The 72,089-nt window shown below is 43.8% G+C and overlaps 1 long non-coding RNA gene across 1 annotated transcript; it reads right to left on the bottom strand.

Annotated features, from left to right (window-relative positions):
* Positions 1-15,376: 15,376 nt before the first annotated feature.
* Positions 15,377-39,385, bottom strand: LOC122234969. Its single transcript, XR_006212985.1, has 4 exons — positions 39,224-39,385; positions 37,939-38,061; positions 28,779-28,999; positions 15,377-16,239 (listed from the first exon to the last, which is right to left on the bottom strand). It is a non-coding gene; the product is annotated as an uncharacterized LOC122234969 (long non-coding RNA).
* Between the last annotated feature and the right edge of the window lie 32,704 nt (positions 39,386-72,089).

The raw sequence follows: 72,089 nt of genomic DNA, 5'->3' as shown, positions 1-72,089 counted from the left end.
ATGTGTATGTTGGCCATCTGTATGTCTTCTTTGGAAAAATGTCTCTTCATATCTTCTGCCCATTTTTAATTGGATTGTTTGTTTTTGGGGTGCTGAGTTTTAACCGTTCTTTATATATTTTGGATACTAACCCTTTATCAGATATGTCATTTGCAAATATCTTCTCCCATTCTGTAAGTTTCCTTTCAGTCTTGTTCATGGTTTCCTTCACTGTGCAGAAGCCTTTTATTTTGATGAGGTCCCAGTAGTTTATTTTTGGTTTAGTTTCCCTTGCCTCGGGAGACGTATCTAGAAAGAAGTTGCTACAGCCAATGTCAAGGAACACTGATACTTTTTAAAAAACATCTTATGTAGTCATGGAAACAAGAACAGATGATAATAAAGAGAATTTTAAAAATCTTTTCATCCAAAGTAAAGCAGAGTTTCAAGTCAGAAACAAATGAGCACCTATTACAATATGTAATTCTGTTGACAAAAATTTTAAAAGTGAAATTTGCAAAAAGAGAAAGCGTTATTACAGTCATACTAGGAAGAGAATGTTATAGTTGGAGTTACATAAATATATTTTCATCAGAACTCCCATGTATCTCATTTTCCTTCATGTATGATTTTCTGAAAAACAAAGTATTTTTTCCTGAAAGCTTTCCACGCTATGAGTCTCTCTTTCTCCAGGGGTCACTTATTTACATTTTGGAAAAATCTAAAGAACATCTGTTCAAGGATTTTGGCTTTTAGGGAAGAATGAAATGGAAGAAGCACAAAATAATAGGCTTGTCCCTAAAAACTATCCATTCATTTTAACTTTGGATCACAAATTAATAAAGAAAAACAGCTACACTTCTTCACAGACCTCATCAAGAAAAGTAATTATGTAAAATGATTGAGCCTAAGTGGAAAAAAATGTATTAGACAGAGAGCTTTTCTCCAAGTGCCCTGTGCTCTTTATAAATCAGCCCCCGGAAGCATGGGCTGGGTGCTCCATGTTTCCCATGGAGCACCCAGCCCATGCTTCCCACATTTCTTTAGCTTGAGAGAGAATATGAATTCCCTGAGGATAAATGCTGAGAGCTGGTAGTCTCGGTTTAGCATTAGGCCATGTAATTATGGCAGTACTTGAATTCGTGTGGCTTTCTGTCCTTTGAGGACTCAACAGCCATTGACATGATGCTACCAACTGACTCCCCAGTGACGCCCATGAAGCACGTGCCACGTGGCTGTGCGCTGGCTCAGGGAGCCTGGTAAAGAGCATCGACAGCCCCCGAGCCTCAGAACAGGGCACGGAGTCTCTTGCTATTTGCCCTGGCCCCGCGCTCACCGGGGTCCACCTCGCTCATGTTTTCTTCTACAACCAGGAGACACAGTGGAGACAGAGGACGTAATTTACTGACTTTACATACAGGTTACCTGCGCTTGTAAAGTCTTAGGATTGGAGAATGGCTCTGCCTAGTGACTTGGGGCCAGAGATCACGGCCAGGCTTCCTCAGCATCCACCTCCTTGAGAACACTGCCCTTTCCTTTTCTCTGCAGTTTACAACAAATTTAAATATTAATTTTGAGTTCTAAACTACGTATATTTATCTTGTAATCAACCATACATTTCCTGCAGAGAGTGTCGATCCACTCCTATCAAGGGGTTTGTAAACAGCTGGCAGAAAAGCATTCCTAGGAATGCCGGGAGTGTGTGTAAGAACGGCCTTCAGCCAAAACGCAGCGGAACAACTCATCCAGGCTGGAGAACACGAGTGCCGTGGCCAAAGTGGGGGTCTTCTCTGTAGATGGCCTAGTCCCTGTAGCTGCCATCTGTATTTTGGGGGTAAGCACAAGGCGTCATGGGAGCTCATGACAGGGGAAACCAACCCAGGATGGAAGGGTCAGGAGAGGCCCAAAGGTAGTGCCCAGGTTTAGACGTGACGGATGTGCTCGTCTGCTAGGGAAAACGAGGGAAAGCCTTCCAGGGAAAACGATGGAAAAGCAGAGGCATATGTAACAGCTTCCACGTAAGACAGCCAGCAGCAGGAATTGCCACAGCTCAGTACTCCATTAATCCTGAAGAGTGTTTCAAAAGGACAGCAGAAGCTGAGATTGGAAAGTTAAACAGAGACCATCACTTGTGAATAAAAGAGTAAATGATATCTCTGGAATGTTCCTGGTGTGGGATTCCAAGCAAAGACTTAAAATCTCTTCACACGATAACAGAAAATGCCTCCTCCTGAGACCAGTCGTCCATCCCTAATCTAACAGGCAAAAACGTATTACCCACAGGCCGCTTCCTCTTGTGTAAGAGGCCTCACTTCCTTTCCATAATGGGACAGACTTTCCCTTTGCACCAAAACCCATGGCCGCCTTGCCCAAGGGCCAGTGTTTATACAAGCAGTATAATTTCTTTTCGTTGGTGATTTTTGGCCCTGGGGTTATATTTCTTACACTCACAATGTTTTGAATGTGACGTTTAAACCCAACTTAGCCCTTTTCTTCCAAAGCGACGTTAATATAGTAGAAGGCTTAACAGACAATCCAGGCAGAAATGCCTGCAAAAGTTCACTGCAAGTGCCACAAAACGTAAATTGTTTTCCTCTGCATATGGGGATTTAGTGTTATTGCAGAGTTTCAGATTTTTATGAGCACTTAAAATTTTGGATCTGATTGGGATCTGGGCTCACATTAACTCGTTTCAAATTATTGAAATATCCATCTTCTGGCTAAAATAAAAAGGTTACCGGATCAGAGCTATTAAGAGCCTGCGTGCGGAGGAAGAGTAGGTTTTCAGATCTCTTAAGAAATAATCATGAAATTGCCATGGAAAACTAACCAAAATGTACACACATAAGTGGGTCCAAAATAACCTGACTGCATCAGAGAGTACCAATAAGGTTGCATGATTCAACTGAAGGAAGGACATCACTTTTACAGCACATTGACTCTATTACCTAAAGAACGAATGGCTTTAGAAACCATGAATCCCATCCCAGGTGTCTCGGCCCTAGACATTTTGTAATGATCAAGATAATAGTAACTCTCTGAGCCTATGGTATGTGAAGAGGCATGTACATTGAAGTTTTGAAGGACCCCATATTCACTTTTCTCAGCAAGCCTTCTAATCTGGGAGCTACCCACAAGAGTGGTTGTACGTTGGCCTCTCCAGCTGTCCCACTGCATGGTCTCCTCAGATACCTGGGTCCCACATAAACTAGCCCTAGTCCCTATGCATTCAGACATTATTTCATTATTTCTACACGTTTAAAAGTGAGGTTAGATAACACTATACTCAAATTCCCTCTAGCATGCAAAATACATATTAAGGCATCAAAAAATGTGTTGTAACGTTTATTTATTTCTGAGAGAGAGAGAGAGAGACAGAGTGTAAGCTGAGAAGGGGCAGAGAGAGAAGGAGACACAGAATGTGAAGCAGGCTCTAGGCTCTGAACTGTCAGCACAGAGCCCGACACGGGGCTCAAACTCACGAACCACAAGATCATGACCTGAGCCAAAGTCTGGTGCTTAACTGACTGAGCCACTCAGGCGTCCCCAAAAAAATTTGTTTAAAAAAAAAACGACAGAATTTTCAACTTTCTTGGCATACAGAATATCTGATGTTCCCTTGACCAATAAAGCTGACAGTATAAAATTTTACACAAATCCGATGCAATTTTTAAGCTGCTACCTTGGTTTAATTCTGGACTGTAATGAATGTGTTTCTTTCTCTTATTTACTTCTTCCTGTTCCATTCAGTGTCTTCCCTTTTGACCCCTTCCTACTTCTCACATAGAAAACTTCTCACTCCTCCAATGGAATTACCAGCACCAAGCTCCCACTCAGTGAATATTACATCTGTTTCCATATTCAGATCCTCTGTTTGATCTAGAGTAACGTTTGCAAGACAAATCAAGTCTAACTTGACCCTACTTCCTAAACATTCAAGAAGGAAAAAGCAAGTACTCTTCCTAAAAATGGGAACAGGTGAAAACCTGTGTCTTCTTCAGTCCTAACCAGGAAGGAGCTGAGAAGCCAGGACTCGGTTGGGTAGGAAATGGGAACAAACTCACGACAGGACCAGACGCAGAAGTTCCAACTCCCTCCAGCCCGAGGGCGGAATCTGAAGAGGAAAAGCGGCTTGGTGGGTTCTTCTGCTAGGTGGGAGTTTAAGACACTTGAAAGATGTTCTAAAAACTTTAAAGAATGAAGGACATGTGACCCCACCACCTCTGTCACTTGTAACAGTTTTGATAAATAATTTTCATACATCTTATACTAGCTTTCAGCTACGCAGATTAAATCACAGGATTCGTTCAATCAGAATTTCTGAGAAGCAGCTAAGAGCACAGGCGATCGGCCAGCAAGAACGAAAGCTAATTCACTGGTTTTCACTTCTTTGCGTTTACTACTCACAGGTCTATGAAATGGGAAGGGAGGAGACTGAGGGTTGGAAAATGTATTCTGTCGCTCTGAAAAAGCTCAAGAAATCCTTACTTTCTCATTGTGTATATGATGATAGTTCATAATTAGTACTGCGCAAAATTTTAGAATATTTTGTAGATTTCAACATCTATAAGTAGAAGACACATTATTGCATACCCACTCTAAGAAGTTATTTTAGATAAATATTATATATGTGTGTCATATAGTATATTTCATATCTCTGATATATTTAAGTGGGCAAAGAAGCCTTCAATTTAGAAAAAATAAATCATACCAAAAAAAGTACCAAGTCAATGACTACTACTTACTCTAAGATGTAATATGCCACATAGACAAAGGCAAGCTCAAAAAAGTTTGAGTACGTACATTAATAATTAAGTAATCCTAAATACCATAATGAAAGAAAGTTTGGGGTCAACAGAAGCTTAATGATGATACTGTACATTTGGATGAATCGTCTGTGATTTTAGTGGTGACTGTTCTCACAGACTCCAAGGGATACGTACCCTAGAATTTCAGCCATGTAATGATAAGTGGCTATTGACACATGATACCACTGTATGTTTTCCTAAACCTTCCACATCCATCATATATCGAATGACACTTTTTTACAACAATCTTTCTCCAATACTGAGCTATTTTGTTATCTTTTGTCGTCAGAACTTAACATCTGACATTAGAGATTTTCAGAATGTATAGGATGTTGAGATTGCAGATAACTTTGTACATTGTAAGGCAGTTATTGTGTTTTAGATTTTTCATAGTTTGTTTCCGGTTTCAGTGAGAAACAATTAATACACATCGCTGTGTAATTTTAAGGCATACAGCATGACGGTTTGATTTACATATATCGTGAGATGATTATCACAATAGGTTCCACTAACATCCATCTTCTCATATAGATAACAATAAAAAGAAAGAAGGAAAGCAAAAAGGGGGAAAAAAACTTCTTGTGATGAGAAGTCTTAGGATTTACCCTCCTGACAACTTTCCTGTAAAACATACAGCAGTGCTTAGCTGTCGTCAGTATGCTATGGGTTACATCCCTAGTACTTATTTATCTTACAGCTGGAAGGTGGCAGCTTTGTTTAAAAAAGTTTCTTAGTGTTTACTTATTCTTGAAAGAGAGACAGAGTGTGAGTGGGAGAGAGGCAGAGACACACAGAATCCGAAGCAGGCTCCAGGCTCTGAGCTTTCAGCACAGAGCCCGACGCGGGGCTCGGACTCATGAATGGTGAGATCATGACCTGAGCTGTAGTCCGACGCTTAACTGACTGAGCCTCCCAGGCGCTCCCAAAATTTGCAGCTTTTGACCACCTTCTTCCCGTTCCCTATCCCAATCTCCCATCCCCCTCGATTCTGGTGAACCCCAATTCTGATCTCTTTTTCTATGAGTTTGGGTCTTTTTTTGTTTTGTTGTATTTTGGGTTTTTTTTCTATTTTACTGTAGTTTATTTTGTTCTAATATCTTTATTAATGACTTGGATTTTTTTTAGTACAGTTAACGCATAATGTTACATTAGTTTCAGCTGTACAATTTAGTAATCTGACAAGTTTATACCTTACCCTATGCTTACCACAAGGGTAACTACCATCTGTCGAATTACATCACTTTTAACATTGGCTGTATTCTTTATTCTGCTTTTTATTCCCATGACTTACTCATTCCGTAACTGGAGGCCTGTATTTCCCTCTCCCCTTCACCCATTTTGCCCAATCCTCCTCCCTCCTCCTCTCTGGCAACCATCAGTTTATTCTCTGTATTTATAAGTCTGATTCTGTTTTTTGTTTGCTTATTCATTTTTTAGATTCCTTTTATGAGTAGAGTGATATGGTATTCGTCTTTCTCAGTCTGACTTATTTCACTTAGCATAATACCCTCTAGGTCCATCCATGTTGTCTCAAATGGCATGATCTCCTCCTTCTTATGGCTGTGTAATATTCCAGTGTGTATATTTCCTGCATTCTCTTTATGGATTCATCTGTTGATGGACACTGAGGTTGCTTCCAGGTCCGGGCTGTTGTAAATAATGTTGCAATAAACGTAGGAGTGCATACATGTCTTTGAGTTTATTTTTCTTTTGACTATATTCCCAGAAGTGGAATTGCTGGGTCACATGGTAGTTCTGTTTTTAATTTTTTGAAGATCCCCCAGACTGTTTTCCTCAGTGGCTTCCCTACTACCTGGTCCCAGCAACAGGGCACCGAGGTTCTCTTTCCTCAACACCCATGCCAGCATTCGTTATCTCCTGTCTTCTTGATGATGAAAATGCAGGCAAAACAATAGGGTGTTTTTTTTTATGACATTCTCCCGACAAACTCAGAGCATTTTAGATCCACGCATTAGTCATCTGAGTATCCCCGTCTTTTCCTGACCAGTGCTGTTGTCAGAACAGGGCATTGAGGGGAATATTTACCACAGGCCATTTCCTATTTCATTGTTAGTTGCCAAGGGCTGCCTTCTGGCCACTGGCCACCTGATGATGGGGGAGAAATCAACAAACAGTGCATCCTCTTTTTTTTCTGTCCTGGACTATGAGCATTTCCAGCCCTGACAGCAGAGGATTGGCATTGTGGGAAGTATTATTCTCTATTTCTGTAAAAAACAATACCAGTGAAAGGAAGTGAGCCCTGCACATTAGCTTCCCTTTCAGCCAGCAGGTAGTTGGCAGTTTTCCAACTTTGATGATTTTTGTAAGAAAAGTGTACTTTTCCATCATGACTAACGTAACAATGGCTATGTATTCAAACCACCAAAAAAATTATGATCTCCTGTGTGACCCTGATGTGAGAAAACTGCATTTGTTCTTCCCAAGAACATATTTAACCGAAGACCATCTTAAAATTCTAGCACTGGAACAGGCCCCAGAAAGCCCTCATGGCAGGACAAACTATTTCATATCCTTTGATTTTTAATTTCCAAGGTTGACGAACCCACCAGATTATTTTGGACAATCTGTTTTAATTTTTTATTAGTCCTTCCACCTCTTTGAATCCGTCTTCTGTAAAAATAGAAATTATTTTGTCACCCAACCATAGCCATTTCTTCTTTAGGTTCAAATGACACCAATTCGCTCGGCCTAGGCAGCCAGAGTATCTGCCGAGCCAGCGAGTGACCTTCATCCTACGGGCCTGGGGGTCTTTATCGGGCGATGCACCCTTGGTAACTTGGTGAGGGGTCAGGGCAAACAAGGCATCCCCCTTCCGGGGATAAGACTTCTACTTCAGTAGAGAATTATGGGTCAATTTTCTATTAAAGTAAAACATGGATATATTATGTAGTAGAAGAAATATGAACGACTGAAATTAAAAGAAAACATTGTGGGAATTTGACACCCGAGAACCCCTTCTGGACAAGCATGGGACACCCTGCCTGCCCCCCCTCACCCTCCCAGCTCTTGTGTAAAAATCATGGAATCTCCTCCAGTCCCAGAGCTGGGCAGTCCCACATGGAAGCAAGAGGGCTTCCTATAATCCTATCCAGAGAGAAATTATTACTCACGACCATCTACGGATGTGCAACTAGGAGAATTCTACCCAGTGATAAAACTACCCAACCTATTCCCAGCTTGGCTACCATGGGGGGAAAAATGTACTAGAGACCATCCTCAGTGGATCTTCTCTAGTATTAACGGCTGAAGGCCCTGGAACACATTAGGATTAAAGCTGGACAGGGAAAGAAACACAGCGACAGAGCTCAAGCAGTTTTAATGAGCAGCTTCAATAAAACGAAAAATCGATCCAAGTGTTATGTGAAAGCTACATTGATCTTTTGGCTCCTAAAAGGAACTGTATATGTGCTAAGACTCCCCTGCCGAGTCATGTGTGCAGGTGTTGGATTGAATCTAGAAGAAAATTAGTATTGGCTGCACGGAACTCATGCAACTTCTCAAGACTTAATGACGAAATAACAGATTCCAAGTGTCCCTCTTGAAGGAAATTCGGTAAGCCTGGGAAACCAATCTCACCACCAATCGCAGATCGTGAAGCAAGCACGGTAATGGGGTATTTCCACAGGCAGGCTGAATCGGTGCAGCCCCCGGTCCACAGCGTCGCGCAAAGACCAGACTGGCAAGGTGTTGTCATGCACCCGTCAGTGATAGTGGAAATTGTTCTATGTTTCCTGCTGCCTAGATGATGAGAAGAGGTGAAGAAGAGAGGGGGCAAAGAGGAAAAGGAGGCAGGAGTCAGAGGAGGAAGGGCTTCACAAGTCACCCTAGACAGCACGGATTTCCCAGTCGGTCTCCACACAACACAAAACATACACTCAACCAACGACTCGTGGTCCCAGAAAGCGTGGCGCCTGATAGGATAAGAAGCATTGTTCAACGCACTTAATTTTCTTTTAAAATATTCTAATTCACATGACTATTACGCCCTGCCCCAGAAGGGAGCTTTGAATTTTGCTAATGATAGTTTAAATTTAGCCTAGTTTATATGCGCCCCCCCCACACACACACACACCCATGTCACTGAGAGAAAGGTAAATCTTAAATTAAAACAGAATCTCCAGACCTCACTCCATATTTCCTAGGATCTAAAATGAAGACAAGGCATTTGAGAGTAAGCCTGAAAATGCAAGCTGGGCTGCCTGTAACTCCAGTGGTTTTCCTTTTCATTTCTTATTTTTTATACTGTGGGCTCAGCTGAGATTGAAGTGTCCATTTTAACAGTGAATTTCTTTCTGAGGGAGTTAAATCAGTCTCCTATACATCAGGTAAACCCTGTTCTCAACAAAATTGAATAAATGGAGACTGGGATTGCTAGCAATTTTCCCTTTGTTAAAGATTGATTCTACTAGTGTAGAAATGATATGATAATTTTGAGAGAGCCCTTAGTTTAAGATCAAATAGGAATCTACGACTGGGATCTGAACAAAGATATTTTTCTTTAATTTCTGACTTGCTCTTGACCGTGTATTATGGCAAACGAATGCATGGAAGGAATTCTCAGGTCCCAGATAGAGCATCTATCCAGGTTTGGCATGGCCTTCAATCTATTGTGCCCTTTCTCGTCTTTTTTTTTTTTTTTTTTTTTTTTTTTTTTAATTTCTAAGCTCCACAAACTCCTTGGCACATTTTCTAGGCTCTGTTAAGCTTCCTGATGTATTGTCTTAAGAATCATTTTTCCTTAATCATTCAGGACATCTCTGGGGACACAGCTCATGTCAGTCTGATACTCAAGGAAAAGACATTGATTTGTAGCTGCTACAGGAATGTAGCAACGTGGGATGATTTAATAAGGCAGCAGAGGTTGTTAGGCTGAGACGAGGTGAGACCACAGAGGAAAGCGCACAGAGGGCAATGGCCAAGCACTGCACGGAGCTGCTTAACTGCACCTTGGCCGGCTCTGTGTGGAGCTGCATAATTGCGGCGGCCCGCGTTATCCATCACCCGGAGAGAAGGCAAGCCCTGCCTCTCACACAGCGTGGCTTGTCACTTGAGACCCACAATGTGCTCAGTGTCACGTGAGTCTTCTTCAGTTCAGGCTAATGTTCATCAAGACAGAGCAGTTGTTGGTTGAATTCCTCACATCTGCTATCGTTAAATGATGGGGAAAAATGTCTCTCAAAGGTCGTTTTGTTAATCTAAGATTGTTTGCAGATTAAGTCTGGAAACTCTCTACTTGTATTTGAAGTATCTTCATGTAACCCCATGCCGAATTTGCTAGTCAATTTTGTTTAGACCATTTACTTTATGGAGCAAAGATAAAGCACAGTGACTTCTTTGGTAAGCATAGCCTCTTGGGACCGCAGCCTGGCCGAGATTTCCCTTACAAATCGTTGATGATCCTAAAGATGGTCCTAAAGCCAGCTATGCAAAGTGTTTAGCTCTTTGATAGTAGTATTTTGAGTTTTCTAATGTTTATTTATTTATTTTGAGAGAGATGGAGAGCTCACGTGTGCTTGGGAGAGGGGCAGAGAGAGGGGGAGAGAGAGAATCCCAAGCAGGCTCTGCACGGTCAGCACAGAGCCCGATGCGGGGCTCGATCTCACAAACTAGGAGATCATGCCCTGAGCCAAAATCAAGAGTCGGACGCTTAACCGACTGAGCCCCCCGGAGCCCCAGTATTTTTAGTCTGACTGCACTTCCCTAACCTTATTGGCATGTCCAGTGATCCATGGCCCTTAGTCACTATGGTCTTCGGGAGCCACTGGCAACAGCTCGTGCAGCTTATGCAGACCAAGCTCCGTGCCCGACGAGAGGTCGAGGGGTGTGGGGGTGCTTCTCCTCCGGCTTCCCCTTTCCGAGAACCCACTCCAGACCTGTGCCTGCGCTCCCCCCGTGGATGCAAACAGAATCAGAGGGGCAGAGGCTGGGCCTCCTGGGAACACCACGAGAAGCCTGCCTGGGGTCACGGATGAAAGCTTTGTTCCCAGGCGTATCCTGAGATGCCAAGTTGCAGCCTGGAATTTTTACAGCGGAGTTTTAAACCCCTGACAATGAGAGTTTATAATGGAAATGCTGCCAGACCTTTAACTATCGCGACGCCACTATAATATTTATAAGTACCTTATACTCTTTCCAAACACATGTGCTCATTACTTGTGTCTCACTTCGGGGGGAACCTCTCTGTATAAACACAACGGATTGGCTTGCTTATACTTCCAGACTCTAATTGCTCTCCGTCTCTATCTGTGAGAAGAAAGCCAGCCCCGGGGGCCGACCAGCGAAGCAACTCACATGGCTACAACGCTCTGCGATGCACGCTTCTCTTCTCGCATTTGGCCGTCGCCGCGAGCCAATGAGCACATCCTTTGGTGTTTTCTTAAAATTATTTCTTTCCGTGCCGCACCTGAAGGGGAGCTGACTGGTGGGTTGGAGACAACCCGTGAACCCACTGGGTCTGACAGAATCTGACCGTTAGGCAGGTTTTAAGTAAACAGGGGAAAAGGCAGTGCACATCAGCGAAAGGCCGCTCGGAGTGCTGACAGCTTATCTGGTCCAACGTAAGTAGGTTTCCAGGGAAATTGATTGCTTAATAGTGATCAGGGATGACAAGGATTTCCGAACCCTTTTATGCAAACCTCCCAGCAATTGTGTGTCTGGGCACAAAGTCACGCTGAGCTGTTGATGCGTAAGACAGCAAGTGTGGCCCGGAGGGAGGAGGACCCAGGGAAAAGGACACGTACCCTCCTCCTGGACGGGCAGACAGTGGAAGCCAGCTCCTCAGCAGGACTCCTGAGCGTCCCCGTCTGCAGGATGGAATGCACGCCAGTGCACTGAGAGAGCTGCAACCAGCTTGGGCACCCAGCCCTCGGAAAACAGGTGTGAGTTCATTGGCAGTGGCCTCGTGGCCCGAGACTTTCAGTCAAAACTGAATCAGGAGTGAGAAGCAAGGATTTCAGTGCCAGCTTCCAAGCTCATGAAAATAAGCGAAGAGTGGCACCATTGAGCTGACGCATCAGGTCCCTCAGCACCCAAGGGGCAGAGTGGGTGGGCAGCTTGTCCCCTTCACAGGGCACGGCCATCCCAGGCCCTGCGGCGTGGCCACTGCTAACGGTCTCCGGCCACATGCCATCTCGCAAAAGCAGATGATGGCTCATCGTGACAACACACGGCCATGCGGAACATACCGGAATTGGGCTGATTAATTCATTCAACAGACATTCTTCCAGAGTAAGGTATCCAAATGGGTGCTATGTAGCTAACTGATTGGAAACGGCTCAGTAAACACGCATCACCATAAAATGTAGAGGAATCAGCGAGCACTGTGGCCGGCTGAGCACCTACTTTAGGGATGGGAAGGAGGAAGTCTCGCGGTAAGAGCCTCCCACACGCACAGTCTGGGCGCACTTTGTTCTTAAAGGAAAGAAGCAGGGCTTTGGGGATGAGCCAGGAAGACACGGGAAAGGCACCCACCACATAGGAAGTTCTGTCTGCTCGCACGCTGGCCAACGGCGTCATTAGTGGCTCTGTGATCGAAACAAGGAAAAGCGCCCCGAGTAACGATCTGACCATTAATATCACTATCGCATTGGTGTTTCTAGTGTTGAACAACGGAGAGTAACCAAGCTGTCATTTTATTCTTAAAAGAGGTTACTATACAACAATTTTATTTACTCCTTCTTGTTCACAGAAGCACATGCCACATATTCGCTCCTTATGGCTGCTTCCTTTTCCCCAAATCTCTGGCATTGTCAGCACAACTGATTCAACTCTCATATTCAGAGCAATGACTGCGATTGGTATATGACGGCAAACCTTAATGTAAACAAAATGTGCCCCCACTCCCCACCCACAGGCCATGGGGAAGGAAAAGTGATACAGTGAAATGATGGGGAAGCTCCTACAGAAATTACAGCGTGGAGGGACCTCCAGCCCAAGGAAAGATGATGTCAAAAGCAACAGGAGGGAGGTACATCGACTTTTTTCTCTTTCTTTGTACCTGGACAAGACGAGTGTCAAGGAAGGAGGGCAATCACCCACCTACTAAGAAAACCCCAGACCTCACCAGGTGGAGCCTACAGATTTCAGAGCTGTGCACTCGGGACACAAAGTGAGGTGGGGCTGGCATCCCTGGTCGCAAGCGTGGGTACCTGTGTGAGCCTGGACCTCACGCACACAAGCCCCGATACCTGCCCAGGGACAGAACAGGCGTTGCACCCCCGTGCAGTCTAATTTAAGCACTGTGTTTTCCAACTCGTCTATATTTGAGTAGTTGATCTCAGATAACCCTTGAAAACAGGAAGCAAATGCTATAATTTTAAAGAACTATTTGGCAATCAACCCATAAAGAATAACAATCCTAAAATTTTTAAGTGTAGGCAAAAAAAAAAAAAAAGCCCTCAGATACTTAACGTTAAAAGTTTCGTGTTTTTTTTTTTTTCTAGTTTGCCAGCATTCACTGTGGAAGACATAAGGAGAAGAGTAAAGATCTAAAGCTGACTAAATAAACAAATAATTGAAAAATTCCACAGCCCCTCTTCTCAAGAGAAACGTGAGGTGGTGAGAAATCACTTTATCTCCAACTGTAACACATTTGCAATGAAAGAAAACAAAGGATCATATTCCAAAAGGCAAAACTAAAGTTAATAGAAACACCATGATGAACGTGAAAGAAAAAAAAACTTAAAACAGTGGAGAGAATGCTATTCCCTTTCCCACGAAAACGCTGCCATCATATGGCACAGAAGGAAGAAAGTCCAACGGTGCCCTACCCCACCGCTGAAGAGACTTCCGAATTAGACAGGAATGCTTAGCGCCTGCAGGGGCCAATCCACACAACTATGCCACCCAAGACCACGGATGAGGCAAACAGCAGGGAACCGAAGGAAACTTGAAATGAAATCCTCTTTGTTCCAAAACTGGACGTATTCAATCCAGACACACGTGATAGTAAAACCTTGGATTGCGAGTAACTTGTTTTACGAGTGTTCGGCAAGACGACATTTCTAATCAACTTTAACTTGATAAACGAGTGACGTCTTGCAACGCGAGTGGTACCTGACGGCGAACGTCACATGATCACAGCTGAGCCAATGGTTCTTGAAATTCACTTTGATATACGAGTGCTTTGGATTACAAGCACGTTTCCGGAAGGAGTTATGCTCCCAAACCAAGGTGTTACTGTATATAAAATCCATTTCTGCTAGAGCTAAATATTTAATCAAGGCAGGGACCTGACCCCTTCAAGCTTCTGAAAATCGAGGCTGAAGCAATGGTGAACCTCTTGGCCTTCCAGTATCACTGGCGAAATATGTGTTCCTCATCCCAGTATCAAGGTCACTCATCCAGGAAACAATGCGGTTTGGCCTTGCCCACTGTGAGGTCTCGCCCAGCTCCAACTGGTACCTTAGAAGTATGGCGGCATGGCCTATGTTGAAAAGCAGGTGGCATTAGCTGTATCAGTTCCTGGACAAAGAGAGCTCGTCTGTGAGGACTTTTCCCTTCTGTGAGGAAAGAACAGCTGCAACCCGGTAACCCGACATCTCTCTCTGGAGACTGACAGTACGTCTTTTGGGGGAAATGATACGTTTCTGATCTGGGCCCTGAGATGCCCACCAAGACACAGAATTTGAACATAAACCCTAAATTTACAAATTTCTTCCCTTTCTGAATACATCTTGTGATATGAGAAGCATATACTGCAAACATTTTCACTTACTACGAGCTTCGTGGAGAACCCCCACTGATCCAACTACAGGTTTCAACCGGCAGTCAGTTTCCAGCCTCTGGAAGATTTCCTGAAATTGATACAAACCTCACAGAAGATGCATCCCTCTCCCCATAAAGGATGAAACAAGAATCATCCAAAAGATGGAAAGGAATTACTTAGCAAGGGAACTCCCCCCCCCCCCGCCTCTCTTTATAATAAGCACTCTCTCGGGCAGTATTCTTCCAGTCAACAACAGAACAGGGCTCTTCAAGTAAGCATGTGGCTGCATAAAGAAGCAGCCAGAAAACAACGCTCTTAAACAAATAAACAATTCAGCACTTGAACTTTATGTTCCTAATCTCTGCCATCATTAATCACATTCAAAGTTTGTCTTTAACAGCCCGAGTGAAGGAGTGGGGGGTGGAGGGAAAGGAAGGAAAATAAACCCCTGGGCCCAGTGAGATTCGTGAGACAGAGCAGAGATGCAAAGTCACCTCCTCTGCCAAAAGGGACTTCGGGACGCTTGTAAGCGGTGGCCCAAGTGCATATTATGGGATGGCTTTGGTGGAAATCAAACGCCTTGTGAACCCAACACTGAACGTCACTGCAGCATTCCGAAAATGAACCTCATCTGGGTTGCAGTAGAAAACCCGGGAAGGGGTCTGAAAGTACTTCATCCACGAATGTATGCCTTTGGTTTAAGAAAAGGAGAAAGAAAAAACCTCGAGGCACATGTATGGTTGGCCAAGCCCATGTCATTAAAGAGGTGTGACTGTGGAAGTCACCGACGCAGGGGTGAGGAGAGAGGAGAAGACCAGACCTAGAGTGCAGAAGGCATCAAGTGTCCCTCAGCCCACTTCCCGTAGCCCCTGCTGTCACATCAGAACCAGACGTGCAAGGAGCGACGCACGGCCATCTCCCGGGCTCGGCGTCGATGCCTTTAGCTTCTTACCTGCTGTTTGTAGTCGTTCTTTTTTCCTTGTTTGCAAATCTTCAGATTCCCTCCAGGTCCTGTAATTTCATCGTGTTCACATTTACAGATGACAGGTTCTGTTCCAGAGAAATCTAAGCGTGAGGTCACTGGGTTGCCCTGCTCCGTCACACGATGCTCCCCTTCCCCAGGGGAGCCAGGCTGGGCATCGCTGTGTATTTTTTTACATGTCCTGCTTATGACAAAGGAATGTTCTTGATCTATCACAGTTAGTGAAACAGTAGGAGGTTCTTCTTTTGCCTGTTGTTGTTGTCGTCGTCGTCAGAAAAACTGCTGATTGCTTTCTGGCTAACAACTGTCTTGCTGTTGTCAAAGACCACTGTTTAAGTGATGAAGGCCAGCTGGTCGTCATAGGTTGGATGAGGCAACAGCATGTGCTGGGGGCTCACGCAGGCCCAGAGGTTCATCACCAACCCATGGGTGTATCATGAGCTTGATCAGAGATCTAGCTGCCAGCTCAAACCTTTCCGGAACCTGACAATTGTTAGGCAAGGGAACAAGAAAACAGTCCCTTAAATGAATGTCTTATTGCCTAGATATGCCCTATAGGCTTCATCCTTAACTTCGACCACTAAAGCCACCTTAGAAATTGGTCATGTGCTTTGCTAATTTAACAGCAAGAGAGAAGAGCAGCTGACAGTCACCATCCTGATACATATCGGTTCAAAGTTTTATCTTGCAACACAGTGGAAGTCTTGAGTGGACATCTTCCTGGGGTTACTTGGAAGTGAACTCTAATAGAGACACAAGCAAAAGTGAACTGAGCCATGAGATCAAGGTCTACTGTTACATAATAAATCAGAGCTATGAAAACAGTGCTTCCCTGCTTGGAGTAAGGACCACTCCAAGTATTGGCCAACTTCAATGAGAAAAAGTTACAATATTCTAATGTGATTTTAATTACTTTCAACAATGTTCTAACATAATTTTCTTTACATAAAACCACACCGAGATCCTGTGTTATCTTTATAATGGCCAAGGATGTGAGGCCAGGGGGCTTTGGGACACATCACATGCACTTATGAAAGGACAACTATCTACTCCAGGGGACATCATGATGTGTTTTGATGTGCCTTTGATGTAAATGAAATGTAAACCCAAGAGGCCCCAGCTGCCGAATTATTGTATAGACACCCAAAGGGTCATCCGGCTTTATATAATCATCGTACGTGGAGCCTTTGGGATGTGAATAAAGTGCATTCTCTCTGATGTCATTTCCATAACGGTTAACTGCAACTTGTACATAGATGAAGCTCTGTGACTGGAGACCTGGCAATGGGATACTGTTTCAATTTTCCACATGAAAGACTCAGCTGTCAGACATAGCTAAAATTTCAAGATCAAAATTAAGCAATAAACCATAAGATGCAAAAGGAGAGGGAAAAAAAAACAAAGCTGAGCAAGATGTAGGGGAAAGGATAGGAATGGGGTGTATTTTGACTGAATGGTCATGTTTTCCTTATTGGATTACACCACACCCTTTTTCTAAGTGTGCATTGAAAAGTTGGCTACAAATGTACATAAAAAAAAAATCTCTGAAACTGCACTTGCTAAATCTTTCTGGACAATCGTTTGAATTTTAAATCAGGCTTAATTACAGTAAATCTTATGGCAAAAAATCAAGACAGTAGATAATTGGGCTTTTCTGGTTACCTAAATAGACTCCAAGATTTAAACCATTCACCGAAATACGATAAAAGTTATGAATGTAAAACATCCTATGATATGCTTTCTAATCATACTGTAAATGATTCAGGTCCACACATTCGTGGTCTTTCTGTAATTTTTTTCAGTGTAAGTGTTAGCCTGACTAGGTAGGGAAGTTCCTGTCACATATTGAATCATACTTTATGAAAAGGGAGTTAGTGGATCCATATATAATATAGACAGATTACAGTGAATCTTGAATCTTCTGGAATTATAAAGAAAACTGTGGGGGTGCCTGGGTGGCTCAGTCAGTTGGGCGTCCGACTTCGGCTCAGGTCATGATCTCCCAGTTCGTGGGTTTGAGCCCCGTGTTGGGCTCTCTGCTGTCATCACAGGGCCTGGAGCCTGCTTCGGATTCTGTGTCTCCCTCTCTGTGCCTCTCCCCTGCTTGCCAGCTCGCTCTTTCTCTCTCTCTCAAAAGTAAATAAAACACTTAAAAAAATAAGGAAAACCGTGTTTGTGTTGTAAGCGTTCATATGTGAATTTTTCTGCAGAGAAAGGACCGTCCCCCCTTTATACTATCCACCAGTTATCTGACCTTAAAGAAGAGGGCTGTTACTGGCATAGCCATATCATAGGTGTATTTTGTCTATTTATTAGTCAACGAATATGTATTAACTATATAAGTTCCAATGATAGATAAGCCAGATATATTGCCTGCCTGCCTTCAGGGATCTTTGGGCTCATTTGGGGATGCAGGCGTCAAGTGGTGTTATGGAAGAAGTTCAGTTTACTAACCAAACAGATAAGACTTTCTGTCTCAACCCAGGGCATCAGGGTAGCATGCCCAGGAGATATGGTACGTTCTGACTTATTACAGTTATTATCCTTAATGTCCCACAGAGCATCCATCTGTAGCCTCTTCCTTCTGACACAACCCCAGCAGACTTTGAGAGTGAGTGTTCTTGATTTCTCGAATGGCAAGATATTCTGCCATTCCAGGCTTCGTGCCCCATACCTGGAATTAGCCGATCCTCTAAGAAGCTCTGGTCTCTTTCACTAGGAAATAACATTTAGAGAAACTCAAACTTTACATGGGAGGTTTAGTTCCCCAAATGCTAGAGTCAAATAAAAACGGTGTTATAGGAGATAGCATGAAATAATAGGAGGAAGATGGATAGATCGAAGCCCAAGCCCAACGTCTCTCAGGTCTCCAAGTCGGTCTCTCTTAGGGCATTGCCTCATGTCCAAAATGGAGACATCATTGCCTTCTCCAGGATTGTGGTCGAGGTTAGATGAGGAGATGCAGTTAAAGCAGCTGGACCGCATAGATCGTGTCTCATTGCACTCGAAAGGCCACAGATGGCAAGACGCCCGTCAGCTTCCACGGCCACGCGTTGCCGTTAGAACAAAGGCCGAGCACCACCTGGCTTGTGAAACTCTGCATGACCGGCCCAGAGCCCTCTGGTCTCACATCCTAGTGCCTCCTCTTGCTCTCGGTTCCAGCTTTACAGGCTCTTCCAGCAACCGGCTGCTGGCCCTTCCATAGGCTGTGTTCTCTGCTGGAAGCTCTCTCCACGGGGTTCACGCCTCCATTGTTCAGACTTCATGTTAAATAACTCATTCTGGCAACGAAAAAAATGACTTCTTTGTTCTAACCTCTCAGTATGTGATACAGGAGGCTGTTGTTTTGGAACCTGGGTTATCAGATCATGTCTTTCCACATTCACCCAAATCTAACACTGTGTCTAAAGTCTCTGTTTGGAACTTGAAGATCAAAAGAGTCAAACTTCATGTAATGACACATTAGGGAGTGCTAACGGCAGGAGTATTTCCAAGCCCTTTCGTGAAAGCACAATCAGTTCTACCAGTGGAATATCACTTTCAGCATGGTGGTGGAAATTCTGGAAACCAAGATAAATTCCTCCCAAATTTTGGTAGTAACGTTAAAATATTTTTCTAAGCAATGATGGAGGTAGTTATAAAATGTTTTTATGGAAGTTAACTAGACATGTCTCTAAAAGGGTCGTAAATACTGCAGGTCCTTGAATTCTACGTCACAGAGAGCAAGTACTGTTTCCACTACTGATTGGGTGGGGCTCAAGGGGAAAACAACATATCTGGGCATCAGTTTTCTCTGCTACAAACTGGGACTGAGAACAGTCCCTACTTCATAAAATTGCTGCAAGGATCGAATAAAACAATGGAGGGAAAACAATTGCAGCATGGCCCGTGGAACTTCCGCTTTCAACCCGGATGGAAATAACAGGGGCCAATTGACCTTGCTGCCTGACCAACTCCCCCGCAAAATACACACAAATTATGTGAAGGAGAGATCTTGAAGACGCTAATATCAGACAACAATGAAAACTAATCCCCAAGAGATGCGAAACAGACTAGGCGAGCCCTGAGATTGCTCAGCTGACCACCCCGGGAGAGTTCCTGGCCACACCACACAGGGAGGGGAACCCAAGCAAGGCTGGCAGACGCCTGGGTTCAAAAGACGAAGCTGAGACTCTACAGAGATCAAGAAAGCTGGTGCTGGCGGAACTGGCGAGGAGAGAAAACTCTGTAAATCTGCAGACACAGACAGAGAATAGGGTTCATTCCCACCAGCCAGAGTGGAAAAGATCATGACTCACCAGGCATTGGATAGAGTACTCGGAAGGGTTTTAACTCCAGAGGGGGAGTTAACTTGGGTTTTAATGGGGTTTTAACTCCACAGCCCAAGACTGAGTCCTACCTGGTGCAACCTGCCAAATCTTAAAAACAATACATGAAACAATGGACACAGATGTGCAAATTAGCAGACAAAGACACCAAGATGGTTAATTTAACTGTGTTTCTTATGTTCAAAAAGTGAAGTGGAGACTTGGAAGATACAAGCTAAGACTCAAGCTAACCTGCTATATTTGAAAATCATAACGCCTGAAATGGAAACGATACTGGATGGAATTAATGGCAGAATAGACATTGTTGAAGAAAATATTAGTGAACTCGAAAACAAAAACAGAATCTGTCCAAAACGAACCTCAGAAAGGAAAAAGAATCGAAAATGAATAGAGCATAACTGAACTGTGAGACAACTTCCATATAGGGGTTCCAAGAAGAGGGAGTGGCAACAGAAAAAAAATTAAAGGAATAAGTGGAATTTTCCCAAATTTGATGAAAACTATAAACTTGGAGGTGTAAGAAGGACACCGAACTCAAGCAATAAAAAGGGAAGAAAGTGGAGCAACGCACATCATCAAATTGCTCAAAACCAGCAAAATGAAGAGAAAAATCTCTAAAGCAGCCAGAAAGAAAATTGAAAAGACACACTACATAAAGGACCAAGAATAATAGGACAGCAGGGTTCTAGCCACAAGTAATACAAGCGAAGACAGCGGAGCAACGTATTTAAAATACCGTCAACATAGACTTCTATTCAGGGGAAGAGAGAGGAACCTTTCAAAACTGAAGGCTGAATAAAGACTTCATAAGACCTATGAAAGCTGAGAGAATTCACCACCAGCCAACCTGCGCTATAAGAAATGATAAAGGAAATTCTTCAGGCAGTCAATTCATCAACGAAACAGGACAAGATTTATGGATCCAGTAAAAGAGCTTCAACATACACGAAGCAAAAACCAATAGAGCTGCAAGGTGACTCATGAGAGAAAAAAATTAATAAATTGGGCTTTATTAATATTAAAAACGTGGGGCCTCTGGGTGGCTCAGTCAGTAGAGCGTCCGCCTTCGGCTCAGGTCATGATCTCGCGGTTTGTGAGTTCGAGCCCCGTGTCGGGCTCTGTGCTGTCAGCTCTGAGCCTGAGGCTTGCTTCGGATTCTGTGTCTCCCTCTCTCTCTCTGCTCCTCCCCCGCTCATGCTCTGTCTCTCTCTCAAAAATAAATCAACATTAAAAAAAATGTTCCTCTGCAAAATATACTGTTAAGAGAATAACAAGTCAAGCCACAGGCTAGGAGAAAATATCTGCAAAACACATATCTGATAAAGGACCGGCATCCAAAAAATACAAATAACTCTTAAAACTCAGCCACAAATAACCCAGATTATAGTGGGGAAAACAACTGAACACTTCACCAAAGAAGATGAACAGGTGGCCAATAAGCATTCTGTATGAAGAGATGTTCGATATCAGTTTTCATTAGGAAACTGAAAATTAAAACAAGAATGAAATACCATTACACACATATTAAAATGTTTAAAGCTCAAAAAACAAACAACACCAATTTTTGGTGCATTTGTAGAGCAACAAGAACTCCGATTCATAAACGGTAAAAATACAAATGATCCAACCACTTTGGTAGATAGTTTGATAGTTTTTCATAAAAGTAAACACATCTTACCATATAATCCAGCAATTATCCTCCTACTGCATGGAAAATCTGTCCACAAAATCCCTGCACGTAAATTTTTAGAGAAGCTTTCTCAATAATCGCCCAAAATGGAAGCCACCAACATGTTCAACAGGTGAATGGATAGACAAACTGTAATACAAACTTACAATGGGATACTATTCGGTGATAAAAAGAAATGCAATGACAGGGATGAAACTTACACGAGAAAAAAGTTAGCTTGAAAATGCTGTCTAGTTTGGGGCACCTGGGTGGCTCAGTCGGTTAAGTATCTGACTCTTGGTTTCAGCTCAGGTCGTGATCTCACGGTTCGTGAGTTAGAGCCCCGCATCGGGCCCTGTGCTGATAGGAGCCTTCTTGGCATTCTCTGTCTCTGTCTCTGTCTCTGTCTCTGTCTCTCTCTCTGTCTGCCTTTCTCTCTCCCTCTCCCTCAGAATAAACTTTAAAGAATGCCATCTAGTTTACGATTTCATTTACATGACATTCTAGAAAAGGCGGTGCAATAGGTTGAAAACAGATTGATGGTTGCCAGCAGTGTGGGGACAGGAAAGAGTGAAAAGGTGAAGTACAGGGATATGGTGAGGTGGAAAAAGTATTCTGTGCCATACTATATTGGCGGATCTATGACCCTATCCATTTACCAAAATCCATAGAACTTCATAGCGACAAAGAGTGAACAATCATGTATGAAAATTCTCATAAATGTATTTAGAAGGTCGAGGAATTCCAGGACGAACACACAGTGTGTATGAAAGAACTTCAGGGAAGAAGGGGAGGAGAAAAGCGGTGCTGACCTAATTCACTTCAGATGCGAGTGGACGGTGTAAGACAAATGGCAAAAGAAACTGTCTAGCTGGAGAACGGTACTCTAGCTGATGAAGTTGTTTCCCATAGGGTATCAGTTAACAACTCTGAAGCCACTATACGTGCGTACTGGAATGGGACAATTACGTAAATGGATGGTGGATCCTGGAACCCAGTTTTCTCGCTGTTGGAGTAGAGGTCATAGACAAGCAAGGGAAGGCTAAAATGCTCTCTATGGTAATGGATGACGTTTGAGACGTAAGCATGGACTCATGTTTAGCTTCCCAAGATGCAGATGATTTCATATGGAATTATGTATAGTTATGCATACAAATGTGCAGTATGGGCCTTATTTCCCTACTCTGTCAAGAGGCGGGTTAGAATAAAACGTTCCAGTAGCCCTGTGCACACCCGGTACCCAAATCTTGGTCTTTAATACCATTTGCCAAAGGAACTGGAGCTCATTAGAAACGCCTGGTTATAGGCCTGGGGCAGGAAATACGCAATATGGGCCAGGAGCATTTTGTAGTACCCGAAAATAATGATGCGCTGAATGACAGTAACAACAACGTAACAAAACCCCACAGTGATGGGGTATGGAGAAAGGGATACAGGGGCCAGCAAAAGAGTTCCCAATGGCCAATGCCACGACGATCTGAACAACAGAATAAGCCAAAACATAAACAAATATCTGTGATTCCATAATGATATAAATAAATCATGGAATAGAAATGGAGAAGAGATAAATCTCTACTGCAAAGAATTCCAAATAATTTATATGGCTACTTCTCCCCCTCAGTGAGGTGGGACCTAACTCCCCACCCTTTAAGTGTGGGTTTCACAAAGGGACCTGTTTCCAAAGAGTATAGGTATGAAAAGCGGGCGTGGGGGTGGGGGTGGGGGTGGGGGTGGGAGGAGTAACTTTATGGTAGAGAAACCAGACAAACGTCCTGTCAGCCAGGTAATCGGGTTGACGTTAGAAGCGATAGGTCATTTTTAAGAGTGTGTACCCTCGATATGATGTGATGAGAATGTCCCTTTGGCTCTGTGGTCTTCCTCCCCAAAATTCATAACACCAGTCTCATCATGAAAAAAAAAAATCAGACAAATTCCATCAGTCTATAAAAATACCTGACCGGTACCCCTCAAAACTATCCATGCCATCAAAATCAAGGGAAGTCTGAGAATCTGTCATAGACGAAAGGAACATAAAGATATATATGATGATTAAATGTGATGTGCTGCTCTGGATGGGAAGGCATTAGGGAAAACCAAGGAAACCTGAATGAAGTATGGACTTTAGTGAATAATGTATCAACATTGGTTTATTGGTTGTGACAATGTTAACAATAGGGGAAACTGGGTGCAGAGTAACCTGTACTATGTTTGCATTTAAAACTTCTACGATGGAAAGTTTACGAAAAAAATAACTACTTTTTAAAAGCAGTGCTTGGAAGGTGATTTATTTACCTTTGGTATTAATTGATCTTTATTATTGTTATGTTTATTCTTAATTAGTAATGGCTCATCGATTAATATTATTAAGCACCTATTAGTTTACGCATTTACTCGTTTTACTGTCAGTGAGAATCTCACACGAAAGACTTGAATCTCTTAAGGTAAGGCGGTGTCCTATAGCCAAGCCAGGGACAGACAGATTGTGAGGGACCCATGACATACATCATTCTAGAGATGCTGATTTTAAAAGTAAAAGTACAATGCCATGCGTACAAAATCAGGGTCAGTGGCTTTAAAGGCTTGCTTTGCAACTTGCAGGCCCTACCACTCCCCTTCCTCGTTCACCTCCGCATCAACCTATACAAATATCTCTCACCCAACCGAGCGGTGAGTTCGCGAGGTCAGGAAATTTACCGGCCGTTTCTGAGAACCGAGTGTGCGAATTACAGAACTTTAACCCTGGCAATTTAACAGGCCCCATGAAAAGGAACCAACTGGCAGAAAATTAAGTAGATTAAGACGTAGGCTAAAGACTGTAACAAGAGGCAACACGTTAATCCAAGCCAGTCATACAAAAAGCAGGCATGTAGGCACCCTGTGGACCTGTGCCTAAAATGATACCCCGTGGTCGGTTTGCATCAGAATCCTGAGACCTAACAATCGCGGAAAGGGAACGGAAGTCGTTCCCGTAGCTCTCTCGGCCAAGTGTGGTGCTTTCATATCCTGATTCAGCATCTCCGACTGTCAGGCATGGTCCTGGTAGTTTTGCAGGGGAAGAAAAGAAACGCACAGCTCGATCAAAGGCCTGTCCCCAAACGACGCGCAGGTCTAGACACGAGTGCGAGCGCAAGCCATCTTCTGTGCTAACGCCACTCGCCTGTGATACCAGGTCCCCTCACCGGTCGGAACACACAGGTAATTAGCTGCTGTGTAAGCCGAAGGGTCCCAACGTGTTCGAGCAGGTCGGCCTCAAGGGTTTAAGATGCACCTGTTTACGATTAGCTACAATGGATTCCATACACCACACCTCATTTCTCGGAGGGAAGGAAGAACTTGTTTGAGCAAATCGCCGCCTTTTCTCTCCCCCAGGTTTGTTGGTTATCGACAGAGCCGTTTCAAACCCGTTCACCTGGTCTGCTTTTAACGTTCTTTCACTCCCAGCCGGCTGCAAAGTAATGTCTCTACACTGCCCAGTTAAACTCACCAAATAACTCCTTCCCTTCACTTGGCTGTCAGAGGGAAACCTGGCCGGCCCCCCGGAATGTGTTGACACCACAACAGCGCACCTGCCCTGGACTGTAGACCCCAGGAGCTGTGCTGTGTCACTTCTTCTCATCAGAGCTAGAGCCAAACGCGAGGAAGAGACGGGACTCTAGCTCCCTCAGAGAGCTTCCCACGGGAGGCTTTGGGTGTCGTTCCTATCCAAGAGGTGCACCCATGTGGGGCGGTGCACCCAAGACCAGGGAGCAATCTGCATAGACTCATGAGCACAGTGTGGACAAGTTCCCATGCCATTGTGACTGATAGAGCTGGGAGCCAAAGAGGAATGGGATCCTTGAATATTTTGTCATCATCTTTATCTTTATCTATCCGGTGATAATTCCAAAGCTACCATCCAACATTAAGAGCGAATTGGATCTTGTTTCTTTTTTTTTTTTTAATTTTTTTTAATCTTTATTTTTGAGAGAGAGAGAGAGAGAGAGAGAGAGACAGATCGTGAGCAGGGGAGGAACAGAGACAAATGGAGATGCAGAATCCGAAGCTGGCTCCAGGCTCCAAGCTGTCAGAACAGAGCCCGATGCGGGCCTCGAACCCACAAACCGCGAGATCATCACCTGAGCCGAAGTCGGACGCGTAACTGACTGAGCCACCCAGGCGCCCCGGATCTTGTTTCTTTCGAGCGTACCTGATCTCTCTCTCTCTAACTTGCCTTCAGAAGATAAATACTTGTTGGAATTCTTCACTGTGCAACGGATATGGATATCATCCCCACTCCCGCAACACATATGCACTTGAGATCCAGGGCGGCAGGCATGGGGGCCGGGGGTGGGGGGGTGCAGAGTTACCGTGCTGAATTTCGCAGGCCACCCACTGAACCACAGGGTCAATTCAGAGCTTGCCAACCCACCTTCAGGTGTGAGAACTGAGACTGAGGAGGCAGAGCTAGAGAAAGGGATGTTCACCCTCAAGAATTTTTTCAGAACTTCTCCAATTAAAAAGACCCACCCCTTTCCCCATAGCCCGGTCAACCTTGGAGAGTTTCAGTAAGAAGGCAAAAGCATGGTCCGGCAGCCCAACCTAAAAACAGATGTCTTCCTCCAGGCTCTGGAGTCCTCAGACACACTGGGACTCCTCTGTCAGCCTGTGACATGGGTGCTGGCCAGGTGTGGTAACGATTTCTCTGTGATCTCTGCAGATGCATAGAAACCTAGCTAGATCGCAGGGGCAGCACTTGTCCTGAAAACAGTGATCCGGGCCCCGGCCCGTCTCCATCGTCTTCTTCGGCCGGCCGTCGCTGCCCTTACATCCTCTGCCCCTCAGCAATTATACTTTGACGTACTTAGTGAGAATTTGAGGTGTCAGGCTTCTGGGGAAAATTTAGGCAGCTGACGGAAAAGGCGATGGAGCAGAAGGTCATTTTTAGATCCCTGAAGAGAGTCACCTGGCCAAGGATAGCAGTGATTCCTCAAATTAAGTAGTGCATCAGAATCGCCTGGAAAACTATGACAAAAAGACAGGTCCCATGCCCAGAGGTTCTGACTGACTGAGACTGGAGTCGGGCTGCCTGCCTTTGGGATCCTAGCAAAATTGGACAATCACTCGGTAGGGTGACTGTCAGGTGCCCCAGTGTGCCAAGACCCTTTGGCACTGGGATCTACGCTGAGTGTCTGAGTTGTCATTCTAGTTAAGTTCCACTAGGATGGACACAGTTCACTTACTCAACAAATATTTATTAAATGCTTACTGAACAGAAATATTAGGGAAATAGACAGATGGAAATCTATACATGTAAATCTCCCCCGCGACTATGTCTCAAAAGGTTAAGTGGCCTGCAGTTTCAGGAAAAAAAAATGGTATTTAAACATTGGACCTCTTTTTCATGGTATGTAAACCAATGCCAGGATCCAGCACTTTCCAGAAACTAAAACACATCCGCACGCAACTAGTTACGTCCATTTGGAGGAAATTATAAGCCAGCTTTTAGTTGAAGGTTTTTCACCCCAACTTCCCCCAAATTCACATTTCAGGATCAAGTTTATTAAGAAGCAAGCATCTAGGGTTGTAGACTACAAAATGATACACAACTAAGGAATCATTGAATCCTACATTTAAGGTATTTCTATTTCCTTTCACCAAGAATTTTTCCTTTCCTCCTTTTCTCCGTGCCTCGGTTTTGCCACAAAGAATCCTGTTTTTCTTTGCCATGGATTAGGAAAGAGATCATAATTATGTAATATTGAATTTCCTGAATATGGGTGCTGTCTCTTAAGCACCTGTCTTAAGAAAATAAAGCTGGGGAGAATTCCACCGTGGCATTGGGAAGTCCAGGTAAGTCTGTCTTGAGGTGTCTCTTTGTTGATGACAGGATTCTCCTCCGTTTTCACTGAAGGCATGGCACGCTTCTGGACTCACATATTTGTCATGTTCACCCAGGACTTTCTTGGCTGACATTGATCTCAAACAGGTTAAATGGAAGGTTCTTGTCTCTGGTGAGGGTCAAAATCCAGAATGTCTCAGCTGCCGCCTCCGGTCGACCATGCCGAGGGCCTCAGCTCCGGCCCTCTGCGACTCCTTCAGACATATTCTTTTGTCTTCATTTCACCCACATTTCAAAATGCCTGTTCCACCTGGATTATTTCACACAAGCTCAGTGAATAAAGCATAAAAGGGAATTCATAAATACAATGTGATCTAAATGAAACCGTCTCCCTTTAAACAAAGAAAGGTGATTTCACTGGGCCAGGCTCTGTGGCATAAACAGAGGTTAAAGGACACGGCGTGGGGCTTCCTTAAGCACAAACTCTCATCCTAGGAACTTCTAAGTGTCCAGAGACCGGTGCCATCCAACCTGCGTTCTGTGACAATGGAACGAAGCTGCGTACCTGTGCCGTCCGATAGGGAGCCACCGGTCACAGTGACTACTGAGCACCTGAAACGGGGCTGGTGTGACCGAGGAACTAAAGTGTTAGTTTCCTTTAACATTAGTTAATTTAACCTTAAATACCCAGATGTGGCTGGTGGCCACTGGATGGCACAGTGCAGCTCTGGATTCCAGTCTGGAGGGGATCAGGGGCCCTTTGAAAGGCTTACGTGAGAATAAAACACCGTGTCCACCGATGCCTCAGGAGTCAGGACCTGCAGCTCAGATCCGTTCTAGTGACCGTATGAGGCAATCCAATGCCACCAGAATGGCATCCTTGCCCCCTTTTCTCCCAGAGGGCACAAGGGCGCATGGTTGGCTCAGGAGCACACAGAAGGCGGGTCCTCCACCTTCTCCACTGAGGGCTTGCGCACCACCCTAAGCCGGAAAGAACTTCCTCCTGCTCTGAAGAAGTTTGGAATCAAGTCCATCTGGAATTTACTCTATTCTCGCCTACCTAAAAGTTTCAAAACTTAAGTGGCTGCCTCAAGCATGGTGTCTTCCGGTGCATAGCAAGAGGGATTGCCTAATCTAGGAGAAAATATTGAGGGGGAAAACACACTTGGGAATGACACCTACAGAGCCAGATTGAGAATCTTAAGTAGGCTCCTGAAAATCTGATTTGATTTGATTTTTAGTGTGTGTGTGTGTTTGTGTGTGTGTGTGTGTGAGAGAGAGAGAGACAGAGACAGAGACAGAGAGACAGAGAGAGAGAATCTCAAGTAGGCTCCATGCTCATTGCGAGCCCAACACAGGGACTCATCCCACAACCCGGGGATCATGACCTGAGCTGAAAGCGAGTCAGACACTCAACCAAATGAACCACCCAGGCGGCCCATGAAAATCTGATTTTAAAACCATTACCTTACAAAGTGGGGGCACGGGGGCACGGGATTCATCACAGTGTCTTCTTTCCCAAAGTCTTTGACGCTTTTACGGGAGAGCTGGAGGTAGTTTGAAGCATGCATTTTCTGGAGTGTTCAGTTCGGTTCACAAACCAAACTGCGGGATGAAGCAGGTGTCGGTGCTCCGGCAGAAGGGAAGAGAACGAGGTGACGGTGAGCCAAGGGGAGGGAAGCAGAAGGCTAAGGGAAGAGCAAAGAGGGAGAAGGGCACGGCGGGAACAGGACTGGAGTTTCTAAGGGGCAAAGAGGCCGCTAATAACCAAGGCTATTTCTGAATAAACCCATTTCTATCAGTTCTGGAAATAAACTTTTTCCACCCCATCTAGACCACTCCACGTAGGATGACTTGGGGATTCAACGGATTGGATCAGCAAGCACTATTCTGCGCGTTCGGCACGATCCTAGGTCTGGCAACGCGACGCCGCCTGAGACACCAGCTCTGTTTTCTGCCGGTTCACATCCACAAAATCACACCTGCCCTAATTTCCATCACAGCCTGGTGACACAACCATTAGGAAAGGGGAAACTCTCTGGACAATGACTTGCTTAGGAAAATACACAGCCCTTCACACGGTCCTAGGTTTTGACGCACCGATTGCACTCCCCAGACTCCATCCTGGGTCAGTAAAGAAAATAGAGGTGTCCACAGGATTTTAAGGATTTAAGTGTTGAGAAATGTTGCGTGAAAAAATAACGGAAACAGAAGCAAAATTTAAAGAGGCAAAACATAAATTATGGCACATTCAGTACGATGGAGTAAATGTGGCCACTTAAAATCTACAAGAGGAGCTGGCATTCATGAAACACGTAGTGTGTGCAGTGTAGCCTTTATAGCCATAACACAGAGAATCCTTACGACCACCATATGAGAAAGATCCTAGTTTTCAAAGTACCATTTTACAGGACGCTGTAATGGAGGAGAACACAGTTAGCAGCCATAGCTTAGAGCTTAGATCTTATGTGATTACGGAATCTTGAGCTCCTTCCCTGCCTCCCACTCATGATTTCTAACGACTCGGGTAAATGCTTATATCATCATATGGAACAGCATGATTCCTATTTTTTAATCACACACACACACACACACACACACACACACACGGTCATGCTTTAGTATAGACACACTAGAGAGGTACCAGACAAATAAAATTTGTGTGCATGTGTGTATATGTGTAACCAGAAGCAAATATCACCAAACGTTAATAATGGCATATTTTGGGGTGCCTGAGTGGTTCAGTCAGTTAAGGGTCTGACTTCACCTCAGGTCATGATCTCACGGTCTGTGAGTTCAAGCCCCATGTCAGGCTCTGTGCTGACAGCTCGGAGCCTGGAGCCTGCTTTGGATTCTGTGTCTCCCTCTCTCTCTGCCCCTCCTCTGCTTGAACGCTCTCTCTCTCTCTCTCTCTCTCTCTCAAAATAAACATTTAAAAAAATAATAATGGCATATTTTTTCAAATTCATAAAATAATTATGAATTTATTTTTTATGTTTCTTTCCCTAAGCGTTCAATAGTATATGTTACTTTTATAATTAAAAAATAAGCATCATCAAAATTTGCTACAGAAAGGAAAAAATGTTTATCTATCATTTAATTTTGATTTTTGTACCTAAGTCTATTTGCATGCTAAATAACTTTTAAACTTTAAAGCAGAATACAAACACTAATAATTTTATTATTCACTTTATGCTTTGATTTTAGTGAATCTGTTTAGCCATGCATGTTTTCAAAACCTTTCTAACCCACTCATCTTGCTGGAGAAACTTTTATCCTGTCTTTGGATGCATTTTAGAAACAGGTATGGAAATCACAAAGTACCTTGAAACAATGAATTTATTGTGGGCATTGCTATATACTCATTTCTTTCTGGTCAAAAGTAGTTTGTAAAACCAGTTGCTACAGTACTGCTTTATGAATAGTCTTCCAAAATCCCTGTTCATTTTTCTCTTTTAACAATTTGGTACCAAACCTCAATTCTTTGGAAGTCGTTTGGTTCCCTCAGATGTATTTTGGAATGTGCAAACTGTCCAAATAATAAAACTTTTTGATAACTTGAACGGCTAAAACGAAAAGTCCCTTACAATGCCCACATATATTAACTCTTCGTCAACTGTCTTTATTGTGCAGCCCGAGTCTAGCTGTATTGTTGACCATCAAGAATGTCAGATCTGACTATATAATAATGAAGGGGACAATCCGACAAGAAGATAGAAAAATTGTGAATGTTTATTCACCCAACATAGAAACACCCAAATACATAGAACAGTTAATAACAAACATAAAGAAACTAATCAATAATAACACAATAATAGTAAGGGACTCTAACCCTAATTACCTCGATGAACAGAGTATCCAAACAGAAAATCAACATGGAAACAGTGGCTTTGAATGACACATTGGACCAGATGGGTTTAACAGTTATATTCAGAATGTTCCATCTAACACAGCAAAATACACATTCTTTTCAAGTTCACACAAAACATTCTCCAGAATAGATCACATATCAGCCATGAAACAAGCCTCAACAAATACAAAAAGACTGAAGTCATACCATGCATCTTTGCTGACCACAACACTATGAAACCAGAAATCAACCACAAGAAGAAATTTGGAAAAATCACAAATACATGGAGTTAAATAACATGCTACTAAACAACGAATGGGTCACTAAATAAATCAAAGCAGAATTAAAAAATTACATGGAAACAAATGAAAATGACACAATGGTCCAAAACCTTGGGGATGCAGCAAATGCAATACAAAGAGGGAAGTTTATAGCAATACAGGCATACCTTGAGAAGCAAGAAAAATCTCAAATAAACAACCTAACCTTACACCTAAAGGAGCTAGAAAAAGAACAAACAAAATCCCAAACCAGCAGAAAGAAGGAAATAATAAAGATTACAGCAGAAATAAATGATACAGAAACTTTAAAAAAAAAAAACCAATAGAACAGACCATTGAAACCAGGAGCTGGATCTTTGAAAAGATCAACAAAAGTGATAAACCTCTAGCCAGATTCACAAAAAAGAAAAGAAAAGAAAAGAAAGAAAAGAAAAGAAAGAAAAGAAAAAAAAGAAGGAAAGAAAAGAAAAAAGAAAGAAAGAAAAGAAAACAGGCAGAGAGAGAGGACTCAAACAAAATTTCAAATGAAAGAGGAGAAGTAACAACCAACACCACAGAAATATAAACAATTGTAAGAGAATATGATGAAAAACTATAGGCTAACAAATCAGACCACCTAAAAGAAATGGATAAATTTCTAGAAACATATAACATTTATCTCTAATAATGAAGCACCAGAAAGAGAAATTAAGAAAACAATCCCATTGCAGAAAAAATAATAAGATACCTAGGGGTAAACTAACCAAGGAGGTGAAAGACCTGTACTCTGAAAACCATAAAACATTGATAAAAGAAATCAAAGATGAGACAAAGAAATAGAAAGACATTCCATGCTCATGGATTGGAAGAACAAATATTGTTAAAATGTCCCTACTACCTAAAGCAATTTACACATTTAATGCAATCCTTATCAAAACGCCAAAAGCATTTTTCATGGAACTAGAACAAGCAATCCTAAAATTTATATGGAACCAAAGAAGACCCCAAATAGCCAAAGCAATCTTGAAAAAGAAAAGCAAATCTGGAGGTATCACAATTCCAGATTTCAAGTTATATTACAAAGCTGTAGTGGCTGAAACGGTATAGTACTGACACAAAAATAGACACATAGAACAGTGGAACAGAATAGAAAACTCAGAAATAAACACACAATTATATGGTTCATTAATCTTTGACAAAGCAGGAAAGAATATCCAAATGGGGAAAAGACAGTCTTCAACAAATGATGTTGGGAAAATTGGTCAGCCACATACAGAAGAATAAAACTGGACCACTTTCTTACAGCCTACACAAAAATAAACTCAAAATGGATTGAAGATCTAAATGTGAGACTGGAAACTATAAACAATCTTTGAAGAGAGCACAGGCAGCAATGTCTCTGACATCAGTCATAGCAACATTTGTCTAGGTATGTCTCCTGAGGCAAAGGAAATAAAAACAAAAATAAACTATTGGGAATTCATCAGACTAGTTTCTGTACAGCAAAGGAAACAGTCAACAAAACTAAAAGGCAACCGACAGAATGGGAGAAGATATTTGCAAGTGACAAACCTGATAAAGGATTAGTATACAAAATATAGAAAGAACTGATACAACTCAACACCCATAAAACAAATAATCCAATTCAAAATGGGCAGAAGACATGAACAGACATTTTCCCAAAGAAGACATCCAGATGGCCAACAGATGCATGAAAAGATACTCAGCATCATTCATCATCAGGGAAATGCAAATCAAAACCACGATGGGATATCGCCTCACACCTGTCAGGACAGCTAAAATAAAAAACACAAGAAACAACAAGCGTTGGTGAGGGTGTGGAGAAAAAGGAAACTAACTTGCACTGTTAACGGGAATGCAAATTGATGCAACCACTGTGGAAAACAGGATGGAGGTTCCTTAAAAAATTAAAAATAGAGCTACCATTGATCCAGTAACTTCAGTTCTAGGTATTTACCTAAAGAATATGAAGACACTAGTTTGGAAAAATACAGGCACCCATATGTTGGTAGCAGCATTACTGACAACAGCAAAATATGGAAGCAGCCCAAGTCAAAATATGGAAGCAGCCCAAGTGTCCATCGATTGATGAATGGATACAGAAATTGTGATATGTATGTATGTGTGTATTATGTATATATATGTATATGTGTGTGTATATATACGTATACATACGTGTGCATATATACATATACATGTAGGTATATATGTATACATACATACAGTGGAATATTATTCAGCTACAAAAAGGAATGAAATCTTGCCATTTACAACAAGATGGATGGAGCTAGAGAGTAAAATAACAAGTGAAGTAAGTCAGAGAAACAGATATCATATGATTTCACTCATCTGTGGAATTTAAGAAACAAAACAAACAAGCAAAGGGGAAAAAACAGAGAGAAACCAAGAAACACGCTCTTAATTATAGAACACAAACTGATGGTTACCAGAGGGGAGGGGAGCGTGGGGATGGGTGAAACAGGTGATGGGGATTAAGGAGTGCACTTGTCGCGAGGAGCGCACGGTGACATATGGAAACGTTGAATTACTATAGCTTACACCTGAAACTAATATAACACTGTATGTTAACTGGAATTAAAAAAAAGAAAGAAAGAAAGAAAGAAAGAAAGAAAGCAAGCAAGCAGGGTCTGGATGAACGCTTCGACATTCCACCCTAAATCTGACCCCACCAAGGAGGGAGCGTGTCCTCGGAATCTGTCTGGGGGTGCCCGTCATCTTCTGGAATCCAGTGGCCCTTATCAGGTGCTTTCAAGAAACCACTCTGGGACGGGTGGTAATTGTGTTCCTATCAGTGTCAAACATACCAGAGCTCAGCAGGTGATTGGGAAGAGTTTCAAAGAGCTGATGACAGGAGTGAAGCAGGGTGCTTACCCTGCTGCCTCCTCGGACCCCTCGGTCCTCCCTCTCTGGACTGGCTCGGAACCTGCAACCCAGGCCGGGTCCCTCCTGTGTTTCCAGGGTTTAGTCCAGCTTCATCATCTTGTCCCCTCCCATTTTCCTCCCGAGATATACAAAGTAAACGTTTTTCTAACCCCGTTTCCAGACCTGCTTGAAAGGGGTTAGTGGGCAGGCGCATGCACGCATAGACACACACACACACACACACACACACACACACCCCTCATATCCTTGTGTTGCAAACTCCGAGTCATACGCGCTTGGACTCTGGCTCCCCTTTCTTTGCCAAGATTCAGATTACTGAGCAAGCGGGAAGAGTTGAGCCAAAGCAAATCAAGCGATTCCACAGGCACGTTGTGAGGTGCACAGCTAGCACTTCTGGTATTGTGTGATTAAGGCTGTAACAAACATCACACAGGGAATTAGCCGCCAGATTGGGACAGAAATAAATCTGCTTGGCTTCGAAAGTCTTCCTTAAAGAGAAATATTTTGCTTCCAGTATCTGTGCAAGAGGGAGAAAGCCTGCTGTCCTTGACACAGGAAGTAGATATAACACCTGTCAGGAGAATTCGAACCACCTGCTTGGGGTGCCTGGGGGGATTAAGCCTGCAGCTGGCCACACGCTCTCCCACTTCTGGGCCGCACCTTCGGGGCTACAGACGAGTTTCAGAGTGGGCAGAATTTCTTATATTCGGCATTTAAGACCCCAGATATACAAATCATTACAAATTGTGGAATTTCCCCCAAGGGAGAAAGAGAAGTTAAACTCCCCACCTTCAGGATACCACAGTTTAGTGTTTTACAAGCTAACAGTCAACATGGCATCCTCGTTTCCCATATAAAAAAGCACAATAGTAAAACACAGGTCCCAGTACACTGTGTCTGTTCTTCAGAACTGAAAGCAACCCAGAACCTTTACCCTCAGACTCATGCATAAGAGATTAACCGAAATGCCAAAAGTAACAGCTTCCATTGGATTCCTCTACCCTGCTATAAGGCTGCTCTATGTTATTCTTGGGAAAGCCCTTCCTGGCTTGAACGAACGTCGACGCTTAACGGACTTTTACCACAAGCATTCTTTTTCTTTATGTTATTTTTAAATCTTTAATGAATGCTGAAGACTGAAGGAGGCAGAAAGGTTGGCCCTGGAACCGTACCCTCACACCCACTTTTGCCGTTGAAAAGCCTGAGATGAAGTGGGCAGTTCACTCCCAAATCTTTTTTGCGAAGCACTTCGAGATGGATTTGGGATCTGCCCTTGACGACCTGAAACTAGCAAGAAATAGGGAAAGCATAAAACGGAGGGAAATGAGCTTAGAATCAAGCTCTTGTGGGCCATTTCACTGGGGAGGGGGGAGGAAGGGGATAGGCAGAGGTGGCTGTGCTGCTTCCTCATGGCCACGGTCCACTTGTCCCTCTCTCCTTGCATGCGTCGTAAGAGCCATCCACCTCTTCTTATGAAAATACAGAACACAACCGTTTCATTACAGTTGCAGCTATTGCAAAAGGATATTGCAAACATGAAGTCACCTTCTAAATATAAAAATGGATGCATGAGGTCACATGCCTACAACATAAGAAAAGCAATTGAAATGCAGAACCAAAAGTCTTCTCTTCCCATGCCTTTGTGTGAATTCTTTGTGTAAATGCGTACCACATGTCGGGCTGTTTACAGAGAAAAGGATTTTGCTTTCTGAATCACACATATGGTAGACGTGCCAACTCTGATGGAAAGGAAACTGGAGAAATGGCTCGCCCAGTGATGCCTGTGTTCCTGAACGGGGCCCACGGGCCACCAAGCGTCAGTTACGGCCAGGCGTGGCTCGGGAAAGGTCAAGAAAACACCTGACTCGCAACTCCAGTGAGTCACGATGCCTCTGAGGCAAAGGGATACCTGTGCCAAAGCATGAACCATCTTCCTACGGTCTTCCGACAGGCTGGGCGGGAACTGAAGAGGACCGCAGAGCATGAGGGGAAAACTCAATGGCTCTGCACACACTCCCCACGTCCCTGTAGGCTGCGGCTCATATGCACACCCTGCACATACACACAGAGATGCACATCCCACTCATACCCAGACGTAGTCTCGAGGATACCAGAGGGTGTGTTGGTGCCAGGACGCCCACTGGAGCCTCCCTTTTCGCTTCGTCGCAAAGGGTTTGTGGAGGAAGGAGGTTAATGGTAAGCGGGAGGGACAGAAGAAAGGAAACTGGGGATGAACTGGCCTCTCTCCCATCTTCCTCTTCTCACGTCTCTGAAGAAGAGATGCCCATACTTGCCAAGACGGACTGCTACACCTGTGCCAGGAACGTCACCCCCCCCCCCACCCACACACACACACCAACGACCCTGAGCATCAGCTGCCTCCTTTCCCAGCTGGCCTTCAGCCTCTCCTTCACCACCGAAGCCTCCCCTCCACGTCAAAGGTTCACTTAGCAATTATAACCCTGATGACAGCGAACACTGATTGAACTTTACCATACGCCAGTTTTCAACTTGGCCCTTTGCGTGCGTTTCCCCCGTTAAATCTTAAAGTTATCCCATTTTAATGCCCGCTTTAGAAATAAAGAAAATGAGGCTCAGGATTGTTAACCTACACAAAATCAAACAGAGCTCTGTTGCCCAGGACCCAAGCAGCCTGACTCCAATTCCACGCTCAGAATTGCCAATAAGTACCTCCCATCTCAGAAACCAAAGCCAAACTTCCCTGACTGGCCATACTTCTCAATCGTTCCATCATCCCTATGCCAACTACAGGGACACGGCTACTTTCTGCAAGCTTTCTGGTCTACCTACCATCCAGGTCTCTAGGCGGTCCTCCCTTCCTGTGGCTGCCCTGCTCTCCCCATTCGGAACGTCCTTCCATGTTTCCTTGCCTCCTCCCTCAGATGCCTCTTACTGTCCCTCGGTCTGGGCTTACACCCATTCATCGACTAACCCCTCCACCTCAGGCTCACGTCTTTCTCCTGAGCTTCATACCCATACGTATGTCCAGGGGACACCTCCAGTGGGTCCAGAAATACTCAGTTTCCCCCGACCCCTTCCCTCACATCTGCCACACTCCACCTCACCACCCCCGTGGTCAGCCCCGGCCCCCGCCTCCGCTTTCAAATCTGAACCCTCATCTCCTCACGCCTCTGCTGACACAATCAAGTCGCCCACCTCTGGTTCCTCCCTCCTTCCAGCTGCAGCTCCTTCCACCTGTCCCTGGACAACGCCTTGGCCTCCCATACCTGCTACATCGGCCTCTGTCCTGGTCTCCTTGCTCCACACTGAACTGAGAGTGATCGTCTTGAATCCCGAACCTGAGAGCATTGAAAGGTGCCCGTGACTCCCATTAGCACAGGATGAGGTCTACATTCCTCAGCCGGCTACACGGGATCCTTCATTTTCCGGGCCACTGCACATGTATGTGGCTCATCACTCACTATTTTCCCCTCGGACCCCATGCTCCAGTCTTCAGATGGCCCACAGTTCTGCTCCCACTCACATCGCTTAATTTGCCTGAGTGACTTTCGACTTGCTCCCAAGCGCCCAGGCACCAGCTCTTCTGGGACTCCTTGGACAATTTCCATACCTGTCCATATCTTCTGTTGTGTCTACCAAGTGTCCCTCCGTTCCGTCTTCTGTGACGAGTTACCGAACGCTGACTATGGGCCGGACACCACGTCGAGATCTGGGTGTTCAAAACTTCACGGAGCTTGGGATCCATGGGAGGGAAAGGAAGAGACAGAAGTCAAGTGACAGACACTGCCGGCCCACACCAGCAGAGCCTCCCGTGGCTTTGCAGTCCTTCAGGAGCTGAGTGTGAGACGGGGTGGGAAGAAAAGGGAAACCAGTAACCTGTATTTCTTTTGGCCTCCACTGCACTTCAACCCACATACAGATTTCAAGGCCTGAAATAACATCTGCGAACCTCCTTGCTACCATCCCCAGGGTTGTGATAGACCGCCACAAATGCAGTCACTCAAGTTTTAGAATTACATAGAAATTTAATTTTCACAATCTGTAACTTCTTTAAAAGGCTTTGCTTCGGTTTGCCTGACATACTTCTGAGTGTCTTTCACTGGGGCCACACAAGCAAGGCTTGTGTTTTTAAACATCTTAATCTTGTCTGGAATAAATGATGATAAGAGCACATGTGACCATGGCTGTCCACACAGGTGTTCAGGGTGGCCGGGACAGCCCAAGCTGCATCTGCAGGAACAAGGCTCGACTCCCTCTACTTCCTGCAATTCTTGCCTAGTAACGCCATCCTCCACACTTTGGGGATTTCGCTGGTTTCATGCGAGTGGATTTAAGACCCAGCACCTCACATGACCTGGTTTTAATCTCTCTAAGTGTTGAGGAAGGAGGGCAGCTTGTGCAAATTGCAACCAGCCACAGAGCCAATTGTCGTGGGAAAGACAGACAGAGACACGTGGGCCCAGCCTCGTCGCCCTCTGACCAGTAGAAAAGAAAGATCCTGAAACGAACACACCCAGAAAAGCTGAAATACTACCCTGTTAGAAATCTCATGTGATCAATACAAGGGCATAAGTGTGAGGTCTTCTTGGGTTTTTGTTGTTCTTTACTTGTGGGACTGCATGGTTAGAAAAAGAGAGGGGAGCTCCTGGGACAGACAGGTGGGGAATGTGGATGCTCTTACTGTCTTTGTTTCCCTCTAACTTCCTCTTCCGGTATTAATGGGAACTGATCCCTTTTGAAACCAAAAGGCCCCAAAGGAAACGTGATCATTAAGCCTCTACTGTGTCCCTGTCAGTTGTTCTCATCTGTAAGGAAATAGGCGGCTGGCTCCATCCTGATGCCCGTTTGAAAATTGTTTCTGCATAGACACGAAAAAGTGGTGCTCACGCACTTACCTCTCCCACACCGGGGCCCAGCCTCGGAGGCCCGGACAGCTGATGGCGCCCCCCAGGAGAGCTCCTGGCCCGGTCCCTCAGCCCACTGGGTGGGCACACAGGGACACGAGAGATCCTATCCAGTGGGGAGCAAATCCCTCCTGGGAGGTGTGAGGACCGGCAAGCTGGATTCTCCTCCTCACCAAACCCAGCAGGTGCCTGGGAAACCTTCAAGGGAGGAGAAGAGCTTTTCGCCCCACTGTCCTTTCCAGAGGGACCTTGAGTCCTGAAACCCACCTCCCATGTTCAAAGAACCCTCTATTTTGGCTGCACGTGAAGATCCGTTTTTCACATGTTATCTGTGCAACAGATTCCGAAGGGATGTGACAAGTCACAGGCCTGCCCTTTTTTAGAAGATGCAGGAGACAGGGAAGGAGGAGGGAAGCCCCCTACAGTGCAGGTGACACAGAAGGTGTTCGTGGGAATATGGCAGGTTACGACGGGCACACCGTTAGACCTGGAGGGCCTGGTGCCAGCCTAGCTCCTCGCGTGGTCTTTGTAAATGACAGTGGGAGCAGCAGGGGCATTGCCTGAGGTCCCACTGCGTTCCAGGAGCTGTGCCCGCTGCTCTGGGCACATTGTCTCATTTACTTCTCCTAGGTCACCTAAGCTGAGAGCATTACTGTAATACCCGTTTCACAGATGAAGAAACTGAGGTTCCGAAAGACCAGATAACCTGACCAGCCCAGGAAGGAAGAGCCGGGCCAGTTCCCAGCACAGATCTGCAATTCTATATCCTGCACTTTTCTTTGAACCTGGCTTCTAATCTGTAAAATCAGATGAAAACTGCCTACATTATAGAATTTTTAGAGGGATTACATGATATATGTGGAAGTATGCTATAAAATGAAAATTGTAGTTTTGAAAACACTGTTTTTATAAACTCGAGTCAATAAGGATACAAAATGTTCGAGCTTGGAAAAACCAAAACCGGGGAGGAATCGAATGTAAGCTGGCGACCGGCCTCTATGCGTGCTTCAAATCTCTTCTCTTTTGGGTTCATCCAACTCTTGGCCACAGGTGCCCCATTCATGCTCTAAGAACTCTCTTTTTTTTTTTTTTAACGTTTATTGATTTTTGAGACAGAGAGAGACAGAGCATGAACGGGGGAGGGTCAGAGAGAGGGAAACACAGAATCCGAAACGGGCTCCAGGCTCCGAGCCGTCAGCCCAGAGCCCAACGCGGGGCTCGAACGCACGGACCGCGAGATCGTGACCTGAGCCGAAGTCGGCCACTTCACCGACTGAGCCACCCAGGTGCCCCAGAACTCTCTTAAATCAAGGTTTTATTCATTAAATTTCCGATACAAAGGATCACTTCCCTGAACTCCACTGCTCGTGAAAATCGTGTAGAATTATTGTCATTGATTCTGACCTAAACGGGTTTGTGTGTCTCAGAAACTAGGAACTTGGCGTCTGGCAGATTTCTCACCTGCTCTACTGCTCTGTCTTAAGACTGTAAAACTTCTACAATTTATCCTCACTTGAGTTCTCGACTCTCTTCACACCTAACGCAGAACCTGAGCAAATGTAATTTCTCTTCCAATAGGTGTACTTTAAAAATGCACTAAACAGAATCTAGTAAGTTAATTTTCCCATAAGGAACCCAGAAGTAAGATGACCAGTCATATCCTGCATACAAAAACATCCTTAACTTACCAACCCGGTGAGGCCTGCCCAGCCACCCACTGTCACTGCTCATCTGCACACCCTTTCCACTGGGGGGGGGGGGGGGAGGGAAGCATTTTCCAGTCCTCGAGTATGGAACGAGACACCAAAAATTGCATCCCTACAAATTCAAGAAAAAATGATGGCTCTTATCCTGGGCTGATTCTGAGCAATGCATTTAATTCTTTACCAAAATCTGAACTCGATCTGTGTATTTTCTTTACTTCCTCCTTTGTTTCCGCCCGTCAGGGAATGTTCCTAAAACCTGGTCGGGAGAAGCACGCCGGCCCCACCGCGAGGGCCCTGCCTTCCCATGTAACTCTGCCAAGCCCCCCGTGGCGTGGCCTCGGCACCTGGGAGAGCTCTCTGGGCCGTGGTTTTCTTATCTCGGAATGAGGAGGTTACGGGAGAGGATTTCTTCCAGCTTTATTCCAGTTGGAAGCATCAGCGACTACCCAGAGCCACATAAAAGGCTATCGCGGTTCCTCCGGGCCAACGCCTGCGTCTCCAGGCGCTCTGGCCTTGCAGGATTAAGGACAGAAGCGCTTGACGTTGAAGTGCTGGACATTCCACCCGGTGCCCGGCTGGACCCTGAAGGATCCCAGAGCCCTGAGAAATCCGGCTGACATTTCCCAGGGAGATAAGTGAGAGCGAGGGCTTCTTGGAGCCTTCCCAGTGCGGCAGACACATTTTCACCACACTCTAGAAATGTTCCCAATCACTCAAAAGATAAAAAACATGAAAATCTTGAAGTCTGAGTTCCTGCTTCACTTTATCAAGATAAATAACTTGAATACAAAGAGGCCGTTCAGCAACTTTGGGAAAGATGGTGCCGCTTCTCAGACCTAAGTGGTTTCTGGCATTCTCTTTTAGGTGGCTGACTGGTGGGACGGTGCAACAATTCTCTGTCTTCAAAAGACGCTTTGGTAGCAACTAGCCCAGGATTAAACAGCCCCCTGATCACAGTTGCCGGGCTTCCGTTAGAATGAAAACCACCTTGTTAGGGCAACACTTGTCGAACTAAGTTTTGCGATGAAAACCGTTCCTCTCGTATCTCTGGAATCCACCAGTGCCCGCTCCTGCCGAAAGCTTGCAACCCATGAGGATGTGAACCATTTGAAAAGCATCCACAGGCAGGAAAGAACTGGCCTTCTTTAGAGTAGTTTGCTGTGCAAGATGCCTGGAGCGCATGTCTCAATAATCTATATTGCAGCATATAAATAAAGCCATCGCTACAGAAGCTGAAACCATTTGTCACTTGTGAGATAGTACCACAATATCTTTAAACGATGGTCCATATGACAAAGATAGTTCTCTGGGCTTGGATTTTGCAGAGAGAATCATTGTAGGAACTTTTAAAATTGTGTTTTTAACAATCTGGCTCTTGGCCCATGAGTTGGGCTCCAGATCTGGGTGCTGCCGGACCATCTACCGGCGAGACAGAGCAGAGAGAGGGACCTGAGGACAAAAACAAAACAAAACAAAACAAAAACAAAAACAAAAAACACCACAAGAGTGCCTGATTCTTGAAACTTCCCATCTTGAGCCACAATTCAGGGGTCTTTAGAAGTCCCAGAAACTTCAGGGCGCCTGGGGAGCTCAGTCGGTTGAGCATCTGACTTTGGCTCAGGTCATGATCTCACGGTTTGTGAGTTCCAGCCCCGTGTTGGGCTCTGTGCTGACAGCTCAGAGCCCGGAGCCTGCTTCGGATTCTGTGTGTGTGTGTGTGTCTCTCTCTCTGCCCCTCCCCCACTCATACTCTGTCTCTCTCTCCTTCAAAAATATATAAACATTTTAAAACAATTGTTTTAAAGAAGTCCCAGAAACTTCCAGGAGGAATTCTTACAATAACATCATCATCATCATCACCATCACCTTTATGGCTAGCATATTTATTAAATATTTGTGGGCCAAATCCTATGCTACGTATTTTATATGTATTTGCTCATTTAATTGCTATGAAAAACCTGTGAGGCAGGTTCTTTGATTACTCCTTGTAATCAAACTGGGGAAACTGGGTCTCAGACATGAGGAAATTGCCCAAGTTTGCAAACCTGAGATTTTAGCTGCTGTGCTACCCAGTGCCTTTTGGCTGGGGTCATGTCCAGGGAGTATAATTCCCAAGGGCTCAAAACACGTGCTTTATGCTTGAAGGACTGTGCCTTTTTTGACTACAGGTGACAGAATCTCTACTCAAACCAGCATAAACAACAAAGATAGCTAATGGGCGCCCACTGGGGGGTGGGGGGGAGGGGGGTGAAAGATAGCTCCAGGCTGCCATGGTCCTTATAGTTAACAATACCATCAAAAAGAAAGGACCTCTTCTCCAATGGGTTGAGCCTGGGTTGAAAATGAATGGGTCACCCTTAGGCCTTTTGTCCATCCCTGAACTAAATATTATGAATAGGCAGATAGTGTTGGTGATGAGAAGCGTCTGAGGTTGTGATCTCCCCACACTGAAGGTGTCTCCAAAAGGACTGAGGTGGGGGAATTTGGAGGCTTTTATCCAAAGATACTCATCACCATAGACTCAATGGCAGGAAGGCAAATGTTGTAGAAAATTCCTGAGAACTTCTAGAGGTCTGGAACTTTAAACAAAATGCCATGCTTTTTTACTTTCATTTACACCATACTTCTCGTTCTCTAACATGGATATAGTAATGCAATTAAGATTATCTTAAAGAATGACCAGCCCACATAATTGACTCCTACTCAAAGTGGAAGTATTTTAAAGTCAGTAAAATGCACAATAAATGCTCTATATGCAATGTAGATTCTCAGAAAACGTCAGTGTCTATATATTGAATAAATATATATATTGAATAATATATATATTATATATTGAATATATATTCAATATATTGAATAAATATATTGAATAAATAAGATCTACATCTTAGTCCATCCCACTGGATCATAAATTCTTACTAATTTTTCATGTCAGTGTGCATACAGCTACAAGTTAGAGATAGATAATATGATTGCAGTTTTCGATTACATCGATATTTAGCTTCTCTGTCCTTCAAAATGATAGCATGCTGTCCCATCCCCACACAAGACCCAGAACTTACTCTACAATCTCATTCTGCAATATTTATTGCATGCCATTATGTTTAAGTGGCAGGTGTTGGGGGTTAAAAATAAATAAATAAACACAGTCCCTATACCCATTAGCAGGAAAGACAAACATATTAACACATCTTTTTTTTTAATAAGTGCTATGATAAAAGTAAACAAGTATACTCTGGAACTCAAATGGGGGTCACTTAACTCAGTCTTGAAAGATGAGTAATTTAGGCAAAATATAAAGGATAGGGGTGTGTTTCAAGCTGAGGGAATATCAAGGACAGAAGTATGAAAGCGTGCAACAACATGACATATTCAATATAGGGCAGCACCGTCCCACAAAAATATCGTGTGAGCCACAAACACAAGCCACAGACACAATTTTAAGCTTTGTAGTAGCCGCACTGAAAGAATGAGAAGAAACAGGTGGAATCAACTTTCAATTTTATTTAACCTCACATATCCAAACTATTACCATTTCAACACATAACCAGTATAAAAATTACTGATGAGGCATTTCACATTCTTTTCTTTAACGACAAGTCTTCAAAACCCAGGATGCATTTTACATATATAGCACATCTCAGTTTGGACTAGCCACGTTTCAGAGACTCAGTAGCCACCTGTGGCTGGTGCCTACCATAGGGGACAGCGTGGCTCAAGGGTAATAAGCTGGAGGTGGAGAGGGTCAAAACATGGATAGAGAAGTGAACGGAGGCAGTCACACACAGTCTTCTGAGTACTTCATCGTAGGAGTCATGGGAAGGCAATGAAGGATGAGTCACTTTGGAAACTGGGTAAAGGATGGTTTCAAAGAGAACAAAACTAGGAATTAGATAGTTACAGGATTGAACTAGATTTGACGAAGGTTGAAATTATACTCAATGGGATGGAGATAAAGCTGGGAAGACACAAAATTATTAAAGACAAAATGTCTGCAGGCGTTTGAATTCAATGTAGAAGAGGAAGCGTAATGGAGAAAAAGTTGGGAATGTCTACCCAGTTTCTGATAGACACAGTGAGAGAACTATGGACATAACTCAAAATGTGGGTAGGAGGAAGACTGGTGCAGTCCCATTATTCTCTATTAATACACACATCATGAGTGTGTATTCACTCTAGTGTGGGTCTCCACCCAAACTCAGAGCTTATCAAGAAAAGAGGAGCAGACATGAATGAACATGCCAGGGTTATTTGTACAGGTATCCCCACAAAGGCACCTGGGGGAGAAGAATCCTTCACAAATATGACATTCAGAATTGAGCACAAAAGGGTAGAAACAGGATAACGAGCCTGGTTGAAGGTATGGACACATATCCTAGTCCTTAATGAAATCAGAATTATAATCATGGTAACGCAGCAAGATCCCGACACAGCCAAGCCCCTGTCAAGAGAATGGTATACACTATGACACTGAGAATCTTCTAGTTGGTCTGCTGTTTATGAAGGGCAGGCATTAGCAATCCAGTTCCAGGTCTGTAATGCAAGAAAACATCCACCTTAGCAGGAGTATCGAAAGAAGTCATACTCCCAGGACCCAGAACTATGGGGCTTTCCAGCATCATCACAAGACATGTTTAGTGGTATAAACAAAAGCTTCAGGGGTATAACAGTCAGGACTCAGCAGGTCACAGCAGTCCTTACAGGGAACTACATCTAACTGTGCACAGGCACGGTGATTATAACTTTCAAGGGAGAATTCCCTAGCTGGAGGAGAAAGTGGCCAGTATTAGGAATCTAAGAGGCATAAAAAAGTGAGTTGTTGACTGGTTCCTGGTGGAAACACGTATCTTGGATAGAGAGTAACTTAGAAAATTCTCAGTAGGAACAGGATAGCATTCTTCTTTATTCTCTTGCTTGAAAACCCAACTTTTTGGAGAGACAATAAACACTTGGTGTTGCGAACTCCGTGAACATCAGTGTGGGTTTGAAGTTAATGCTAGACTAATAACTCAGTTTAGGGGTCATGTGGCTAGGTGAGGACTCTTGATGTGAGTTGAGATCAGGGAGATAAAGAGTGAATCCCTCTCTCCAGCCTTAGATGTTCATGGAACATATTAGAAAGTGAATAGAGGGAGATAGAAAGTGAAGAGAGGGAGATAAAGAGTGAATCCCTCTCTCCAGCCTTAGATGTTCATGGAACATATTAGAAAGTGAATAGAAGACCAAAAAGGAAGAATATGGTTGTGCCTAATCTGGAGAGAGCCACCACCTCATGGAGACATGAGCATTGGCAGGTAGGCTTTTCCAAGTAGGCACATACATTTGTATATAAAGGAATACTGGGGCCTTGGCTTTTCCAGGGGAGTCACAAATAACTCACTTCCCTAGATTTTATTTTAAGAAGCTGACTTAACTCATTAAAATGAGGGGAAGAGGAATCGTGAAAGAATTCCCTGAAATAATTTTTTCAACTTAAAAAACATAAATAACCTTCTTGCATGGGAAGAATCTCAACATGATGTCACCTTCGTCATGCAGGCTCCATAGCAGTAAATGTATTTGTTGCTTTCAGAATCAAGAATCATTGCCATTTTCTCCTTTACACAAATACCCAATGTTACTAAGGATACCATGACTCCATGTGCCTTTGTGCATGTATGGATACACATCACAGAACACACTGAGCAGCCAACCCAGATTTTTCCCCTATTTCTTCCCAGAGACATTTACCTATTGCTGACCTTATAAAAGATAAAAATAGTTATGTTGCTTCATTTTTCCCAAATGCTGTTTGAACAAATCCATGAGCAAAGATCCAGAGCAGTTAATGTCAACTTTTCAGCCTCTGAAGCATTTAAATTATTATTTACTTATTTTCAAATCTCAAATTTTATCCCAAGGTTCAGTTACTTATCTACCTATATCCAAATATTTTGAGCTGAGACTCACATGAAATCAGACTGCCTACCAATTCTACTATTTCAGTAAAGGTATTAGAGGAAAAATAAGTCCTGACCCAAGTAACTTTAAAAATGAAGTCTGTACAATTCAAGGCAAAAGAAAATATACACACATATTCTACTGTAGTTGGCAAATGTTTCCCTTAGGGTTCAGGTTAATAATTGTGCTGTAGATGTATACTGGAATTGAAAAGCTAAGTATTGGATGGTGGGTGGTGGGAACCCAGTTCCTCTATGTTGGAGCAGAAGGTTACAGATAAGCAAGAGAGGAGGCTAGAACAATCCATGGAATAGTGGATGAGAGATGAAGATATCAGTTTGAACTGTTTCACTTACTTACAGATATAGCTGGTTACATACAGAAATTTGTTATAGATAAGTTTAGATACATGGGTAACTACACACAGCGCGTATCCTCTGGAGGCTAAGAAATCTCAGAAGCAAAGACACCCCAGTAACAACAAGCACACGCAGCCCCCTGTTCCTGGTTTTCAATGCTATTCTCCAACAAAAGGACCCACGGCTCAGTGGGGAGATGGCCAATTCTAGGTCTGGGGAAGGGACATATGAGATGAGGTTGGATGTATTTATGTATGAGATAAAGTTAGAGTAAAATTAAACAAAAAAATAATGGGTTAATTGGATAACTCTTCAAGTATAAAGTAAACATCCATAATTCCCTACTAATGTAAACAAATGAATGATTGAATAAGTGGGGGAGGGGCGCCTGGGTGGCGCAGTCGGTTGAGCGTCCGACTTCAGCCAGGTCACGATCTCTCGGTCCGTGAGTTCGAGCCCCGCGTCAGGCTCTGGGCTGATGGCTCGGAGCCTGGAGCCTGTTTCCGATTCTGTGTCTCCCTCTCTCTCTGCCCCTCCCCCGTTCATGCTCTGTCTCTCTCTGTCCCAAAAATAAATTAAAAACGTTGAAAAAAAAAATTAAAAAAAAAAAATAAGTGGGGGAGACAAATCTGTGCAAAAAAAAAAAAAAAAAATCCCCATGATGTATGATACCTCACCCTGTAGGAGGTGAGTGTAACTCTCCACTCCTCATGTGTGGGCCACACGCTGTGACTTCCTTCCAAAGAGGACAGTCAGGAGAGATGGTAAGGAGATGCAAGTAACTTTAGAGTGGAAAAAAACTACCAGACACTCCCAGCCAGGTGGCTGAGGTCAACATCAGCAGGACAAGTCATGTTCACAGTACATAACCTTGGTATGATGTGGTGCAAATGGCAATTTCTCCGTGCCAAAATCCCAGAACACCAACCTAATCCTCAACAAAATAGCCAACAAACCCCAGTTAAGGGGCAATCTACAAAATAGCCGACCAGCACTCCTCAGACCTGTCAAAGTCATCAAAACAAGCAGTCTGAAAAACCAACACAACCCAGAGGAGCCTACGGAGACATGAGGACTAAATATAATTTGGCACTCTGGATGGGATCCTGGGACAGAAGAGGTGTGTTGGACAAAAAATAAGGAGGTCTGAAATACGTATGGACTTCAGTTAATAATAATGTATCAACATTTCATTAATTGTAAAAAAAAAAAAAAAAATGTACCATAACAAGATAAGATGTTAGTAAGAAAAATTGGAGATGGGCTCTGCCGTAACTCTCCATATAATTTCCAACTTTCCTGTACATCTAAAACTATTTTTAATTAAGTTTATTTTAAAAGTAAAAAAATAATGAACTATAGGTATGCACACGCTGTAGTCTAGTTGATAAATTGTTTCTCCCAGAGGTGTGAGTTCATTTTAAAAGTACTTTATATGTATATGAATATTGAACGAATAAATGAATATGGAAGGTGATATCAAACAAAGAAATGAATATGGCAGATGACAGGAGTCTCATTGTCAAAAAAAATTTACAAAGAAGCAAGAGAATTCTAGATTGATTCTTGGCCTGCAGGATCAGAGAAATGTGTATAAATTTATGCTTAGTCTCACATATACAAATGAATGGATACAGAAATAATTATAAATATATGTGTATATTTGGGTTAATATATACACACAGTCCCAGATTTACGTGTTGGGAGAGCCTAGCAAGAGGGATGCCCCAGAAGCAACAAGCACAATTTCTTGGAGAAATTATTGACACTTGGCCTGGGACAGGGAAAATACAAGATGATCCAGAGCATCTTAAAATGCCAAAAATCAAGGAAATGCTCAAAAAAAAAAAAAAAAGTAGATAATAACATGCCAAAAGGACACAGTGGCCAACCTTTGCCCAATGGCCAAAGCGGAATCATCTGAGCAAAATAAATAACATAGTGTTGGATTATGACCTGAAGAATAAAATAAATATCCGAGAGCCCATGCTGGTTAAAATATATGACTAAATAAATGATAAATGGGGCAGAAGAGAAAATATTCCTTCCAGATAAATTCAAAATAATATATGTAAATCCCTCTTCCTCCAGCAAGCATAGCTTAATGACCCTCCTTCAGCTTGAGCTGGACTGCATCACTCATTTGCAGATAAGACATGGAAAGGGAGACATGGTGGCCTGACGGGGGGGAACCCTGGCAGAGCAGACAACCCTTAACCAAGTGAACAACATTCACCTCATCAATGATGAGTCATCTTCGTGTCATGTCCCTGACATAATGTGAGACGGCAACTTCACCTCTGTAGTGTTCTTTCCAAAAATGTACAACCCCAGTCTAATCGTGAGGAAGCGCCAGACAGATCCAAACTGAGGGGCATTCTGTAAAACACCTGACCAGTTCTCTTCAAAATTGTCAAGATCACAAAAAAGAAAATCTGAGAAGTTGGCACAGACCAGAGAGGACCCGGGGGACATGATGACTCAATGCAACGTGACATCTCAATGCAGGTCTTAGGGCAGAAAAGGGGAGTTCATGGGAAACAAGTGAAATCTGAATAAAGTCTAGAATTGAGTTAATGGTAATTTCCTAATGTTAATTTCTTAGTTTTGACAAATGTTCCATGGTTATAGGAGATATTGACATGAAAGGAGATGCGCGAAGGGTCCACAGACACTTTCTGTATTATCTTTGCAACTTTTCTCTAAAACCAAAGTTATTCAAAATGAAAACTTAATAAAAAGCTCCAAGTTCTTTCAGCCCACATTCTCCTACTTGGTCACAGTTTAATTGGTCATAAGAATGAAGTCTGAACATTTTATGATTTTAGTGGAAAACATATTCTTAATTGTAATGCATATTCTAAGAATACACAAGTTTCTAATAAGAAACATATGTGCATTGAGAAATGTTTGAAGGCAAAGTAACCTCCAAGCTTTGAAACATCCTGGGCCCAAAGGGGGCCAGACCACCAGGGATAGTGCAGCCTGTGGTCACTGCACAGTGCACGCACAGAGCCTACTTCTAGCCAAGTTTGAGCTCTGAACTGTATTGGGGCATCGGTTTATGGTGGCCATACTGTCTAGGAAATCCTTGTAGATTTCAAGTTGCTTTTCGAAGAAGCCAGAAGGATGAAATATAAACTTGACCTTGCTTAGAATGATCTGGGAGCCCCTGGAAACTTTCCCTACTCAGCAGACATTCTAAGAAACTGACTGGGGCAAAAAGCCCATTCACCAGCATGACTCTGGGTCCTTCCACCCCATCCCTGTCTATGGACCCCGTGACCCTAGAAACCCGCCTGAGACATCTACAGCACCATGGTCCCATGACTGGTGGGCCCACGTCAGTATTCATCTCTGGGCTTCACAAGGCAGGTCAGAGCAAATGGGAAGTTTAAGGAATCTCTATTCTGAAACCCACTCCATTTCATTGGTTCTAAATGACACATTCTGTATAAAAGCAACTTTAACATCTCTGAAGTTAGAATGTGTCATATTTCATAACATCTTAGAGTCAATGGATCCCTACAAATTACATTCCAGTGATATGATTAATAAAATTGACTAAAGTATACAGAGAAGAGAGGGGAGGGGCTATAGTACCTATTATAGTGACTATCTGGGACCAGTAGAAAACAATAAGTAAGGATTTACTTTGGGGTAACGAAAGTGGGAGTAAGGGGATGTCAACTGGAGTCCATGGTGCAGGGGCAGGACCCTGGGCAGCTTCCCTGACCCGGGTCTGTGTCCTCCCCCTTTTCTTCCCCACTTCCCTTGTGGTGTCCTCCCAGGTCCTCACCCACAGATGCCCAGAACCCCACTGTGGGCTCCCCTCGAAGCCTATCTTTCCTCAAATGCCCCAAGTGTCTTTGCTTCTTTATGCAATCCACTCTTTTTCCCCCACCCTTTCAATTCCTTACCCATCTCACACACACACACACACACACACACACACACACACACACACAGAGTCAGTGCACAATTTCAAACTCAGGAAGTCTGACCTTGGGATCAATGTTTGTAACCACTATGCTCTGTCGACTAATAAAGCTCCAAAGCACAAAATCCTTGTCATGAAAGTTTACTAGGGACATGAGGAGTTTCCCTGGGGCTCTCTGAATCTGTATCTTGAGGACACTGAGGGGAGGGAGGGGCGAGCCTAGACTGGAGGGAGGAGGCAGATGCTGCCTGGCTTTCCCTCCCCACCCGGGCCCGCCAGTGGCCGTTTGGGAACCTCAGGCCCCCACCAGCCATCCTACTGTGTGAGGGAGGCACTAGAAAGGAGAACCACCCATCCTCAGCCAGAGAAATGGAGTTCGGCTCCCAGGGTCTGCCTGAGCTAATTCTTTAGAGACCTCAGCCTCTGAACTGTGCCCGTCCCTCAGGGAGACATCTGTCCATTATGGTAGTCATCAATATCTCTCTTCTCATGTCATATATGCCATTTGGAGAGGGATACAATAACAAAGCACAGAATCACCAAGAACATGTCTGACACTGTTAAATGAAGGGCAGAGCATGAAAGCAAAGGGTGCCATAGAGTGGGTGGTTCCCTTAGGTTATTTGCTCAGAGAGGTATCTCCCAGGAGGTGTCTCCTGGATGAAAAAGGACCCAGTCATGGTGAAGTGAGGGCAAGAGCATTCCAGAGGAATGGCCATCATAGGGAGCCCACAGTGGGGACTAGCTTGTGCTCCAGGGAAAGGAAAAGAGATCTATGGTCAGGTAGGGAGACAGGGACAGACCAGAGCTTGGAAAACTAGGATAAAGCAGACCAACCACATCCACTGTCGGGAGAAAATGCAGGCCTACTGTCCAGGGCAGTGCTGTAGTCTGATCAAGATAGTAAAAGACCCTTTGGCAGCTGTATGGAGATGGCACCGGAGAAAGCCAGATGGAGACAAGGAAACCACGTGGGGACCTGTTGCCAGTCCAGGCCAGACAGGATGAGCAGGGCTGACAGCAGTGGGGATGGGCAGAGAGGATGGTCCGGTGTGCTTGAAGCCAGAGGAAATGGGGCTTGTCAACGGACTGGATGTGTGGGAGTGGGGACGGAAGGCATCACGGAAGCTTCTATTGTTTCAACTTAAGTGAACTGAGTAGGTGGTGGTCTCATTTCCTGAAATGGGAATTCTAGAGGGGAGGAAGGGTGGTGGCCATCAAGACTTACGCTGTATCCATGTTGACTGAAATTCCGATTAGATATTCTAATGGACATGGCAGGAAGGCAGGTAGATATGTAAACAGGGTGCTCTTAGGACAGGCCAAAGATGGACAAAAGGATTTGGAAATGGTTGGTTTATAAATGAATTTTAGGATGAGGATATGGATGGGACCTTCCAAGTGGGAAGTTTTTTGTGGAAGATACATGGGGCCCAGGCCAAGTGAGGTTTGCAGAGGCTCAGGGGCCGTATAAAGGGCTAGAAGTAGCACAACAAAAGAGGTGGTCACCGGGGAGAGAGCACGGCTGTGCAGTGTGAGTGAAGAAGGCACATCCAAGAGAGCTGTTCACCCTGGCGTTTCCTAGAAGCCAAGCTGGGCTTGGCAGGAGTATGTGCACGGGCCTCGCCTCATCAGGTCGCCTAGACCACCTTAGCAAAAGGATCCCCAAAGAACCAGGTCCAGGCGGTCAGACTGCTCTCTCCACAAGCATTGGAACTGAACCAAGATACCTCTCTGTGTGAAAGGTGGAAATTGGTGGCTATTTGAAACTATTTTCCCCTCTGCCTGTGCTGGTCGGACTTTCTCTCCAAAACGTAGGCTTGCGCTTCCACTCAGCCATGGGCTGTCCCATGGATTTCTGGCAAGTTCTCTGCCACCCAGTGCTCTGTCTCCAGGTGTAGATTATCACCTTGCAGCTTCACCACCATGAAGACTGTTGAAGTCCTGAGTGATGGCTCTGTGCTCTCTGATCCTCTGTGGCACATTATGTCTTCTCATTAAAGTCAGTCAGGAACATTAGCTCATTCAACTTGTCGGCTTAATGAGCTTCACATTCAAAAGGGAGTCCAACATTTTTGGAGAGTGAATTAAAGTGGATTGTCACCTACTGGCCTGGATTACATCACCAATTCCTATCCGAGAAGTCATGGCCCTAAGGTGTCCCTGGATGCTTTTCAGGATGTCTTTGAAGCTCTGAAACCATGGATGACATTGTGCATTGATGTTCATAGATGCATTTTTTTGGAGGAGAGCCCAGAGTTTTATTGGAATTAAGAGAAATATGGGACTAAATTTTTTCTTAAATTGCATTTCAGCTACTGGATACTAATCTTATTTCCTCCATAGTGAACCATAAGCAATCCCTGATAAAGGACTGTCACTTTCTTTTTTTTAAAGTTTATTTCTTTTGAGAGAGAGAGACAGACAAACAGACAGAGCTCTAGCAGGGGAGGAGCAAAGACAGAGAGAGACACAGAATCCAAAGCAGGCTCCAGGCTCTGAGCTGTCAGCACATAGCCTGATACAGGGCTCAAACTCATGAACTGTGAGATCATGACCTGAGCCAAAGTTGGACACTCAACCAAGTGAGCCACCCATGTGCCCGAGAGGACCATCACTTTCTAAACTTTGTGTTGTCCATGTTTCCTAATGCAACACCACCTGTGTGCAGCAGGCATGATGCTGACTTAAACAGACATGCGGCACATCACTTTGTCCAGGGATCTTGCCCTGCTACTTCTCTGGTTCTTCTCACTGTTGAGTTGTCAACTCCTGAGTGACTTTGGTGCCAATTCCTCATTTCTCCTAACGCTCAAGGAGATGCAAATATTCTGTTCAAGACTAACCCTGAAAAATCACCTCAATCCCTAGCCCTGTCCTTCAAAGGCTCAACAACCCAAGAAGACTAGGAACAGAAAGCTTCAAAATGGCATCTTTCTAGCCTCTACCTCAGCCCCATTCAGATTTGCTTGGTCTTTTCACTTACCTTTAGACAACATGGTGGTATCTGTTATGTCCTGAACCATGCATGAGCACCTGCCGTATGTTCACCCTGTTCCAGACACCACTGACTCGACTGTGAACAAAACAAAGATCAGTACCCTAATGGAATTTATCTTCCAGTGGGTCAGAACATACACAAAATAAGAATATATATATACAGTACGTAAGATGCTGATAAGCGCTAAGGACAAAATAAAACAAGACAATAACATTAAAGAGTATCATCGTAAACACTTTTATAGCCAATGCCATGTGCCAGACATGTCCTAAATATTCTGTGGGAGTTTTCTCAGGACAACCCTGAGGCTGGTATGACTATGATTCCTGTTTCAATCTGATACAGCTGAGGCACAGGGGCGAGCACCTTGCCTGGTGGCTGCCAGCCTGCAAAGGGAGAGCAGAGAAGGGAGCAGCTTGGATTGGGCAACCCAGGAAGGCCCCCTTGCACACTGCATGCTTCACAAATGTGATGACCGAAGCAAGCTCGGGTAAATGCTTGAAACCTTAAAGCTAGCTGGAACTCTAACCCCTTAGAGGACATATTCGCTCATGGGAGCTGAGGATACTTGCCCACCAGCCTTCTCCCTACCTACCCACCCGTTATTGCTTTCCAGGAAAGAAAAAGAGACATTTGTTTTTTAAAGTGGGAGTTGGGGGTAACAAGAGCTAATGACAACAGAATGATGGTCTTAAAACATCCTGTTAAGTTTAGGTCGTCATTGTTTTTCTCAACTCTAAAAAGGAGAGAAAACAGTACATAGTCCCTCACAGGATGACTAATGAGAAAGAGATTATGAAGAATTTGAATGCTGTAAAAACCTAATACTTGCAGAGCAATTTAATTTAAGGAAAATAAACAGTGGGTAATGTAAAGAGGTAACAAAAGGCTAGCATATGTTTAGATGGGAAGAATTGTTTCCAGAACAAACTGTGGAATGACAACTTCCACAGCTTGAACATAAACTAAGATTTACAAACTATGAAAAAAATTTAAAATGCTACTTTCCTTAGATTTAAAGAATGAGAAGATCAAAAAAAAAAAAAAAGTTTAGGCACAGAAAGGAACTGGAGGGACAATGGGTGTGTAAGGCACGGTCTTACAAAGACTCAGCAGAACAATGAGGAAAAAGAAGATTGATCTACTTAGAGGGATTCACTAAACCCCATCTCTAAAAGCAAAGAGTCTTGCTAAAATGATGTCTGATTGAGAGATAATTATGGGGGAAATGCCAATTCCACATTTCGTATCTGGACACTTCACCGCATATTGTTGGAGCCCCATGGAGACGGGATATGAAAAGAATAGCATGACAGGGGACGGATGGGAAGGAAAGTAGTCTTGGAGCAGAGCCAGATAATGTGGAAGTAATTGAGATTTACCAGCATAATTTCCATAATCGCTTTTGGATGCACAATAGCTCAAGAGTGTGCCATAGATTCGCATTTATTAGTGTTCTGGGGTTACGATGCGTTCCTAGAAGATGGCTGATCTATTGCCTTTGCGGGGATTCCTGGAGTTTTCCTCAAGAAGCAATGTGATAGAGATGAGCTCTTCTGTCCCTTTCTGCACTGTGTGCTGTGCGAGCTCCATGCCTCCCACCTGCACCACTGTGTGCCGTTGGTCAGCCATCCACATCGTCTGTGATCATGGTAAGAAATGACCGCAATAAAGGTCCATTGTTTTCTACTGAGAAGGGAGAACACAAGCGGTGCGAAAACCGAGGAAGCACTAAAAACCGTTGAGTCTCAACATGAGCATTGAAACCCGCTGTGTAAGAACTGATCAACCCCGGCCTGTTTCCCCTTCCTCTACAACACTGAACTACCATGTTAAATAGACAACAGGTGTGTATCACCACGCAGCTTTTCACCCGAACCCACGCGAATGAAAACTCATGCAGGCGCTACATCCTGCTGATGCCCTGGCCACACCGACAGTCCTCAGAGATGCTTGTGGTTCATCCCACCAGGGTCCTGCCCATTCACCAAACCTCCACATCAGCATGGAAGTAACTTGAACAGGACCTTGGAGGCAGCACACCATAGACTGATGCTAACTTCTCCTGACAGAGAGGAGAGAAACATCCAAAAGGCTACTTGCAATGTTGTTTGGTGATTTCCACAGAAAGCATAAAGGGAAACCTCAGAGAAAGTCTCCTTACACAGGATGGCAACTACAGCCCCACTGGACCCAGGGCAGATGCTGGTAACCTACTGTGGACATAGAAGGTGGACATTCCCACTGAGGCTAAACTTATTCTCAAAGTCTTTCCCTCCTGGACACTCCAGGCAGCCCAGCCAGTCATTCAGGGTTGAATTTAAGATAAAATCTATTCACCATCTCTCTGTTCACTTAAAGAAAGAAAAACAAAGAAAGGAAAAAAAAAAGAGCTGAGTTTTCTGATTCCAGTGCTTTCCAATTCCGGGGCCTCAGGGACCAAGTGACCTACCTGGGGCCAGTCTGATCTATAAAGTAGGGATGTCCGTAGATGCTGAGTATTCCTGCACAGGACAGTAGGAAGGGACCATGTGGGGAACAATGTGACAGAAGCCCTTGAACTGTAAAACCACACACCCACGTCAAGTGGTTTTATCATCCTGATAACGATCCTCAATCTAACTTGTGGTCGGACTCCTCAAAGTCAATGTACTGTCTGTTTCTGGAAAAAGAAGACACATAAGTTTGTTTCCGGTGCTCATAAAGGATGTAAGATGGCTGCCACATTGAAGGACTAATTTGGGTCAATACAGTTCAATAATTATGAGCATGGACTCTGGAGCCAAACCACTTGGGCCTTAAACCCTAATTTACCACAATACTAGCTACGTTTCTTGCCTCTCGGTTTATTCATCTATACAATTGGATTGTTATCGGGAGGAATAAATTGATTAACATTCGTAAACTACGTACTCAGAATGGCCCCTGTCATACGGGAACCAAGCACTCAGTGTTAGCCGTTGCCGTTACTGCTGTAGCTGTCACTAGCAGGTGTAACCATAGCTGCAGGAGGAGTGGCTGAAAGTAGAAGCAGAAAGACCAGGGAAAGGCTCTGAAGGAGTCCAACAGTTCAAGGCCACAGCTGGCAATGAAGGAGAATCCCCCGGTCCCAAAGAGGGGCAGGCTGTGAGGCTCAAGGCCGTAGGGGAGGTGTGTGGGCATCTTTCGTTTCCAAGCCCACAAGAGGGCTAGAACATAAAGACCTAGGCATGCCTGGGAAGCACATCCAACAAGAATCTGGACTCTTAATTCCTCTCAGATCCAATTCTTCCTACTAACACAGGTTCCACCTGAATCCTTGCTTCTTTCTGACTCTTCCTTTATCATTGTTCCTCTGTCTAAGAACCCCCAGTTTCATCTCTAAGTGATTTATAAGGGCTGGGCTATTACCCAGAATTTCCACTGTGCATCAATCTCCCTATAAGATAGATACACACTAATGCAGAAGTCAAAACCCTCGGGCTCAAAGAAGTTGATGTGATAGGTTGCCTTTCCGACACGTCATCCCAGAAACCTCTTACCCTATCCCCTCACGTCCCCTGCTACAGGTCCCCTACTCTACACAGGAGGGGCCTGCTGGATAGGAGCCATCCTCACGCATCCTCACAGAGACAAGTTTTACTTGTCTACTTCCTCTGCGTCTCAGGAGACCATCAAAATGGAGTGAAATATAGACATCTTATGGCAAAATACAAAGTACAATTGGATACACTTATCTCATGGAAGCATACCTCTAATTAGCTGAATCATTCCCGAAGCAATGGTAAGGAAAGACTGGAACAGATCTGCAACGCTGATAGGCTTTGTGCAATCTGGCAGTGGATTCTGCAATCTGAAATCATCCGCGGCAACCGCTTTTAGAACAGCGCCAATGTGCAGACCTAAATTACTTCTGGCTCCACAGTAGCATCTGCCCATGAAATAAGCTTCTACCAAAAGCTTCAACTCTCCAGGAGCAATTATCTAGACTGGCCTCAAGACTGCACTCCGGGCGTTTGAAACTCTTTTCTACAATTGCCAGCCATCTTGCCTGTTAGCATGCCTGTGGGAAGGACAGGCCGGCAGTTCGAGTGTTGATTTCCTAATCGAAGTCATTGTCCCTGAATACCTCGCGACCATCCGATGTAACACACAGCGAAAAGGACTTCCAGGGCACATTGAGTTATTCAAAACCTGTCGCCTCTCAGCAGAAAACTCAGCACGGGCCTCAGGGATGGAGGTCTTAACGCTCCGCTCACGCCAGCTGACCTCTAATTCTCATTTGCAAACTCCCAGAAGGGGCATTGATCGTCTTTTCCACAGGGCCCGGCATGGGACGCAAAAACGACTCAGAGAGTGTTTTCGTGATGAGGAAATCAGATCCATTTGTTAATCGCAGACGAACATTCAGGAAGACACTAGGCATATAAGTTACAACAGTAATCAGGCTCCCTCAGCAAGCTTACCCAAGTAGTTCAGCGCTGGAAAGTCTCCTCCCCGCAGGCATTCCCCGACCGGCAAACCCGGGTCCTGTCAGCCATGCGTGCCGCCGATCCCCTACCATGTTTTACTATGGAGCCAACAGTTATTACAAAATGAGTCTCATCTATAGAAAATGTCAATGACCTGCCATGTAAGTGAAGTACAGATTTCTCGTTCACAGCCTAACATGAGAAGCGTAACCACAAAACACTACGGTGGTCCCAAGCTCGACACTGACCTCCTTCACCCCAAGAATTGATGGTGGTTACTTCTCAACTGCAAGACTGAGACAGCATGTGCTCGCTTGATTAAAGCAAGCCCACGGGCGACAGGATAGATTCCTCACCCGTAGCTTACTTGAACTAACATACACGAACGGGAAAATACAGAAAACAGATCTGCTAAGTCCTTGAACAACGTTTCAGTTTTCTCATGCCTCAAAATTATTTTCTCAAGCCAGGGCTGTTATTTTCTCCAAAGGGATTCTCACATGAGGGCAAAACCAGTGTAACTTTTCCCATACGTCTTCGTCAGATGGTTTCCAAGAACGTTCCATCAGGGACGGCCATAACGCTCCAGAGCCAGCCTTGACCCAAAGGTCAGTAGATTTGCATTTGCTCCTCCCAAAGTATTTGTACAAAGTCACGCTAATCTCCATTTACCAAGGAAGCAAAGTTTTGTCTACAGTGGTTCCTAACCCTGCTCTCCTCCTACCAAAGTCGGTAGGTCATCCAAATAAGTTGGATATTTCCGTGAGAAACTCAGAAGGCCACAGATATTAAGACGCATGCTGAGGGTGTGCTAGGGAAGTCTGGCCTCACGGTGAAAGTGAAGTTTCTTGCATATGCTAGATGGACCCGAGATCTCGGGCCTCTTTGGTGGCTCAACACAGAAAACACCGAGAGATTGAAGTCGTCCCCCATCTGCAACGGCAGAATGATCCAGCAGCTCTGTTCACTATGGAGAGGGATTAAGAATGGAACAGTCACGGAGCACGTGGGTGGCTCAGTCAGTTAAGCATCCGACTTCAGCTCGGGTCATGGCCTCACGGCTTGTGAGTTCGAGCCCCGCGTCGGGCTCGGTGCCCGATGTGTTCAGAGCCTGGGGCCTGCTTTGGATTCTGTGTCTCCCTCTCTCTCTGCTTCTTTTCTGGTCACGTTCTGTCTCTTTCTCTCAAAAATAAATAAGTGTTAAAAAAAAAAAAAAAAAGAAGGGAACAATCACAAAACCAACGGTTCCTCAGGGTCAGGAGAACAGCGGCCTGGTTCGGTTTTCAGTTGCCCACGGCAGTGGTAGCAACAACAATGCAGGAATACATCCACTTCGAAAACTGGACAGACAGGGGCGCCTGGGTGGCTCAGTCGGTTGGGCGTCCGACTTCGGCTCAGGTCATGATCTCGCGGTCCGTGAGTTCAAGCCCCACATCGGGCTCTGTGCTGACAGCTCAGAGCCTGGATCCTGTTTCGGATTCTGTGTCTCCCTCTCTCTGACCCTCCCCCGTTCATGCTCTGTCTGTCTCTGTCTCAAAAATAAAGAAACATTAAAAAAAAAAAAAAGAAAGAAAAAGAAAAAAGAAAAAAACTGGACAGACAGACCAGCAAACATCTTGCTGGGCTTGCTGTTGCCTTGTGAAATTGCATCTTTTGTTTTCTTTTAAGGAATATTATTCAAAAAGCTGAATTTGTTCAGATGTCTCCCAGCCAGTTTAATTCCTTGACACTTTGGTGGCCATCACTTTCGTCCTCTGTGGGCTTCCCAGAAAGGTGAACCTCCAGTATAAAAACTTCCCTTCCCTGTCCTCCCAGCTCTCTTTTCCTTCCAACTCATCCAAGTACATCGTTAGGCTCCGTTCCTGTTCTCAGCGTATACAGTCGTCCCTGCCAGATTTCCTGCAGCTGCCTTCCCTGAGTTCATCTGCTGTCGAGCTTCCCGACTTGAAAGGTATCCCAGAAAGCCTGGCCTCAACTAATTCCCAGAGAAGATCCCCGACTCCATGAGACAACAGATAACAGCTGGTCCAGTGGTTGTAGTTCCAAAGTTTTAAGGCCACAACCGACAAATCCTACGAATAGACTTGAGTAAGGCAGAACGACTTGCCCGAGGGGCCCTGGACGAGGACGGAGGGGCGACGAGGGTGAGTGGCCGTGGCCGAGGATGCAGGGGCTGCCTGGCACCACCTTGCACGCTTGCTCATGCCCGGTGCTGGGCCTCCGTGATAGCATAATCGTTTCCATCTTGGTAACTACTGCCCTGCCATAAACACAAGGTTATGACTTCACGGGGGATAGGCCAGATGAGAAGCAGAACTGTGAGGGAAAGCACGCTTGTTAAAGCAAAACTATTTTCAATAATTGGAAGAGGGATTTGAGAAACTAATTCTGGCCAAGAACCTCTTTTGTATTTTTTTTTTTTTTTTATTAAAATGTTCTCAGCATTAGGGCTGCGTCCAAACCAACACTGCTGACACATACATGACAGTCTGGAATTAATGAGCCTCCAAGAAACTGTCTGAAGAGCAAGATGGGAGGCCGGTTGCCACCCAAGGTTCTCCAACGGAGCGCCTTAAACAGCCCCCCACAGTCCGCTACCTTCCTACCACGCGGGTGGGACCCATTCTCTCGTGATTTTGAAGGGATATTTCTCTTCCTGGGGCTATGTCTCAACGTGGACAGTAGCTAATCTGCACTGAACAACACTGGCAGACCACTTGCTTCCTCTGCGAGTAAAACATAGCGGCACAAGTGTCCAAAGTGAGGGGCGAGAGAAAGACGCACAGATGAGCAGTCTGGAAAGGCTGCTCAGCAATCCTGAGCCGACACCTGCTCAGCAATCAGCAACCGCCCTCCGGACCAGCAGGGTGCGAGGAAGGAAGTCTGCTGCTGCTGCCTGTCACGATGGGGCACCGGTAGATTCCACAGCAAACGCCGGCCCCACCGCCCACCCTCGTGGGGCTTCCGCGAGCCACGCCATCGCCAACGCGGGCTAACGCACATGTACTTACCCAAAGGGTTGGAGAAAAACACGAAACGCACCAGCGAATTGCAGCCACGCAGCAACCACAGAATACCAGCCAGTCCGCCAGGGCTCTGCCTCGTGATCGTCTTGTCACAAACACAACGACGGGAAAGTAACGATTCATACACACGTTCAACCCCGGGGCCGACAGATTTGATAGCACTTGTCACCCGTGTCTTTGACGCACAGGGCCACGAGACAATTCAAAGGATCTCTGTGAGTTTCCGAGGAGGGCAAAGGGTTCAGGAACATTTTTTGGCTCTGTGGAATGGCGTGTCCCCGTTGGCACGGAAATCTGTGCAAAATTATGATTGAAATCGTTGAGGTGAAAAGAGTATCACTCTAGGAGACCTGGGGCGCACGCTCAGGAAGGACGCGGCAGGTCACGGTGCAGGTGCTCTCAGGGGACGTGCCGCAAAAGTGAGGTACCATTGCACAGAAAACCCTTCCGATAAGTGAGAAGAAAAAGTGCGCATTCAGCAACGGGGGGATGGTAAGTGAGAGAGAGGAAAGAACTCCCCAGTCTGAATCGTGTCCTAAAATGCAACATACTCCATGCCGATCAACGAAATAGCTGGCAGGAAAAGTATTTTGACTTTTATATCCTTTTCCTCAGACAAAGAACTCTGTGTATCCGTATATATTTAAATAGGTGTGCTCTTAGGACAGCTGCTGAGAAGTGACCCTGTTCTTAAAGCAGGAAGAGGCTGATGCTAATACTGGATAAACACAAAACCACCTGTAGGAGTCCGCACGTTGAATCCCACAACTGACTCCCCCCAAAAGACAAAACTTCAACTCAAATCGGATCAGATTATATACAGACTACTAAAAGGAGAGGAAGACTCTTCTAGAACCTCCAAAATGCTACCTCTGTTCAGCTCACGTCTACCCTTTACTGGCTGAGTCACCTTCCTCAAGTAACAATCCCTCTCTCCGTTTCCTTCTGCAAAGTGAGAATAATAGTGATACCTACCTCATGGTGTGGTTGGTGAAGATTGAAGAGTGAAGGAGCGTCAAGCCCTGAGACGGAGCCTGGAACAGAACAAACTCTCAAAAACACGATGGCCATCTCTGCTGTTCTGTGAAGGTCGGCCTGCGGCACTGTTTGGTGCACAGTAGGACTCATTCCCCCAGTGGTGTATATTTCGCGTGCACGCTGCACACTTTTCTGCACTGAGTATACCCACTCAGAATAGTAGTGTATTATTCAGCGCCATTCGATCTCTGCCTTCGATTACACGTTCTTTAGCATGCCATCCCAACACTCAGCTCCCACTGCCATTTTTCTACATTTACTTTGATTAACACCCCTCCCCCATTAACCTGCAAACTCCTTTTTTATGCCTTTCTCGATTGATGGAGACCATGGGCAATAAGTGAGGGGAAATGAAAAACAGAGCTGTTATAACATCTTCATATTCCTCGCCTGCTACAGAGAGGTACAGGGACCGACGTGAAGACGTGGGATCTTCACGAGGTGGAAGAAAGAGAAGGAGTTATCCTGTGATTGTCAGGGAAAAAGGGGGATTTAGTTTGCAATTGGCCACCGGCACCTTGTGGATCTAATGCTTGATGATTCTTTTTTTCACTACAATCCACTTCCAGCCTCTCAAGAGAAATCGACCAAATCACTTTGTCCAAATTTCTGCCCTGTCAATGCTCCGGGTCATTTCCCTAACAAGTTTAAAAGATTTACATATTATTTTTGATAAAAATTTTTGTTTGGAAATATTTGTAAGTTCACATGCGGTTGTAAGAAGATGAAGAGATTCCTGTACCCCTTATCCAGATTCCTTCAAAGGAATATCTTGCAAACTACAACACAATATCACAGCCAGGATATTGACACTGATACAATCAAGGCACAGAACATTTTTATTACCACAAGTATACCTCATATTGACATTTTTTTAAATTTTTATATGAAATTTATTGTCAAATTGGTTTCCATACAACACCCAGTGCTCATCCGAACAGGTGCCCTCCTCCATGCCCATGACCCACTTTCCCCTCCCTCCCACCCCCCATCCACCCTCAGTTTGCTCTCAGTTTTTAAGAGAGGGAGGGAGTCAAACCATATTGACATTTATAGTCATACACCCAATTACTTCCCATACCTACCACTCCTTAGTCTATGTCAACCACTGAGAGGTTTGATATGTCTGTAATTTAGTCACTTCAAGATGTCAAGATTAGATTGGCTTTTTGCATCAACATAATTCCCTGGAGATTCATGCAGATTGACGCAAAAATCAACAGGTATTTTTGTTGGTTTTTTTTTGTTTTTGTTTTTGTTTTTATTGAGTAGTACTGTAAGGTGTTGGCGGGCCATAGTTCAACCATTCACTTCTTGAAAGACATCTGGATTGTTTCAAGTTTGTGGCTATGACCAACAGGTCTGCCATGAACATTCTTGTACCGGTTATTGTGTGAACACATCTTCACTTCTCCAGGATAAATGCCCAGGAGTATCAGTGATAGATCGTACGGTGGTTGCACGTTTAGTGTTTTAAAACTTCACCAAGCTGCGCGGTTGTACGTTTTGGCCAGTAATATGAATGACCTAGTTTCTCTGCATCTTTGCCAGGATTTGGTGTTGTGACTTTTTTTTTAGATATTCTGGTAGGTATGTAGTAGTATTTCACTGTGGTTCTAACTCTCGTCTCCCTAATGGCTAATGATGCTGGACATTTTCGTGTGTGCTCATTTGCCACATATGTGTCCTCTATCAATGGGATATTGTTTCCCACCTGTCGCTCATCTTTTCACTGGATTCTTTGCTTTTTTTATGGTTCAATTTTGAGAGGTCTGTATGGGTTCTAGGTACTGGTCCTTTGTGAGGTATGTGGTTTGCAAATATTTTCTTTTGTATCTAACTTATCTTTCCATGCACTTAACAAGACCTTTCATGAGACCAAAGCTTTTCAGTCTGATAAATTCGGTCCAATTTATCAACTTCTTCTTTAGTGGATCATGCCTTTCGTGGCATCAAACCTGGTAACCCTTTAGCTACCTCCGGTTCACAAGCATTTTCTCTCTCTTTTTTCTCTCTGCAAGTTAAGAATTTTCCAGTTTGCATTTAAGCCTGTGATACATTTTGAGCTAATTTTTGTGCAGATGTAAGACATAAGCTGAGGTATATGTTTTTGCCAACACATGCCCAGTGTTTCCAGCAGTATTTGTTGAAAAGGCTGTCTTTCCTCCATTGAATTGTTTGCGTTACTTTGTCAAAGTTCAGTTGGGCATATCTCTGTGGGTCTTTTTCCGGGTTCTCAGTCGCAGTGACCAAAGTGTCTGTCCCTTCACCAACCCCACACCGTCTTGGTTACCGTAACTGTACAGTAAGTTTTGAAGTTGAGATTTCTCCCACTTTATTCTTCTTTTTCAAAATGTTTTCAGCTAATCTAATTCCTTTGCCTTTTCATATAAAGCCTACAATAATCCTGTCTATATCTAGGAAATACGTGGCTGGGATTTTGTGAGGTATTGCATTAAACCTGTACATCAGTCTGGACAGCCCAACATTCATACTGCATCTAGCCTTCCACAAACTATGTCTCTCCATATTTAAGACTTTTGATTTCTCATACAAGTCCTGTACATGTTTTCTTAGATTTATACTAAGAAAATTTGTAAAATGTTTAAGAATTTCATTTTTGAGTGACTATAAATGGTATTACTATATTTTTATTTTTGCCCGTATGTACCTTGCTAGTGTATGGAAATACAATTGACTTTTCATGTGCCTTTCATATCCTGTGACATTAGTAAACTAACTTTTTATTTCTAAAAGTTTAAGTGTAGAATCTTTGGCATTTTTGCACAGACATCTATGTCATCTGCAAACAAAGACAGTAATTTATTTCTTCCATTTTACTACAGATGCCTTTTATTTCCTTTTCTTTTTCCTTACTACACGGGACGGAACTTCCAACATCATGTTGAATAAAAGTAGTGCAAACAACTAACCTTGACTCATTCCCTGAGGTGTAAAACATCCAGTGTTTCGAGTATAATATGGCTATAGGCCTTGTGTACATGCGGTTTATCAAGTTGAGGGAAATCTCTTTCCAAAAGTTTTTTTTTTATCATATACGCATGTTGAATCCTGTTAAATGATTTTTATGATCATGTGATATGATACCACATTTTTTTACTTAAAAAGGTAGATTGTATTGATTGTTTTTTGAGTATTCAACCATCTTTTCATCCCTAAAATAAAACCCACTTGGTGACAGCGTACAAGTCTTTCAACACATTGCTCGATTCTATTTGATAACAGCTTGTTCAAGTATTTTACATCTGTGTTCATGAGGGATAATGGTCTATAGTTTTCTCTTTTGTACTCTTTTTTTCTGGTTTTAGTGGCATGGTAACACCAGTTCCCTTTTCTTCTATTTTCTGGAAGGATTCTGGTAGAATTAATGTTAATGCATCTGACTCTTGGTTTCGGCTCAGGTCATGATTTCACAGTTCTGGGATTTTGAGCCCCACATCGGGCTCTGCACTGACAGTATGGAGCCTGCATGGGATTCTCTCTCTTTCTCTCTCTCTCTCTCTCTCTCTTTCTCTCTCTCTCTCTCTCTCAAAAATAAATAAACATTTAAAAAAATTAAAAAAAAACATTTAGTTGAATTATTCAGTGAAACCACTGAACCTGAGTCTTTTTTTTTCCCCCTCAGGAGTTTAATTATGAATTCAATTTTCTTAATAGTTACAGGTTATTTAAATTATCTTTTTTCATATTGAATGGGTTAGGGTAGTTTGTTTATTTTTGAGGCATTGGTTCCTTTTACCTAAGGTGCCAAATCTATGTATGCAGAGCTGTTTGTAATACTCCCTTAGTATCCTTTTCATGTCTTGATGGTCTCTACTAGGATCCCATTTCATTTCTGAGGTTGATCATTTCTATCCTTCCTTCCTTGGTTCCACCCTTCCTTTCTTTGTCAGTCTTGCTTGGTTTGTCAACTGCCTTGACAAAGAATTTACGATTTTGCCTTGTTCCCCACCTGTCTTTCATCTAGCTTAAGACCTCTTTCCCCTTGTGCATCACTTGTATCTTCTTGCTCTCCCTTCTCACCTTTCCCCATTTCCGCCTCCCCCAGGGCTGCCACGAACCCCACCGGGCAGCAGTCCTGGGCCTGTCTTCCCTGGCCTGTCCTCCACACTCTAGGGGCTTTGCATCTTGTGCTGGGGTGCACATCCTACAGGTGTCTCAGTTTCCGCATGCCCACAATACTCTTTATCTTCCCTGACAGTAATCTTCTGCCCTTCACCGCAAGATGCCATCTTTTTCAGTTTTCTGTTACCATAACGACCTCACGTTCCTCCCACCTTTCAGAAAAGGCTTCGACAGGGGAAACGGAATTTGAATAGACCTGGGAGCAGAGACAGGCAGAGTCAGGGGAATAATATGAGTAAAGGTGTACAGGCACGTAGTTTTGATATATGCTCAATGTGCTGTGTATGTTTGCCGCGAGGCATGTCCATTCACTCATGAAGCCAATGAATGTGTAAGTGCCTGCTATGGACCCAGCCCTGTCTAGAGAGGGAGCCAAGTGCGGAAAAGCTGATGCCGGTCCCTGCCCTCAAGGAGCAAAGTCTAACGAGGGAGACAGGACTTCATCAACACGCTAACAGAGGTGCAGCAGTGATTGCACTGAGTAACCGCTCAAAGAGAAAACAACAGACGGTGATGGAAGACCGTCTGGTGAAGGTGAAGGATTGTGAGGTTGGTTGTTGGGGCATCTCAGAGGGAGTCACGCTGGGAACTGGTGGCCCCCACACCCAGGAGATCAAGAGCAAGGCACAGTATGGGGAAAGGGCCCATCCACAGTCGCAACCGGAAGGCGAATACTCAGTGAAAACAGAAAGGGGAGATTCACTCCAGGTGCGGCCAGGTGCCACCCAAGCCTCCATAAGAGGTGGAGGCAAATTCAACTCGAGTGTCATGGGAAAGTGCTGCAGGTTCTAATTAGGGAGATGACACAACCCGATTTCATTACATAGGGAGACAGTAGACAATAAAATTGGAAACACAGTTTGGGAAGACATGGCAGGATGCCTTCAGTGACAGTCATGAGAGATTTCACTTACCTCACAGGCAGTGGAGAGTTTCTAGAATTTTATTTTGATTTCTAAAAAAACTTTTGTTTCTAGACTTATTATGCAGTAAATACATATTTTAGGGGTGGCTCAGTCAGTTAAGCATCCATCTCCCGATTTGGGCTCCAGTCATGATCTCACAGTCATGAGATCAAGTCCCAACTCAGGCTCTTCACCAACAGCACCAAGCCTGCTTGGGATTCACTCTCTCCCTCTCCCTCTGCCCTTCCCCTGCTTGCTTGTGCTTTCTCTCTCTCTCTCTCTCAAATAAATAAATAAATAAATACATATTATAAAGCAATCAGAGAATGCAAATAAGCAAAAGAATATATGCATAACCCATAACCACACCATTCAGATAATGTACATTTTAATGTATTTAGAGTTGACTTTTCCATGTGTTTTCTATGTGTATACCTAACTGTATGTGTTAATATACTATCTTATATACTTAATAGTATACATATGTATGTATTACAAAAACTGACTCTTATGAGCCTACTGGAGGCTACTATTTTGAATGATGTGCTGGAGACATCTATTTCAATAAAAGCACTAAAATCATTTTCATGAATGGATGGCATTCCATTGGATGTATGTTCTGCAACTGATCCCACTAAACTCCAATTGTTCAATGTTTAAGACGCTTCAAGTTTTCTGTATTATAATTAGCCTCCAATACAATTAATATTATCATAGCTAAATCTTTCTATATATCAGTAATTATTCCCTTAAAGTATATCCTACAAGTGTAAGTGCCAGATAAAATGGCATGAATACACTAAGGCCTTTGATGTATCCAGTCACATTATCCTCTAGAAAATCTGTACCAACTTACAACAGCTCCAGTGGTAAAGAAATGAGCTACCTACTCACAAGTACAGGGCATTATAATACGTTTTTATTTTTGTCTTTTTCTAGAAACAAATGGCATCTCATTGAGATATATATATATATATATATATTCTGCATATCTTCGATTACTAATGAGGTTGAACATTTTTTAATCATTTCCTGGCCTTTGTTTTTCTTCTTTTCTGAATTTCTTAGCCATTTCTTTTACTCGTTTTTCTAATGATAGATTTATCTTTTCCTTCATATATATTTCTTATTATATATATTCAATATTTATACCTATATATATCTGAGACTTCTCTATGTATAACCTTTTCTGACATGTGATACAAGTATATTTTCACAATGTGTAATTTGCCTTTTACCTTTAGGATGCCTCTTTATCATACATAAGTAGTCCCTTTTTAAAATTTCAAACGCATTGATGATTTCCTTTATTATTTCTGTGTTAAGGGTTATGCTTAAGAGTCTTTGCCTCCCAGTGTCATATAACTTGACATTGAGTTTACTTCTAGTAGTTTGCTCTCTCTACTTGAGTCCTGAACCCATCTGCCCTGCGATGTGAAATGCAGACCTTTGTTTTTCCTATATATTTCCCCAGAAGTTTGAAAGGCAAACTCTTACCACATAAAATTTGCACATACACCCAATTCTCTTCTGCTGCTTCTCTGCTGTGTCACAAATGTTCAGTCAGTGATAGACTGTCTTCATCCCCAAAGCACATGGTCCATGTCAACGTCTAGTACATGACAAGTCACTCTTTTTCCTCTTCTTTTCCAAACGTTTATGAGAAGTTGTGTGTAGCTGAATGCCACGGCTGGAACACTGTGCCCAGGAATATTTATCTCACACTATATAGAATGGACTAGGAAAGGTGAAGACATTGCAAAGAGGAGCCCAGAATGTGGCAATGACCTTGAAACAAGTGGTCTCAAAAACAAATCTCATTTTGAGCTTTAATCACCAGCTGAACACAGGGGGAAAAAAATCTTCCTGCCATCAAATTACAATCTAAGGATCTTTATATTTAAACTCTGAGGGATGTGATTAAAAACGTAAAGCTGTTAACTGACCTGGAAAAATTATTAACTTAACCCTGAGGGTACATGTCAGCCATGGGCAGAGGGGTAGAGGTGACTCATCTGTCAATCCAGGGCAAGATGTGTGCTTCACTGTTAGTCCAGGACTCCAGGAAGGAACTTATTTGAGTTTTAAAACAAACTTATACGGGGAAAATGGCAGCATGGGGAACTCTGGGAGTCTATCCCTTCCTGAGAAACACCCAAACACCTGACCAAGAAATGTGAAATCAACCTTGCTGCACTCTGGGAGGGTCAAATGTTTACAACCAAGTGACAGCTTAGCCAGGGGGTGCCCGGGTAGCTAAGTTGGTTAAGCATCTGACTTCGGCTCAGGTCATGATCTCGCAGTCCAGTAGTTCGAGCCCCATGTTGGGTTCTATGCTGACAGCTCAGGGCCTGGGGCCTGCTTCGAGGTCTGTGTCTCCCTTTCTCTCTGCCCCTCCCCAACTCGTGCTCTGTCTCTGTCTCTCTCTCTCTCTCTCTCTCAAATAAATAAATAAATAAACATAAAAAAAAAAGCGTAGCTAGGAAAAGGTGAGTGAATCTGTGTAGACCAGGGTCACCATCTGACTTACCCAGAAGAACTGACAACAAGTGTTCAAAAAGAACTTATATGTAAATATTCAGAGGAGCACTGTTTGTATAAACAAAATGTGGAAACAACCAAATGTCCATCAAGTGACGAATGGATAAACAAAACGTGGGCCACCCATACAATGGATATATTGGAATAGAAAGGAATATTACAATACAATATTATTTGGCCGTAAAAAGGAGTGACATACGACACAGGCCATGGCATTGATGAACCTCAATAACATTATGCTAAGCGAAGAAGCCACAATGATGCAATTCCATGTATGTGACATGTCCAGAAAAAGCAAATTCCTAGACAGAAAACAGATCAGTGATTCCCTGGGGCTGAAGGGAAGGGCCAATGGAAGTGACTGCTTAATGTATTTGGGCTTTTCTGGGGGGGAGGGGATGATAAAAAAGCTGTGGGACCAGACAGTGGTGAAGGCTGCACACAATGTTAATGTATGTAATGCTATTGAGTTGTACGCTTGAAAATGGTAAAAATGGTAAATGTTATGTATATTGTGCCATATTTTTTAAAACCATATAATGTATAGTTCTTGAAAATGTTTATATATCTCATACCAAATAATATATATACCCCGCATGAATTTACCTAATATATATTAGATATATATATATATATATATATAGTCTATGTAAATACATGTATGTCTGTAAATTTCTAGAAAGACATGGAATAATTTATTTTTTTTAATCTTTATTTAGTTTTGAGAGACAGAGAGACAGAGTGTGAGCAGAGGAGGAACAGAGAGAGAAGGAGACACAAAATCCGAAGCAGGCTCCAGACTCCGGGCTGTCAGCACAGAGCCCAGTGTGGGGCTCAAACCCACAAACTGCGAGATCATGACCTGAGCCAGATGAAGTTGGACGCTTAACCGACTGAGCCACCCAGGAGCCCCTGGAATAATTTATTTTTAATTATCTTACAGTGGGGAGGCTTTTTAAAAGCATGTTACATAACCCAGAAGTATTAAAAAATAGTTGCTTTGTAGACATTTTAATTAGAAAAATTCTGCATGGAAGGAAAACACCAAAAACAAGTTTTCTTGCTTTAAAAAGAAAAGCTGAGGAAACAAACTATTGGGACTACATCAAAATAAAAAGCTTCTGCACATCAAAGGGAATAATCAACAAAGCTAAAAGACAACCCGCTGAGTGGGAGAAGATATTTGCAAAGGACATATCTGATACAGCATTAGTATCCAAAATATATAAAGAACTGACACAATTCAACACTGAAAAAAACAAATAATTCAATTTAAAAATGGGCAAAAGCCATGAACAGGCATTTGTCCAAAAGAGACATCCAGATGGCCAACAAACACATGAAAAGATACTCAGAATCACTCATCATCAGGGAAATCACATCAAAACTACAATGAGATATGCCCACACACCTGTCAGAATAGCTAAAATAAAAAACACAAGAAACAACAAGTGTTGGTGAGGATGTGGAGAAAAAAGAACCCTCTTGCACTCTTGGTGGGAAGGTAAGCTTGTGATGCAGCCACTCTGGGAACTGTATGGAAGTTCTTTTAAGAGTTAAAATATGATCCAGTAATTATCCAGTAAAATATCCAGTAAATATAAATAATTTAATTATCCAGTAAAATATGCCTCAGGTATTTTACCCCCAAAATATGAAAACCCTAATCTAAAAAGATATATGCACCCCTACGTTTCCAGCAGCATATTTACAATAGCCAAGATATGGAAGCAGCTCAAGTGTCCAACAATACATAAATGGATAAAGAAGTTGTGAAATCTATCTATCTATCTATCTATCTAAA

This window comes from Panthera tigris, chromosome F2, assembly GCF_018350195.1.
Source record: "Panthera tigris isolate Pti1 chromosome F2, P.tigris_Pti1_mat1.1, whole genome shotgun sequence".
NCBI classification, from domain to species: domain Eukaryota; kingdom Metazoa; phylum Chordata; class Mammalia; order Carnivora; family Felidae; genus Panthera; species Panthera tigris.
This window is presented reverse-complemented; position numbering and strand designations above follow the sequence as displayed.